We start from the raw sequence: 72,089 nt of genomic DNA, 5'->3' as shown, positions 1-72,089 counted from the left end.
AAGAGCTCAGATGCAAAAGCTGCAAAAAGCCACCTCGGTCAAAAATTAGATAACAACGAATGCTCTCGGCATGTATTATGCGTTTATCAAATACTTTCACTTCAAATCAGCTTAATCCCGTGATCAAGCCATTCAGAATTACTGCTTTGTTGGCACCATCTGTCACCATCTTTTTCAGCAAAATCCTCTAAGTGTTCATCGTATCACAAATTTCTGTTTACATGACAGTATCACGAAAAAGAATCAAAATAGGTACACAATGGGTACGTATATGTACGTCATTTTGTGAGACTGGGTAAATTTTTTTACAAGTGGATGTTTTTTCCCAAAAAGCTTGCATGCACGAGCTTAAATACCAATAAAGTGACTAAAGTGACATTTGTGAAAATAGGGCATTTCAATTACTCAACAATAACCTTTTCATTGCCATAAAGTGAAATAACTGAACCTAAACAATTACACCAAACGTGTTTTAAACCCTTGGAAATGCAAGGCACTGCCTTTAATTTGGGCACTTGTGTGCGGTGAGGCTTTTAATATTGCTAGGCAACGACCGACGAAGCTGTCCTGTCAATCAAATATTGGAGCGTGAAGGCTCTTTTGTCGTTACCTGTCATTTTAGCAGAAAGTCGCCATGAAAATAAGATTAAAAAAATAATTTGTTTTGTAATATTGTGTTTTTTTTTTTTTTTTTTACAAATTATTGATCTGTGAGCTTAATGTGCCCTCGTAATCTTAAATCAAAAACGCAAATCTCCTTCCCTCCTCAAAACGATCTCTGTTTACTTCTGGTCATATGGTATGGCAGGTGGGCAGGGTCTGGGAGAAGACCGCTGCGGTTAGCAGTTAGCAACCCAACTTCAAACTATCCAATCAGATCTCAATGGACAAATTAAAATCCAGCCCTGCCTTATTTCATTTCAGAAGCCTGTTTCACTCGGATACACGTCGCCACAGGGAAAATTAGGCAATTGATACTTCCGTGCTGTAAGGTACCACCCACAAGCCCAACGACAGATACAAGTGGAGTGGGTGAAGGGGTCTCGTGTTCGTTCCTTCCTCAGCGCTTCTAGAAGAATAATTCCATATCAGGATTAATTAAAATTCTTTTGACCTCTGTATTTAAATTATAATCTGACTCCAATTTAATATAGTAAGAATTTAGTGTATTATTCCAATTATCTGTTGATCAAAATTTATATATTTTATTATTTATAAATTCCCATAGTCTTAGTTATTCGTTCATTAGGGACCCGATATCGCACAGGATATACGCCGGCCGTTGCGTACATCTCACGGACACAAAATTGCCAGTCTGATCTTAGTCAGAGGTTGCCGGGTAAACTAATATTTTTACGTCTGGCCGCCCCATGCTTGCTCCGATCATAAAAATAGTTATTTTAGTCACGATCATGCAACTTGCTAAGTCAGGTGATAGACATAAATCTGAGAATCCTGGTGAATGTGCTACCTGCTCCATTCAACATCAAAAAACCAGTGTGATCATATCCTGACATACTTATTTTGCGGTAATACCAGACTCCTTCTAATCTACTGGAAATAATAATTTCTGAAAGAATTAAAATAAATCAATACAATGTCTGAAGAATTCAGATGAAACAAATGTAACAATTTATTATACCAGGCAGGTTCCAGCTTCAAACATAAATTACAGAATATCATACAGAATATGATTCAATTCCAATTCGTTAAAATTATCAACAGTTACAAAGTCATACCTGGCAATAGACACTCTGGCTACAGAGTACTTCCATCATGAATATAATATACCCAAAATGGTGTAGGAAGATTCTTGTTAAAGATTTCTCCCATAATGTTTGAATAAACACACACACAAAGTGTGGGGAAGATTCTTGCTAAAGAATACTTCCATAATGTCTGAATACACACACCCAAAGTGTGGGGAAGATTCTTGCTAAAGAATACTTCCCAGAGTCTCTTGCCAAGCCACCTTATATACACAGGATGAGACAAAGAATAATAAAATCTCAAATCAGTATTTGGTTGGTCGGTTCTCGTGACCTGAAGGAGCACCAAATGGGACTGTTAACCATCTGTAATCTAGATCTTCTCATGATGTGACACCCCTCGCAGGAGTACAGATTATGTCTTTAAGTTTTAAACTTTGATACACTTTCTCTTAGTATTATAGAAATTAGACCTTTTTAACCATTGCACCATCACCTTTAAATTGAAACCAAACATGAAGATGAAACCTTTGTAGCATCACTACATAGAATGAATATGACATTACATAGATTCAATAGACCAGGGGTGTCAAACATGCGGCCCGCGGGCCGGATGCGGCCCGCAAAGGTGTCCAATCCGGCCCGCATGAGGATTTTTACAGTTTTATTAAATATTAAATACATATTTTAAAAACCCTTTTAGGCGGGTGTCTAGTTCGTTTTTAATATGAGAGACTTGCGGAAAGCAGCAAAACGCGGAACATAGACTAAACACGGTGCCCAAAAATCTTGCCATTTTATTGTTACCGCTCCGCTAAAGATCCACTGATTCCGGTGATCCACTTCGTGTTTTCTCGCACGCTCCGCAGCATCTCTGTGTCCACTCTCTGCCTGGAGAGCGAAGACGACAGTTTCCAAAGTTCGTTGCATTAACAGGTAGATTCATTACATTAAATCAGTTGTTAAACTGCAGAATTAGTAATTTGTAAGTATGTTTATGTATTTCTTCCGGTAATGATTTGCTTTCAGTGTTCTAAAAGTGCTAACAACTTAGCAAGCAAACAACAAAATATCCACATTCTTATTAACGTTACAATGCTTGTCTAATCGATTTAATGTTCCCGATCAGATCTAAGTTAATATAAACACTAAACTTGCTGTTGTTGGCACACTTTGTAGACAAAAAATACAAAAAACACCAATGCCTTCACAAAATAACGACAGAGAACGGAAAGAGAGGCTTTTAGCAGCAGTTCAACATTGCAAACATGGATTTAAAGCTCCATCAAGCCAGCAGGTAAATCATATTGAATATTTTGCAGATTGTCACACTTTAATTTTTATTATATTTCCCATTATAATCACTTTTCTAAGTTGATGCTAGTAATATAACACATAATATTTATAATACTTTATTAAAACCATAATAATACCACCACCCATAGTGCCATTTTTGGTTTGGGCCACTGCCCCATCTAGCATTTTCTAAATGACTGTTCTCATCCCATTACAAATATATTCCAAAGAAAAGTGAATGGTTTATAAATAATTTTGGCATTAAGGCAAAAGAAGTTAAATTAAAGCTTTTCAACCTATAAGGCCAGTGGATTTTGTTCAGATGTAAATTTGTGTGTATAATATACAGTATGAGTGTGACCTTATGAAATGTAGTTTTCACAGAGCTGTGTGTTTCTCTGGTTTTCTTGCTAAACAAACTAATTAATTGGTTTGTAAAGTTAATTTTAACACAATTATCAGCACACTAAGGTTTAAAAAAATTATCCGGCCCGCACTTCATGGCGTTATTTACCATCCGGCCCTCAGCATAAAATGAGTTTGACACCCCTGCAATAGACCTTTAGTGAACTGGAATTTGGGAGAGGAAGTCCTGAGTCCTGGATATTAGCACCACCTGGGGATTTTATTGCTTTATGGGTATCTCCACAAGCAAACCCAATGCTGATCTCTTGAACAGCTACTACAGTTTCATGGCGATTTTAAAAAGTGGGAGCTTGATCTGACCTTGTTCGAGGGTGAGAGGTGCACAAACAAACACAAGAGAGTGAGTGACTGAAGTCCGGTTGTTCCAAGCAACTGTAAACTTTCATCACTACAACGGAAGGCCCGCTTCTCCCCTCATTCGATTGGACAATGGAAAAATGCATATGACATTGGGCCCTTTTCCGCACTCCTTCAAAACTGCATAATGCGGCAGGTGGCAAAAAAACGCAAGCCGTTTGGTGTGCATAAGTAGTGCGCATAAGGCTTACTGCCCATAGAAAATCAATTAAAAAAGGCAACTGCAACTACCATAAACATGTTTGGTGTGATTGGCCTCTTAAGAGGGTTTTGCATCTGAACTCTTCATTTATTTTTAAAGCTCCCATTCTTTCTGTGTTTTTGAAGCTTTGATTGTGTTTATAGTGGGCAATATAACATGTGTTCATGTTTCACGTGTAAAAAAAACGCTGTATTTTTCACACAATTTACATATCTGTATAGCGCTGTTTTCACTGTTCACAAAACGGTCTGATGTCATCCTTGTTTTATGAAGTCCCTCCTTCAGAAATATGTATCGAGTTCTGATTGTGTAGTTTGTTTGGTGTGTTGTGATTCGATAGCAGCTTAGCTTGCCATTACTGTAGCTTAGCTGGTGACTGATGTATTCCTGTGGGCGGAGTTTAGTCAACAAACTGTTCTAATGACGTCATTAAAGTAGGAAGTAGAGGGGTGTAGTCCAAACCGGCCGTTTGCTGTAGGCTTTTAAAGGCGAATTCTGTTAAAAAAAATCATCTGGCGGTGAACTTTGAGCTTTATCATTTTACAGGTATTATTTATGCTATTATAGCAACATTACAGACTAACTAGGGTTTTAAAAATGAGATCAGGAAGAATGTGACCCTTAATAGGAATTGCAAAAACAGGGTTCTAAATAAAACCAAACTAATGGCTTATCAAAACTATCCCAAAAGTCCAATGACCCTTGCCCGAACCCCAAAACTCAAAATATGCCACTTCCATGCCTAGAATACATATTTTACAGTCACACAATTTATTTTCTACAATTAATAAATGTTTATAAATAAAGTTCATAGCACGTGTAATGTGAATTACAGCACATGTTATATTAATTAAACGGTTAAGAAGATACCATGTTGGCATGTGTTTTTAATGTGGTTTATTTGACATCTGCAATAAAGTAACAAAATAAAATTAAGAAAAAAATGTGTATAATATTAACCCATTTATGAAGTAAAATTAACCCAATGTAAGTAAAAATGAAACCATCCTTTGGGTTAAAAAACAAACCATTTGCTGGGTTAAAATGAAAAATCCAACTTAATGGGTCAAGTAAGCCTATAGTGTGTGTTCTGTCCAATTTGGGTTGATTTTAACCCAATGTTTTTTTAGAGTCTAGTAATCATAAACACAGTCTGTTTGTACAACTAATGAACAAAATCCTTCCACCAACCTGCAGTTTAAAAGTGGTCCAATTGTGCTGGAAAACCATAGACTTGGCAACCTTGGGCAGAAACAAGTTTTGCAGCTAAAATGTGTCTTGGCTTCCTGTTTAACAAACCAGACAAAAATGTAAAAGATCAACAATCGCATTTACACAGTGTTTTCTGTGTTCTCAAATAGCAAACAGAATAAAATACAGCCTGTCTGGCCAAGAAAAGCAATAGACGTATGACTCAGAGATCTCAGAGTGCCTTTGTTGGTAGTTAATGGCCAGAATAAAAGCACAGAAGAAATATAGCCAAAAGCCATCTGACTATGTTTTTCTTCATAAACAAGTCCTTGACATTGGGGTCAAGTCCTTGCTCCACATATGAAGCAGGTAAGAAGCACGAACCATTTTTTTAATGATCTCTGTGAGCGATCCACTAATGAATTGTTGAGATGCTCTGGACTGTGATGACACACTGACTCATGGCCTTTCATCATCCTTTTATTTCCCATTGTAGTAGTTAAGGTGACATTCTCCACAGACAACAGGACCAGGGTCTGCTTCACTTAATTCTGTTAGAGAAACATTTCTTCCTGTTGTTATCTCAGAGGACGACGGCAAAACGATCGCACCACAAATGACACTCCAAGAGTAGTTGCTTTCATTAAATCGCCATTTTCTCTCGAATGTCTTGTGATGAGTCCCTGGGCAAAGGTTAGAAAAAGATTTATCAGAAAATTTCAGTTCTGAAAAAAAACTCAAGGTTTGAAGAGCTCAAAAGGCAAAACCTGACATGTTTTATTGTAAATTAAAACATTTTTATCAGACTCCTAATGGATTCTGCCTGTCCTGAGGCTGGGATTTAAAGCGAAAGTATTTATTGAACGTATAATACGTGCCGAGAGCATCTGGTTAATATTGTTGCTATAATCACATTTTTACAAGGAAAAGATTATGCTTGTGGATGAAAGTGAGGTTGCCAAATAGTACAGGTTATATGATGCTGTAACAAATATAGTTTAGTAGTTCTTATAGTAAATTAAATTGGTTTGCCACAGAAACGTTTATGCCTCATAATGTGTTTCTATGTTTACTGTCGTCTGCCTCCTTTGAGCTTACAAAAACTAGTAAACTTTCACAGAAATGCTGTCAGAACTGAGGTTAGATGGTCATGAGCTGACCCGTAAGACGGGTGGAGAACATTTCACATATATAAACAATCTTATTGCATGCATAAACCTCTCTAAACATTCGAGAACTGCTCAAGCATACGATTGCAAATACATTTCCTCTTACATATGTGTATTCCAAATATACTGTAGATTAATTTACGAGTCTGCTTAGAGATGCTTGTTACGTTTTCAATATCCTCGGGAAATTTGAACAAATGCTAAAAGAGATCGCAGACCTGCAGGACGGAGATAAGCGAAACGAGAAGCTTCTACATTATTAATGAGCAAACAATGTCATAAATGAATAATGAATAAGGGCATTTAAAGTTGCTTCGAAAGGGTTGGGTAACACACGCAAAGACAGAGCCACAGACAATGCGGTCCAGAGATGATGCAGAAGGTAGAAGTAACTCCGGATGAAAATGACCCATTCACCTGTGATAACGTCATATAGAGATGAAAAACATATGCAGTATGAGATATAAAGAAAAATAACACACATAGGAATTATTTCCTCCAATAGCAACAGCTAGATTCCTGTAGCTCAAATGATAACGCAATGCGGGTTCAATTCCCAAGGAACACACATACTGCTGAAAAAAGTCACTTTGGATTAAAGCATCTGCAGTGTCAGAAGAAATTGTCAAAATGGTTTCAAGCGGTCACTGGTACCCTTTAAACATGTCCTAATATGTACCATTTAGGTATAGACAGGGGTATCATACACAATTTTTTTAAGGGGGCACAGTGTGCACAGCTCACAGATATTTGTGCATATACATATTCACATTAAAATAAATATTTTAGAGCGTTCACAGTTTTTCCATGGCACTCCCACTTACATTTCTAACAATCTGAGCCCCTCTGCCTTCATATGAAAACCACCCAAATAAATGTGACGACTAATGCTGGGTTCACACCAAACGCGAGTAGAGCGTGTGGCGCAAATTATATAAAAGTTAAGTCAAATGTAAAGACAATGTTTACGCGTGTCTGGAAGTCTCACGGCGTGAAAGAAGGAATTTAGAGCGGCGCGGTAGCCGCAAAATCGCCTCAATTTGAGCTTTTGCGTCAATTTGCGCCACGTTAACAGATCAGGAGCCTGCTTGCTGCTGTGGCGGCAGGCCCACCCAGAGTCACTCATTCAGCATGGAGGAACGACTGATATTTTGTGTCAATTTCGCTTCAAACTATTGCTTTTTATGCGTGACTATTTCGCTCTAGATGCGCGAATGCATTCAAAATGACGCGCGTTTGCATTCGCAAACTAGACACGGTAGACACGAATTTGACGCTCTATTCACGTTTGGTGTGAACACAGCAAAACTTTTAGGTCTAATATTTATGTCAATTAATTCAATCAGAATAATGACATATTGCGATCATATTTACATCTAAAATGGCATTTTTCGTTTATTTACATTCTGTTTAATGACTTGTTAAATTGTGCCATTAATGCATTCGCACAACAACTGCGTTATGGTATAAAAAATTTAATCCGTAAAGTATATAAACAATGAAAAGTCACGTGATTGATTTTTAATGTTCAACGCTGCAAAGGCAAATAATGCTGTAATCTACACTTGCAAATATTAAAAACTTTAAATATGTTAATATAAAATTATACGAAGAATTAATTTTTGCACTAAATAAACTGAGCATGTGTTGTCACGCCCCCATAAGCTCTGACGTTCTACCAAGATGAATCTTGAAATCTACTAATATTACGTCGAGACTGTCACATTTTTAACCATACAATCTCTAAACAGCGGAGGTCTACTGCACATAACCGTACTGGGGGTTGGAAATGTTGTAAGCGGTTCTGATGACGTTTTAATTCTTCTGCGAGTCCGCAACCACACTCAGATACTGATGACGTCTGGGACTGCACTGTTGTGTCTGCAGCACTTGCCGCCTGAATAAAGTAACATGTAACATGATCAAAACCAGTTTTCGAATTGAGGGGGGACCCCCTATAAGCATTAAGGGAGCACTTACAAAGCATAAAAAATATAAATTAGGGGGGGTCCCCTGGTTTTTATTCAAATTAAAATACTACATGAATTTAAAATTATTGTGCTGTGCTGCCACAAAATGATACTGTCCAAGGGGACTTTTTTAAGATGTTAAATAAATCTTTGGTGCCCCCACAGTGCGTATGTGAAGTTCTAGCTCAAAATATCATATAGATAATTTATTGTAACATGTTAAAATTGCCACTTTGTAGGTGCAAGCAAAAATGTGTAGTTTTGGGTGTGTCCTTTAAAATGCAAATGAGCTGATCTCTGCACTAAATGGCAGTGTCGTGGTTGGATAGTGCAGATTAAGGGGCGGTATTATCCGATTCTGACATCACAAGGGGAGCCACATTTCAATGACCTATTTTTTTACATGCTTGCAGAGAATGGTTTACCAAAACTAAGTTACTGGGTTGCTGTTTTTTCACATTTTCTAGTTTGAAAGAAGCACTGGGGACCCAAATATAGCACTTAAACATGGAAAAAGTTTCATGATATGTCACCTTTAAACTATTATTTCACATTAATTTGAGGTGTAAAATGGTTAGGGTTGGAGTTAAATGTAATTTGGGGTTTGTTTGATTAAAACGTTGATACAGGACCAACAAAAAATGTTGATCCAGGATCACATCTAACTTTGTGAAATGACCGCGGCCCTACAGTTTAATGACAGGGGGCTTGGCTGGGGGGGCTTAGCTAGAGGACCCCCATTATCTTTGACATAATTCGAACATTGATCAAAACCCTATCAAAACAGCAAAAATCTCTGAAAATGTCAAGGACGCAGCACAGAACTGATAATATTGTCCATGTTAAACAGATAAAAAGACAAGTAACAGATGAATGGACGCTTCTTTGATTTGGAGGTTGCATGCAAAATCCATTTGTCAAAAAAAAAAAAAAATTATGGCCATGATGCCTTTGTTTACAGGTATTTATACATATGGTACCAATTTGTACATACATTATTATGTAGCAATATTAACTCTACTGTGCCAGTAGTGTTGTTTTTGGCAGCCTGTTTTCATTTTAGTTTTAGTCTAGTCTTTATGTCAAGCTGTCATTTTAGTTTTTATTAGTTTTAGTCACGTCATACTCTTTTTAGTCTAGTCAAGTTTTAGTCGACTAAAATTCTTGCCATTTTAGTCTTATTTTAGTCAGACTTATCCATTACTATTTTAGTCTAGTTTTAGTCGACGAAAACTGATGACATTTTAGTCTAGTTTTAGTCAGTGATATTGTATTTAGTCTCTTTTTAGTAATGCAATTCTATTTAACCCATATAGTATAATGACCTAATAGTATTATAGACAAAACAATATTTTCTTTTAGCCAAACCCATTTCAAACAAAAGTTATATTGTTACCTTATAAACCCAAGAATACATCCATTCCAGACATGGAAGATGCTCTGATTTGAATAGATATTTATTTTACTATCCTCTGAGTGAGTGACTTGACTGTTCGTAAGAGTCTACATAAAAGTCTACATAATCAAAACAAAAGTAGTCTAAGCAAACACACACACACACACAAGGTCAAATGGGTCACACACAACTATAGTATGTGTGAGAATAGAAATATGCTATTGTTAACATTTATAATTGTATTTTGACAGCAGCACAAACTACAATCATACATATGTAATTATATATTATTATAGTTTATATTTCTGCATCTGTACGTTACCACCAGTGTACCTAATGGACTTTGGCTTAATCTAATGTGACAAAGCTGATCTTAAATGTCAGTATAAATTCAAGCAATTTTGGAGAATTACTTAATGTTTTTCTTGTAAGTAAATTAAAAGTCAGCTTTAAGAAAACATCAGATGTCTATTAAGAAAAGCAAAGTTGGTATGTATGGTTATGTTCTCAACAGTACAGGTGTTTGATTGATTTAATACTCAAGTATTCAGCGAAGTATGTTTTGTTTATTTACATAATAAATAAGTGTAGTTATTAAGCATATACAAAACAACGAATGTTTTTAGCATAGATTTACAATGTTTCAAAACGCAACGCAGCACAATGTCATTTAAACAACTGTTACATGATATAAATTTGTACATTGTTATACTGGTGGTGTCAGCAATCAAAGCTATAGATTTTAACAGGCTTGTTGAACTGACCTGAAAGTGATGCACTGGATTTATTTTGGACTTTTCTTTTACATTTGGAGCCAGAATGCTGCATCTTCCGGGTCGGAATCGCCGCGCGGCTACAGCGTTTCTCATGTAGTGGAAGCGTTTTGTGCAGCATTTAGTGGAAATGTGTTTATCTTCAACAGCGACTGCCATGAAGAGTCGTGTCCGTAAAAAGGAGAGGATCTTAGGTGCACGAGCAAGGCTTGTGGACCAACTCCGCTTCACCTCTGTAACCGCCCCCGTTTCTCCGCTTTCCGCATGTCTCGCGGTTGCCGCGTACACTGTTTAAAATGCCCATTAACGTGCAAATGGAGGCGTATGATATCAAAGCATCGCGAGAGCAGACTGCCCCGCATGCTTTCTACTCACTCTCGCGGTACTTTCATGTTTTGATTGATCTACGCAGCGCCAGCAACAACACACGTGATCACCTGCAGTCAGGTGGTGGGGGCGCGGAGATGCTGAGATGGGCAAAAGACGAAATAACGTTATAACATTTCGTCTCGTCTCGTTTTGGTCAACGAAAATAAAGAGACATTTTAGCTTAGTTTTTATTTTGTAAACCACTTTTAGTCTCGTTTTTATTCGTCAACAATATTGCATTATACATTTTATTATAGTCATCGTCACATGACCAGCATTTTCGTTACGTCTCGTCTCGTTTTCGTCACGTGAAAAAGGTTCGTTGACGACTATATTTCGTCATACTTTTCGTTGACGAAAGCAACACTATGTGCCAGTGATTATTTTTTGGCCATTTTTTTCTTAAAAGTGTGTCATAAATGTCAATGTCAACTTATAAGCCATCTTCACTAATTGGAACAAGAAGTCTACATAAGGACAAACATGGTAGTGAATTTAAAAAAGGCTTCAACAGCAATCAAAAATGTGTGTAGACATATTTGTCTTATAGTCTAACAGTAACACGTGATAGTTTGCTTGATTGTAAAATTACAACCAGAATTTGAATCTTTTTCACAGAAATCATTGAACAGAAATGTGTGGACAGCAACAAATAGCAAAGCCACGAAAACAAAAAAAATTTGCATAACATTTTGACAACACATCAGAGTCTCTCCTCAGCAGCAGATAAAACATAATCACACATCGTGGCTCCTGTTTGTTTGTTCTCTGCAAGCATTTGTTTGGACACAGATTCTATTGCAAGCCAGTAAATAGGAACATTGCTCTATTTAGCTGTGATAAATTGCTTTATTCGACTCTACGATTTGTGCCGTCCCACAGAAATGCCAGTTATTCCACACCGAAGGACTTCGAGTACTGATGAACACGCTTCAGCTCGGTTACCTTGGAAACATCGCTCGAAGTGAAGAAGGCATCTGAAGGAGCAGACAGACACTGTCAGAGAAAGTTCCAGCTGGTATTGCTGTAAACATCTGAGCCATATGCTGTTAATATGACCAAATGAGTTTGGAGAGCAAGGCTGATCTTATCTGGTGAGACGGCAAACAGATTTCCCCCCCAAAAAGGGGGGTTTGTTCTTCACACATGTTGTTCGGTTATACCTTACTTATCATTGGGTTTACATTTAATATGGAATATTTAATTAAATCCAAAAATAAACAAGCAATTTTTACAATTTTTGTAAAGAGATAGTTAAAAAAAAAAAATCCTTTCATCATTTATTCACCCTGAACTGATGAAAGGATGTCCATGACATCCATCTGCGTACTCTCTTTTCAACTACAGCTATTAACAAGAATTTTGGTCTGTTTTCACTCAAAAATGTCTCATCTGTCATCAGTGTTGCATTATTGAGATCTGCAATAGTTTTGCCTTCTGCTGCCTCCAGTGGCAACTTTAGGTATTGCAGATCTATCTAGCAAATACTTTAATATGCACCATATTTTCTTTTTCCACAGTTTACTTCTAATCATTTCTGACAGCTGTGGTTGTGAGCAAAAGGGCAACCACACTGTAGGCTAACACTGGATCAGGCGAGGTTAAGTGTCTTGTTTAAAAGCATAGTACCAATGGTCACAGGAGGTGCCCAGAGACAGATCTAAACATGTGCCTTCAAATTCATGGTGACTGGATTTTTTGAGTGACCCTCCTCAAGATATCAGCATAATGAAGCTGTCAGTATAAATATCAACAATCTTGCTATTCTGATGACAGCTGGATGACTGAAAACTGAATACTCGGGAATGCTTGCCCTTAAGCGTCTTCTAAGAAAAAAAAACACATTCAAAAGACAAAATGTGCGTTGGGGTACATGCGGCCAGAGGTTGAGTTACGGGAAAAATATGCAATATTTTTGTGTCTGATGACATAGTGGAGAAAAAATGAAAACTGGGGGTCATATTTATTCTTTATGATCCCTAAAGGACATTTTCTCTGAAGTACATATGTAAATGTTTTTTGAGGGATTACTGCACCAAAACACAGTACTCATTTACACTACAAGGTGCCTGGTTTTTCAGAATCAGATTATTAAAATATTTTTATGTCACAAAAGAACAATCTGATACAAAAGCACAATGACACTGTAATTAGTTTGATGCCATCAACACATTTACAACAGAAAATGCAGTATTTATTCAATTATTTTTCTACAGAAATGTTCTGTAGCTCAACTGGTAGAGTATTGTGTAATGCAATGGTCATGGGTTCAAATCCCAGAAACACATAAAAAAAACATGAATGCACGACACTGTAAAAAGTAAAAGTTGTATCAACTTTATTTTAGGTGATACCAATTAAAGTAAATAAATTTTTCTATTTTTTTATAATTATTTTTTAGGATTTACCAACTGAAGTAAGTTTTTTAAGTCAACCAGCTTTCACTATTAACAGTGTTTGTCACTTTGGATAAAATTGTTTCCCAAGTGTGTTTATAGTACACTGTAAAAATAATATAATATCAACATATATTTTTATGTTACTTTAACTTAATGAATTAAGTTAAACAATTTTAACTTGTTTTTTTTTTAGTTATGTTAAAGAGACACTCCACCTTTTTGAAAATATTCTCATTTTTCAGCTCTCTAGAGTTAAACATTTGATTTCCGACGGAAAATTAAAAGTTGCAATTTGGCTAGGAACTATATTCTATATATCTCATTCCGGCGTAATAATCAAGGACTTTTGCTGCCATACCATGGCTGCAGCAGGCGCAATGATATTACGCAGCAGCCGAAAATAGTCCCCTGCTATTAAGGGACTATTCTAGGGCATTGCTTAATATCATTGCGCCTGTTGCAGAAAATTCCTTGATTATTACTCCGGAATGAGAGCAGTATAGTTCCTAGCCAATCGCACACTGTAAAAAAAAAATTTTTTTTCACAGAAATATACTGTATTATTTTACTGAAATTTTCTGTTTTTTTACATTACGTGTAAATGTCATTAAAATAAAGAAAAAAACTTTTATTAAAAACATTAACCATAAAATAAAATTAATAAACTGTAATTTCACTTAATGAGAAATCATAGTTTTTTTACAGGATTATTCTTATTTTTAATTGGCTTGAATGTTAAATTACATTGAATTCTATGTAAAAATACAAAAAAAATCACATATTTAAAATTAAGACAACTATATGTTTTTTTTAATAAGAAACCTTAACTTTAAGGTAAATACATGTAAAAAAACAATCGTAAAAAAACGGTAAAAAGTCTGGCAGCAAAGTTGCCAAACACTTACCTTCAAATTACAGTAAAAAACCTTAAGTTATTCTACGGAATAATTCTGTTTTTTAAAATACAGATATTTACCGTAAAATGTACTATATTTTTACAGTTCCACTGCTGAAGAATGAAAAGAAAATCCCATTAAAAAATGTCTGTAGAATGTAAAAGAAATGAATAAATCTGCATATAAACTGGATATTATTGCAGAAATACCTCAAAATGATAAAATTAAATGAAGTCTTCTTTTTTACACAGTATTCTTTGGTAAATTCATAACATTATCAATTACATCCACAAGAACTATCTGTCAAAGTACAGATTTTTAGATGTAAAACACAAAAAAAGTTACATAACATTACTTAAAATACCGTATTTTAACAGCTTTAGGCTTTTATTTTATGGGATTATCAAATCTATTAATATTAAATTCCTGTTAAATTTTGTTTTTGAACTGTAGAAATAATAAGATCACATTATAATAGCTTGCAAAGCCATATTTTTATGGTCATTACTTTATATAAACCATATTGCACAGTAATTACAAGCATTTATCCAATATATCTACATACCTTTCCCATTAATGTATAGGGTTTAATTTGAAAAAAACATACTTTTATAGTAATTAAAAGCAACTATCCAATATATCTACAGACTCTTCTCATTAATGAATGAAGTTAACTTTATAAATACATTACTTTATAGTAATTAAAAGGAACTATCAATTATATTTACAGACTTTACCTATTAATTTACAGGGTTTACTTTAAATTAACATACTTTTATAGTAATTACAAGGAATTATCAAATACACTTACGTACTTTTCCCATTAATCTATAGGTTTACGTTGAATAAATTTACTTTTATAGTCATTACACACAACTATCTAATATATCTATATACTTTTCCTATTAATTCATGAAGTTCAGTTTATATAAAATTTTTTATAGTAAATAAAAGCAACTATCCAATATATCTACATTACTTTATCATTACTGTATAGGGTTTACTTTATATAAACATTATTTTATAGTATTTAAGAGCAACTGTCCAATATATCTACATTCTTATCCCATTAATTTAAGGACCCACATAGCAATTTTGGCAAAAGTAAAAGAAGTTTTTCCTCGGCCCACATACAACAAATAATGACGGCCCTACAATGGCCCAGTTCTGGATTAGAGACAAGGGCCAGATAATATCCCATAACCGGCCCAGATCAGGTTAATTGGTACCAGTTCTCAGCCATAAGTCACCATATTAAAACCAGCATTTAACCAGAACTTCCAAAACTGAGCCATAACTCAGCCTGATCTTGCCCAAAATATATTAATAAATAACACAAAAAATTACTTTGAAATTATTTGCCATTTTTATTAATCAATAACACAAGTCAATAACACTACGACATCCACATTGTATGTGTTAAAACTATTCTAATATAAACTGCCAGCAATAAACAAAAATACTAGTTTGTTCAAATACATTATTGGCATGAATCTAACACCAACAACTTAAATTACAAAGCAATTTAATCCTTAGTAAACAAACAGAAGTTTAGAACAAACTAATAATAAAAAAAAAATAAAAAAACATTGTGACAGTTACACTGGTGTGTGAAACATAGTTTGCCCAAATGACCAGCTATACACAAATACAGAAGTTTTTCATTGAAATTAACATATTAGCATGAATTAAAATTTAAATGAATTACCATGGGTAAATACAAGTTTGAACCAAACTGAACTTAAAAGTTAGTTAAGTTAATTAGAAACACTACAACTTCATGTGTATGTGAAACCAACTCTACAGTCAGCTTTACGGAAAGATACAAGTTCCAGTTAAAGTATTAGCATGAATCTAACTGAGGTAATTTCAAATCGATCGAAAAATTAAAACAATACAATTAATAAAATTGAAACAAAAACAATCCAACACTAATAATAATAATAAATGTGTATGAGAAAGTGTTCAAGATTGTCCTCAACAAGAAGTACTGCTTCTCAGCTCCTCTTTCCATAGACGTAAACATTACAGCAGCCCACTGTTATATTAAAGAAAATAGATGCAAATGAATATTTGTTATTAAGCCAAAGCCATATAATACAGCAATTAAAAGCATAAAGATATACTTCAAAACAGACAGATAGACCATTAGAAGTTGCTTTGGACGAAAGTGTTAAATGTCTAAATAAAATGAAACATAGCTTAGACCTTAAAGACGTACTTTTCATTAAGGTACTCAAAAGCAAATGAGATCTGAGCATGTACTTAAAGGACAAGTTCGGTATTTTACACTTAAAGCCCTGTTTTCGGATTGTTTATGATGAAATAGAACGGTTTTGACTGAAATTTCGAGATATGTGGCTGCCCCGAGAATTTTCAGGTGTTTCTTGTATCACCTCCCACCTCTATAATGGGTCTAATAGGTGCACTGGAACAATCCTTTCTTAAATGCATTAAACTTTCGTTTACAAAGACGTGAAACTCACCGAGTGGTCAGGGGTGTTCATTGATATGCTCACACAAAAATCGCTGCAAAAGATGCTTTCTGACACAGTCAGCAGTATCATTCAACCAACCCGTGCAAGTTATTTGAACAAACCCTAATAAACATATTAAACTACTCCATATGTATTGAGTATTGTTTTTGTTTATGAAAATATTATAACATCGCTTCTTACGCAGGTGGAGACATGAGCTTATGAAAGTATTTGCTTTTTTATTTAAAACATAAAAAAAATAAGCTCAAACACATTAAGAACTATTATAAACATTAACTAAGCGGATTATGTCATGTATATAATGTACTGTAATCACATTTTTGTAATAATATATAGTAGCAGAATAAATAAATCAGCTAACGTTAAATCAGCATATTTTTTTATCAGCATTTTAAGTGTTTTTAAACAATTCTTGTATTTATTGTTTACTGGTAGTTTCTATGAAAGGTTTTACTGGATGGGGTTAAAACAAATGTTTTGTAGAGATTTACTGCATTTGTGTTAGCTATTATAGCAACCCCTGATTGCACAAAACGGCACACTTGTGTCCTTCGTAATAGGCTACCGTTAGCTATAGTGGCTCACCGGAAGTCATAAACCGGAAAGCTCAAAGATGGCGGCGCCCGCATTTACGTCAAGAAACGTCTCGGTTACGGATGTAACCCTCGTTCCCTGAAGGAGGGAACGGAGACGTCACGTCGTGACCGACGAATTGGGAACTCGCTTAGAGAGACCAATCTGCTTCGAATACTACTAAAACGCCAATGAACTTGGCATTGAGATATTTGCATAATGCTGGCGCCGCCCCGCCAGGTGCGTATATAAGCAGCAGGTGCAAATAAGGAAATCAGCTTCTTTTTCGCTGAGAAAGCCGGAAAGTGTGACCGGCCTTAACAGCAGGTGGCAGCACCTGTGGCGACGGGACGTGACGTCTCCGTTCCCTCCTTCAGGGAACGAGGGTTACATCCGTAACCGAGACGTTCCCTTTCAGTCGGTCACTACGACGTCACGTCGTGACCGACGAATTGGGAATCCCTATCAAAACGCCACTAGGGGCTGACCTCTTCCAGTGTCTGCGTAAAGCCCTCCGGTTCCACTTAAGGAGGAGGAGAATTAGGTTTTAAGGCAGAAGGCCGGGCACTAGATGTTCCTTTAACCCCACAGAAGTGCCAGCGACTGGGAAGCGCCCTACCTGAGCGGGATAGGAACGCTGCGGAAGCCACCACCCGTCTTAAGGGTTAATGGTGGGCGAAAGTCAACCGTAGTTGAGGTAAAAATGACAGCCGTGGCTGTGTAAGCAAAGCAGTGCTCTGCTAAGGGAAACGTGGGCTAGTAGGATTAACCCCACGGAAAAATACTCACAAAGGAACCCGGTGGGACACAATGTGGAGCCCGAGCCAACACGTAGGTTCGCGAGGATGCAGCTAGTGAAGGCTGACAGCCAATGCTCCGCAACAAAGGCTGCCAAGGCAGCGGAGGAAGAACAATTCAAACCATTACGCATTTTTGTTCTGAAGGCCTTCCATACTGACACAGTTATGAAGCATCAGATGGAGGCTGCAAGCCGACCTGTGAGACTGTTCTCCGTGCTCCCCCTGGTGAGGAAAGAACACGAGAGGATACAGGCTCAATACGAACACTGTAAAATCTAATGAACGTATTAGGTGTCGCCCAACCAGCAGCTCTACAGATGTCTGTTAGCGAGGAACCACGAGCTAGAGCCCAAGATGAGGCAACGCTCCGTGTGGAGTGCGCTCTCAAATTAAAGGGGCAAGGAATACCCTGAAGATTATAAGCCAGGGCGATAGTATCAACTATCCAATGAGACATCCTCTGCTTAGTGACAGCTTTCCCTTTCTGCTGGCCACCATAACAAACAAAGAGCTGGTCTGAGGTCCTGAGGCTTTGCGTGCGATCCACGTAGAGTCGCAGTGCGCGTACGGGGCACAACAAAGCCATGGTTGGGTCTGCGTCCTCCGGAGGCAGCGCTTGCAAGCTCACCACTTGATCTCTGAAAGGAGTAGTGGGAACTTTGGGCACGTAACCTGGTCTGGGCCTCAATGTTACGCTTGAGGCAGCAGGACCAAACTGAAGGCACGAGTCGTCAACAGAGAATGCATGTAAATCCCCTACTCTCTTCACTGAGGCCAATGCTAGCAGGGTCAGAGCTTTCATTGATAAAAGCTTCAGACTCACAGACTGCAAAGGCTCGAACGGGGGGGCCTGAAGGGCTTTCAGCACCATGGACAGGTCCCAGGGAGGAATAGAAGGAGGGCGCGAGGGGTTTAGCCTACGAGCGCCTCTTAGAAATCTAACAACCAAATCGTGCTGGCCAACTGTTCTGCCGTTAATAAGTGAGTGATGAGCAGAAATAGCAGCGATATCAACTTTAATGGTGGAGGGTGACAGCCTACCGTCTAACCTATGTTGAAGATATAAAAGCACGGTGTTAATAGGGCATTCTCTGGGGTCCTCGCGTTGCGAAGAGCACCAGGTGACGAAAAGGTTCCATTTAAACGCGTAAGCCCGTCTCGTAGACGGGGCTCGTGCCGCGTTGATTGTGTTAGATACCGCTTGCGGTAAATCACTTAAACCTTGCGCGCGCTCAACGACCACACATGGAGATCCCACAGGTCGGGGCGCGGGTGCCATAATGTGCCCCCTCCTTGAGAAAGAAGGTCCTTCCTCAGGGGAAACCACCAGGGAGGGGCTGTCGCGAGGAGCATTAACTCTGGAAACCAATTCTTGCTCGTCCAATATGGGGCGATCAGTAAAAGGTTCTCCTCGTCCTGCCTGACCTTGCACAGTGTCTGTGCGATTAAGCTCACTGGGGGGAATGCGTATTTGCGCATCCCCCGAGGCCAGCTGTGTGCCAATGCGTCCACGCCGAGGCTGCCCTCGGTTAGTGAATAAAATAGGCGACAGTGGGTATCGTCCGGCGACGCAAACAGATCTATCTGCGCACGACCGAACTTCTTCCAAATTAGCTGGACCGTCTGGGGGTGGAGTCGCCATTCGCCGGGGCGCGCAGCTCGAGAAAGCGCGTCCGCTGCTGTATTGAGCGAGCCCGGAATGTGAATGGCACGAAGGGACCTCAGATGCTTCTGACTCCAAAGGAGGAGATGACGAGCGAGATGCGACAGGTGACGGGAGCGCAAACCGCCTTGACGGTTGATATACGCAACGGTCGCAGTGTTGTCGGTGCGTACTAGTACATCCTTCCCTCGCAGCTCCGTAGCGAAGCGTACAAGTCCCAGATATACTGCCCACAACTCTCGGCAATTGATATGCCAGTGCAACTGGGGTGCTGTCCACACCCCTGAAGCCGTAAGCTTGTCGTACGTGGCACCCCAGCCCGTGTCGGACGCATCTGTGTGTACAACAGCATGCTGAGCGATCTGTCTCATGGACACACCGGACCTGAGAAACGCGGGGTCCGACCACGGGGGGAATGTTAGGCGACACGCAGGTGTAATGGTTACACGATGGATGCCGGCGCGCCACGCTCTCCTCGGGACTCGATCGTGAAGCCAACGCTGAAGCGGTCTCATATGGAGCAGCCCGAGCGGTGTCACGGCCGCTGCTGCAGCCATATGCCCCAGGAGCTTCTGAAATTGTTTCAGCGGGACCGCATTCTTCCCTCGGAATGAACCGAGGCAAGTCAGAATTGACTGGACGCGCTCTTCTGTCAAACGCGCCGATAAATCGATCGAGTCCAGTTCCATCCCGAGAAAAGAGATCCTCTGCGTGGGGCAGAGTTTGCTCTTCTCCCAGTTGACCCGAAGACCCAAACGGGCGAGATGCCGAAGCGTTAAATCTCTGTGCTCGCACAGCGTCCGTCGAGAATGCGCTATTATAAGCCAATCGTCGAGGTAAGCCAATATGCGAACGCCGCTCTCTCTGAGGGGTTTTAACGCCGCCTCCACTACTTTCGTGAACACACGGGGAGAGAGGGATAGCCCGAACGGTAAAACTTTGTACTGGTATGCCCGTCCCTCGAACGCAAACCGGAGAAACGGTCTGTGACGAGGGATTATGGACACATGAAAGTACGCGTCTTTCAGGTCTATTGCCGCAAACCAATCTTGGGGGCGAATTGAATTGAAAATTTGTTTCGGTGTTATCATCCTGAAGGACCTCTTCTGCAGAGAATTGTTCAGAACGCGCAAATCCAAGATCGGTCGCAACCCACCGCCTTTTTTGGGTACTATAAAATACGGGCTGTAGAAGCCCGATCTCATCTCGGTTGGAGGGACCGGCTCGATCGCGTCCTTCGCCAACAGGACTTCGACTTCTGCACGCAGTACGTGTGCATCGGACGCTTTCACCGTGGTGAAACGAATGCCCGAGAATTTGGGTGTGTGCCGGATGAATTGAATTTCGTAACCGAGGCGAACAGTGCGTAAAACCCAACGAGACGGGCTGGGAAGCTGAAGCCACGCCCCCAGGGACCGTACGAGGGGAATTAACGGCACTGTCGGGGTACCCGCGGTGGGGCGGCTGAGCGGGACAGGTGGTACTGCCGGTACGTCTGCTGAGACAGCATAAGTATCTACAGTATGTGTGTGTGTGACACTGACCTGAGCCCGCTGAGGGTGACGGTCGTCTGGTCTCCTCAGCGGAGAGCACAGACTCCGAGGAGGGTGCTGGTGGTCCCGTCTCCTCAGCGGAGAGCTGGAACTCCTCAGAACACCCGCTGGCGATAGAGGAGAGGGAGGAAGAGCATGTGAATGCCCGCTCACATCTCTCTCGATCCTCTGAAGACCTGGAGAAGGAATAGGAATGCACTCTTTTTGTGGTTTTGTGGGTGCCGGCTGAGAAGCCGGCGGAACAGAAACAAAAGGAAACCAAAGATTCTCCACCCGGCCCTCTACCGGTGGAGGGAGCGATGCCATCACCGTCTCCCGTAGAGTGATCCCATCCCAATCCAGGTCGCCCGTCTCAGGGCCGCTTCGTCTTCCGTTTACCACGGGAAGCGGGTGGGGCGGGCGGGGCGGGCTGTCGACGGCTGTTCCCCCTCCGTGGCCTGGAAGATGTTCTAGTGGGGGGGGCGGAGGCAGCCGCCGCAGGGCGCCCTCGGCGAGGAGCAGACGGGCCCGCCGGCGCTGGAGGGCGAGATGCAGGTCGCTTGCGCCGGGGCATGATCTGTGCGATCGCCTCTGTCTGCTTCTGGGCGGCGGAGAACTGCTGGGCAAAAGACTCCACCGACTCACCGAAGAGGCCAGCCTGTGACACTGGAGCGTCCAAGAACTTGTTCTTGTCCGCTTCCGACATGTCAGCCAGACATAGCCATAAGTGGCGTTCCTGGACCACCATCGTGGACATGGCACGACCAATCGCCTGCGCTGTCACCTTCGTAGCGCGAAGAGCCAGGTCAGTGGCAGCCCGGAGCTCCGAAAGGACAGGCGAGTCGTGTCCTCCCTCGTGCAGATCCCTCAAGGCTTTGGCTTGGTGAACCTGCAGCAACGCCATTGCGTGCAGGGCTGAGGCCGCCTCTCCACATGCCTGGTGGGCAGCGCCCGTTAAACCGGAGGACTGTCTGCAGGCACGAGAGGGGAGGGTTGGGCGGTCCTTCCAAGAGGGAGCGTGTGCCGGACACAGCTGCATCGCGACAGCACGCTCCACGGGAGGGATCCCCGTATAACCCTTAGCGGCTCCGCTGGTGAGGGAGGTGAGGGGGGAGGGCTGAAACGGCCGTAATCTCGTGGAAAACGGCGACTTCCAGGTTCTAGTCAGCTCCTCGTGCACCTCGGGGAAGAAAGGCACCGGTGGAGAGGGTTGTGAAACCCGGGCAGCTCCAAAGAACCAATCATCCAGGCGGGACGGTTCGGGCTGAGGGGGGGGAACCCACTCTAACCCTACGGTCTCCGCCGCTCGAGCGAGCACGGCCACCATCTCTGGATCGAACTCCGGCGTCCCAACCCGACCAGAGGGAGGAAGGGCGTCGGGGTCCACGTCAGGGGGAGGAGGCCCACCCTCGGATGCTGCGGCGTCGGTGGACCCGGAGGGCGGCACGATGGATTCTAGAGACATCGTAGAACACGACGCTGAAGTCTCCATCGGCACATCAACCGGCTGTGGATGAGGAGGCTGAGAGCCTGAGGACGAATCCCCCGCTCGGCTCAGCACAGTGATGCGCAGGTCGTCTTTTGAGAGCTTCACAGCCGCACCGTGGCGGCGTTCAGCACTCGCATGACGAGGGTTGCGTTTTTCCCGGAGGAAAGACAACCGTCTGCGCAAATCCACAAGGGACATGTTCTCGCAGTGAGAACACTTACCCCCAGCGAACGCTGCCTCTGCGTGCTCGATGCCCAAACACGAAAGACAACGCTCGTGACCGTCCTTCGGACCCATGTATTTGCCGCACCCAAGATCGCACGGACGAAAAGCCATCCTGAAAAGGACGCTGATGTCCGGATATACGAGAGAGTGGCTGCCTTTAACAAGGCACAAAGCTCTCTCGTATCACTCTTTTAGGGAAATTCACTCAGATGCTTAGTTGATGAGCGCACAGGAAGGCAACGCACACACTAAACTCAAAACAAAATAAAGATGTAGAGTCGTGGAATTAAGCGAAGCGTCCGCTGTGGTACTGCTAGTCCAACCAACTTCAGCAATCGAATCCCACCAGAGTAGAGTAGCTTCTCAGTAGCAGATACTGCCGGCTTTCGAAGCGATAAAAAGCTGATTTCCTTATTTGCACCTGCTGCTTATATACGCACCTGGCGGGGCGGCGCCAGCATTATGCAAATATCTCAATGCCAAGTTCATTGGCGTTTTAGTAGTATTCGAAGCAGATTGGTCTCTCTAAGCGAGTTCCCAATTCGTCGGTCACGACGTGACGTCGTAGTGACCGACTGAAAGGGAACAGGTGGATATAAACAAAAAGATGACAACATGAGCCTCAACATTTAATTTACCTTGATGTTTTACGTGTCTACTGGAATATACACCCCATCATCCTTTTTGTCCTACTCCATAGTCTTCCAAGTCTTGATGAACACAGACCTGACACACTTTCACCAAAAAAGAAAATTTAAACGTTACAGAAATACATTTTCAAATATTATTTTTTTAATAAATGTTCTAACAACGGGAAGACCAGATAACCAATTTAATTAACTTCATTAATAATATGATTACAGTAATTCTTATGCCTAACAACAGCTAATAATGGCCGTCAAACTGCAATAGCCTATAACACATACTACATGATCACGTAAACGTTTGCATCCCTTTATTCGTTTGTTAGACATTTAAACTAAAACATTTTATGATTGAAAAAGTTTAAATACTCAAGTTCAGGTACTTACTAGTAATCTTGTTCTTTCTTCTTCTTTAACTTTTATTGGCGGTTGGCAACTAGTATCTTTCACCCGCTTTGAAATCTGTGTCCGTTATGATGGCCGGCTGCAGGCAGCGTTGCTCCTGTAACGGTTACCCCGCCTATTGGTTTATTTGATTGGCCACCGCTCGGCTTGCGTCAACAGGAAAGCAGAGGAAAGCTCGTCATCTGTTATGTGATTGGCCAGTGGCACTCACCTTTTTTTGATTTGATTGGCCATCTCAATCATTTTTGATAAGGTGTTCTACATAATGCTGCGTTGCAAGAACGTACAAACGGATGACGTTAAAATAACGCGAGAGGGATTTGAGATCATAATCCTGCGCATGATTTTTCGAGTCGTTCTCGCAGTACTTTGATGTCATCCGCTTGTAGGTTCTTGATGCACTGCATAATAAACTACGCATCCAAATGTAACGCGATCGTTTTTAACACTTCGGCAGGCAAAAAGCACAGTGAAACATATTGAGAGTGAGGAGTTGTCGTCATGATACAGAGCTCCTCCCCCTTTCCGCCATGTTGGCAGGATTCCGGCGGCAGAACATGATTGTTTACGTGTGTTTTTAGCTCGGTAGTAGATGAGGTTTTTCGCAATTCTACACTGTTTTACCATGCCTGGCAGTAACTGCTGCGTGAAAAACTACTCCAGCACATCACACAATACATATGGAAAACATTGGAACAGTGGAATACAGTTTTTAGGTTACCGAAATGGAGACACCATTATGCATAACAAAGACATCTCAAACAATGGCATATTTGCTTTAAAAATGTCATAATTGAACGAATGACACTTAATAACAGTTGTCATAAACATGCATAAAACCTCCTTTGTATTCATCATGACATGTGTCATGTCATAAATAATTATGAAGGTTTTATGTCAGTCTTATCCCTTCAAGTAAAGTGTTGGAAACGTTTGTGTATATTGAACCGTTCAATTTGAACGTCTCGTTACAACCTAGTGTTTAGAAACCGTCGCAGTTAATTACTTTGTCATTTTGGGCAAAAAGGGTCTGCTAAATGCAATGTAACTTAATTACAATACACTAAACGCAAGTGAAGAAACGTAAGTTACCTTTGCCAGTACAATGCTGTTTGTGAGCTTGTTCCTGTAAGGTCTCTTTTCTTTCGCCTTGCTTTATTCATTTTCTTTATCGTATTTGTAGATCGTCTCCGAAATAATAAATTAAAAGAGGTCTGGAAGTCGTGTCTCTGTGAAGTTGCCCCTGGCAACTGATAGCGTCACCTACCATCATGGCCGACCGGCGCAGACCCCGCCCAAATCGGCACGTGACTCCTCACTCTCAATATCGTTTATTTATACAGTATCTAACTTTTTTATTAACAAAAGCACCAACATACAAAATTCTCGTTGGGGAACAAGATATACATGCGTAAATACAATATACAGTAGGCTATCTGACATTTGATCGTAAACAATGATAGCTTTACAGTCGTTGAAGTTAGAAATTTTGAGCAGGAATAAACCCCCTGCTACAATGAAAAGCGCGCAAAAGCAAATTTAAATAGAAACAATCCATGGTACAGCTCAAGAAACGTTATCAATACTTTAAAATTCAGAAAGAAAAACGTCTGGAAGTTCAGGATCACTTGAACAAAATTATCTTGACCATGATCTGAAACCATGTTTATGTAACTGAAATGTAAACAAACATAATTGTCCAAATACATTAGCTTCTTTTATTACAAAACTATTTAAAAAGGGTTAAATTACATTAAGATTTAGAAAGCCTAAAAATACTTAAATTCTTATAATTATTTATTGTAAATCACAGTTTTCAAATGTGGCTTACAATCACTAAACTGATCTGGGCCACATACTTCCCACCCACAATTGGCCCAAATGTTACCTGCCATCATGGATCTAGTGCCATCATTGCCCATACTTGGCTGACGTGTTGCATGCCATTGCCATTATACATTGCTGCTGAAATGGCGGGCGGTGGCTAGCTGTGGACACTTCCGTTTTCGACCACAGCAATAAAAAAAGTACAATGCAGCCAGTTCACATCATACATACGCCCACTCCCCTAACATATAGCCTAAATACAGAATGAAAATACCAGTACACAGAGGGTATTTAGAACAGAGACAGACAGAGCCAGACGACCTGAATGGAGTAAAACAAGCTTGTACTATCCTAACATGTTAGAAGTCTTTGACTTCACAGTCATTAATGGCCATCTTGTGATCTTCATCCCACTTTTACGGAGTCCATGGGCCCATGAGCCCCAAAGTCTATTACAGATGCTGGCCTGAGGCTCTTTTTCCAGTACATACTTTGCAGTACATACTTTGTGTCTGTATCTTATCAACTTTGGCTTCTGATGTCAGTTAGATGGCATGCAGACAGCTGGGAATTAAAATTAGCACCTCACACCTATCAAATACAGGGCAACTGCAAAACTTCCAAGTCCCCTGCAACCAATTCAGAAATATACAATTAAGAAATGTATTATATTTCAGAAGCAAAGATAAACTTTGCTGGCCACATCAGCTTAAGATTCAACAAGTGCAGAAATAAGAGTGATAGATAAAAAATATATGCATAAAATAAAAAAATAAAAAGCGCTATGTAGGCTACCTTTCATGCAGATATGTTGTAAATAAAAATTGAACATAATAATAACTGTGTGTTATACTACAGACACACATCTAAAAATATTGCCTCGAAAGATGAAATACTGCAGGAGGTATTGTTGCACAGCTAAATAGGCCTATACAGTTATTGTACAGGTAATAATTGCACAGCTTAAGTTTTATATAAAATTCTGAAATCAAGAATAGTCAGTGATTGTTTATGCATCATATTTCCCGTGTTTTACTGTCAGGCACTGACTTAGTGTTTACAATTCTGAAGTGTTCTGTAACAATTTCATAAGTGGCAGAGAAAAATTGAATGGCAACATTTTCAGACCCCACCCATGGACTGTATCAGCTGCTGCTGTCTGGCAAGTGGTGCTGCAGCCTCAAGTCTCTGAGCATCATGCTTTGGGACAGTTTTTCTGCAAGACAACCAGGCTTAAGAATGCTGGAAACTACTAACCTCCTAATGCCTGTCTGCTTGTTGATGTGAAAGGACTGAATCTTGTGTCCTGATATGTCCTCTTTTGGCTTGGATTTTAAGGGTGAAATTGTCCTTTTTGTCTGTTTGAAATGCTGCCCTGACAGTGGTTTTCTGTTATCGTATATATTGACCATAGACTATATTGGCACATGTCCACTTTAAAAACATTGAAGACACAAAGTCAATCTGTATATTCAACAAAATTCAAGGCCCTCACTGTGAAATCATTAGGCCACTACACAATTTTCTCGGTTGATGGGGAAAACAGCCACACTATGAATAAAGCTTTACAATGGGGTGCTATATTTTTTAATTTACAATAGGTGAACAATGTGTGAAAGACTAGGAATTTATTCTGGGGCTCAACAGTTCAACCAAGGCTCTTGCATAAACTTGAGCTTTGGTAAACTGGGGGTGAAGCAATTGAAGACATTAAAATGCTTGAAACATTAAACAACCGTGTAAGTGTAAACAATCATCGTAATTGTTTTTCTAGTCTCTCTCTCTGTGCTTTAGGTATCAAGAAAGTGCGCGCAGATTCAAATAATTGAATGTTGTACAATCATTGGACGAATCGTACGGCAGAGGCAATCTCGACCAATAACATCGCTTGACTTTGGGAGGGGGATATACGTCATAACGTAAGATCGCGCCATACTGGCAGTGGCCAGAGTAGAGAGCCTTGATAAAGTATGGAACGTTTTCAGGATATTCAGCTTTCACTAAAGGTAAATTAATATATTTACCCAGCCGGCACATGATCTACCTTTAACGTTGATATGATTAAAATAATGTCAGTTGTTGTTTAAACGTATATTGTGCGCGGGTCTGCGCCCCTATTTTAAGTTTGAAAATACGTCCGTTACTATCGGTCGGAGCAGCTGCTGCTTTGCGTTGATTTCTCTGTCAGACCTGGATTATTTTATATCTGCCTGTTAAATTCTTAAATTTTCAGCGAATTTTAGTTGATGTGTCAATGAAGAACAAAAGCTGGAATGTGAATAGAAGAAGGGGTCGTACGGGGTCTGTAAAAATACTCAAGTGGTGCTCGCTGCATATCAGGTAAGAGATCATTTTTCATTAACACTCTAACGTTTAGGGACACGGGTAGCATAACGTTACTGCAACCTCATAGGATAACTTAAATAGGTTATCGCTGTGTGTGTTTTTGTACTGCTTCGCTATTAGCGTAGCGATATTAGCACGTATTTCAATGTGTTCGTAGTACATTACCATCTGACATTGCTGTGTTTTATATGACGTTATATGATTAATGTTGTCAGCTAATGTTAGTTTAAAACTCAAACGCATGAGGGGTAAAAAAGCGTGGGAATGAGTAACTTAAAGTGATAAAACAGTCATTTATTCGTTAGAGTATATGTTTACATAACCTCTTTATAATGACATTGAAAAGATATTTGATTTGTTTAACTTACTTGTTTAGATCAAGCATTGGAATAAGATTTTTATCGGGGGAGAACAACCAACAGAAAGACCCATTCACCAACTACAGTAAGTCAATTTTACCCACGTACTATTCGAAAACCAAGGATAGTATTAAGTATGATTTTCATACTGTATTTCATAAAGTAACACAGGGTAGGCGTAATAATCCATGGCTTTAGCCTACACCTTTCCGGCTGCCCCCCTTGTTTGTAATGAAATTGCTGTAAATATATTTTGTCCTATGTTCAGTAACCAAATAAACTTTCTTACATTCATTCTACAAATCTGAGCAACTTTCTGTCCTTTTGTCTTTCTTCTCCTGAAGTGGCGCACTGAAAGGGGAGATTCATGTCACCTTCACCAGTCCTTTCTTTAATTGCTGGAAACTGTTAAGGGAAAGACCCTCAGACATAATAGGATAAATGTGGCTGCAGGTAAAATTATTTGATGGTGTTAAGGTTTATCATTATCTAACAAACCAAATGCTTTGTTCAATAACAAGAAATCACGTTAGGGCCATTTTCTGGAAGAGAAATCCACTTGGACAGGTAAGTTAACGTTATGTGTAGCATTTTAATGTTTGTACATTTGTCCATATGACGCTAAAGGGGTTTATCAAATCTTTCTCACCCATGTTATGGTTCATATTCTGTGTTCAGTTTGACAAGGATCAAGAGGCCAAGGACCAGGTGGTGAAGTCGGAACCAGACCAGACAGCTCTCGCACAGCCAGCCTCTGAACCTGCTCTACAGTTTGAATCGCCCGGGTGAAGTTAAACTCTACTTTGCTGGTGACCCAGATGGCTGAGAACATGATAGGCTGAAACCCTGGAAGCTAAGAGGGAAGCGGCAAAGGAGTTCGAAGAAGAGCTGAAAAGCACGTCTTAATGAACACAAGGTGAGGATTTGTATGGAAATCCAACTGGTTTATCCAGATTATTTACAAGTGGATTTAAGATTTTGTTGATCACATCTACAGAGCAGCTTGAACCCTTTTAAGACATTTTAACCCCTTAAAGGCGGAGTCCACGATGTTTGAAAAACGCTTTGGAAAAGGAGACGGGCTGACTACCAAAACACACTTATAGCCAATCAGCAGTAAGGAGCGTGTCTACTAACCGACATCCTTGCCGGGTTGCGTATGTGTGGGGCGGGTCTATCAACAGAAGGTCCAGAGTCTATTGGGGTAGGGGCATGTTTGTTTAGGTGATTTCAAATATCAACATTGGCTTTCAAACATCGTGGACTCTGCCTTTTAATGTTCCTGCATTAGAAGCATTAATAGAGGCAAAGTTTGTTCATGCTCAATTTTCATTCGAGCTCCAAACTGAAATTATTGTTGAGCGGCAACCTAATGGCTCTGCTCTGGCGATGCTGTGAGGGAGGCAAAGTTGCCATTGTGTGTAAATTGAAAACAATACAATGTGGCCACGGCTGATGTGTAGGAATTTTTGCAAGCATGATACATCTTTTTTATTTTTCAGGACAAGGCCTGGTGAAAGCCACTACAGAGGATCATAGCCATCGTTGGAGTTCTGAAAGGACGTGGGTGAATATCAATCTGCCAAATGAACTTTGTGCATGCTAAAAATTCACATCTTTATATTAATACTGATTATATATGAACTTGTTTGTTTGTTACTGGAAAGAACTTAGCTTCTATTGTGTTTGACAGAAGGAGTTTTAAGCCTATGTGCATTTTCTAGATGTTAAGCATGAACAGTACTTAAACAACCATTACCCGTACCAGCTCTGTCCGTGCTCCATTTTCCATTGCAGATCATACTCAGAGATAGTACCCCTTAAATGCAGCTGGTCGTCATAGCAAGGCCACACACAACTGCCGCGGCGTAATGTTCAATGCGAGACACACACCAGCGCCCAAATTTAATTTAAAACGTTTCAGCATTACTCGGATTGTACTTAATTTAACTAAAACAAATATCATAAACATGTCTAATTAATACTTTATCAACACGTCATACTCCTGGAAAAGACCCACATAAATCACATATTTTAAAGGAATAGTCTACTCATTTTCAATATTATTTCATATTTTCATATTTCAACATATATCAATAATATGTTATTACCTTAACTAAGAATTGTTGATACATCCCTTTATCATCTGTGTGCGTGCACGTAAGCGCTGGAGCGCGCTGCGACGCTTCGATAGCATTTAGCTTTGAGTTCACTCAAAAACTCAAAAGTCGATTTAAAATTGCAGTTTAAAAAAACTTGCATGCATTGAAGACCCGTCACCCCTAGGAACAACATGAAACGATTGAATATATCTTCATATGATATATCAGGACACTTCTTAATTTCATCCTCACACTGGCTCATACATGGCTGGTGTAGTAAATATTTACCATAACTGTTTTAATCATGTTTTATGCGTGCTCCCACCACACTGTTTTCTACTGGCTGGCCATTAAAACTGAGCTCCCGCACAAAGAAGGGAAATACGTCACATCTCTTACTCCCGCGTTTGAAAATAATGTGGATAACAACATTATTCTGTTTGAGGTGTAACAAGCTGTGTTCCCACATGTTTAAAGGCTCTCTAAGCGAATCTGCGAGACGTTAGTTATTGTTGACGTTTGAAACTGTTTTCAAACAGACGGAGCGTAGCTAACTCCTCCCCCTCCCTTCCGTGCTTTCATGAACGCGCCCAACCCCCACCCCCAAATCCTTTGTCGTTTATTGGCTGGAATACTTTGTTTTGTTTTGTGATGCTAGGTTTGGCCACTTGTTGATATTGCCGTTTGTGAAGTCTAGGCTGTCTACAGAGATCGCGTTTTTTTACAGTTTGATCAACGGACAGGCAGCAAGCAGATAGTGAGGAGATGTTTCCGGTATGTAACAAAAAATGTTTTATGGTCTAAAACGCTTCAATTCCCTTAGAGCGCCTTTGTTTTGCTGCTTATGACCGTAATCATCATGGAAAACGTTGGTTTACTGATACTACACGCCAGAAGTCGCACCCATAATTCACGCAAATCGTCATGGGGTGTAGGAATAGTGTGCATAGGGCCCAAAATTATTAACAATAGGGTAACATTCTTCATAGAGCCATAGCTTATTTATTTTGCTTTTAAAGTGCACCAAATGAATGCACTTAACATTAAAATGAACACTTTTCTTTTGAGTGGAAATGTACATCTCAAATGGGGATCTGCAGTGAATGGAAAGGACATTGCTGTAAAATATCAGAAATATGTATGTATGTATGTATGTATGTATGTATTTAGTGAAAAAGTTGTTGATGCAAATGCACTTAACATAGACCTTCTGTTTGTTTTTTGTACATTTAAAACACAATATACTAATACAGAATGTGTGGACATAAACTGGAATGTTGGTTGCAATTACTGTCAAATAATGTTTATATTAAGTAAATCCCATGTACTATTAAGAAAAGTCTGTAGATATATTGGAGTTGCTTGTTATTACTGTCAAATTATATTCATATAAGGTTAGTCCCATGCACTTATAAGAAAGGTCTGTATATATCGGAGTTGCTTATAACAGTGGTTCTCAAACTGGGGTCCGGGGCCCCCAGGGGGGCCGCGAGATGGTGCCAGGGGGGCCCCAGTTTTATGACATTTTATAAAATACATTAAATTCTAATGAATTCTGGGAAATTAAACCAAAAAAAGGTAGCACTACTTTGTATAATTTAATGTTTTGTTTAATTAAAATGTGAAGTTTTAGAACAGTTTTTTGTCATAAATTTTCTTTGGGGGGGGGCGCGAAGGAATGCACCGTACACAAAGGGGGGCCGCACGCTGAAAAAGTTTGAGAACCACTGGCTTATAAAGTAAACCCCATGATGTAATGGAAAAAGTATATGTGTGTGTGTGTATATATATATATATATATATATATATATATATATGTATGGCAGTTGCTTGTAATTGCTATCAAATATTGTTTACATAAAATAAACATGTGTATTTTTACATATATGGGAGAATTGCTTGTAATTACTGTCCATTTATGTTTATATAAAGTGAACCCATGCATTGAGTAAATGTCATGTTGATATAAAGCAATTAGGGCTGTGTTGAAAAAATCGATTCACCGATTCTGAATCGATTTTCATGTTAATCTCTAAAGATCGATCCGTAACTCAAAGAATCGATTTAATAATTAATAACTTAAACTTGCCGCGTCATTGAATTTACGCATGCGCGCGAGGTGGAAGGACATTAAAAAAACGAACATAGCCGTCAGGAACGTTAAGCAAGCGGTTGTTTTGAAAACTCTAGAAACGCTCAAAGCTGCGATCTACATGTAAAATAATCCACTCATAACAAATGAACGAGTTATTTGTGTAATTTTTATAATAAGCGCCATGCAGTGAATCCACCGCGGGTTTCCAGTGAAACTCTCTCTCTCTCCCTCCCTCCCTCTGTGCTCATGCAGCCGGTCTCTGACGGGCAGAGGTTTCTTGAGGCGCGCGCAACGGGTCGCCAAATAAAGAGTTCTTCTTACAGATAATAATGCTAATAGTTGTAAAGGTTTCTGAACTTTAAGCAAGCTAATTACAAAACTCGCGTTTATATCAGTGACACGTGCGCTGTAGTTTGACGCCTAATTTGCTTATAGTACAAACATCTTTGTTCAGAAAGACGAGAAAGAGACGAAAATGTTAAAGTGTAATAGAAAGTAAAGAGCGTCAAAACAGACTTCATCACATCATAGCAACCGTCATAATATCTATAAAGAGGTCCGTCTCTCATATACAGGTATTTATCCTGTCTGTAGGTTTGTGCATACATTTATACCTGTTCATTTTACATACTGCCTATTTTTAATGTAATGTATGCATAAATACAAAATACAATGCATACTATAGCTTCAATAGTCTATAAAATTAATAACTCAATTAAAAACAAGATTCTGTCTATCAAGACTTAATCTGTTGTTATCATCTGGGCATTTTCACTTTAACATTATTAACTTTAAATTGTCCATATTTTAAAACTGTGGTGAGCAGTTAAAAGCTATAGTGAGTGGCAAATAACTGCACATTTTTATAATCCAAAAAACTGAAAAACATGTATACCATGAAATGTACTGATAAAATGACTCATGGAATAGATTTTTGGTCATGCCATGCACCCCTATCTGGCACCATTTCGGGCTTTTTTCAAAAACACTTATCTAAATCTCGAAGATCGGATCAGATCGGATCGGATCGAATTGAATCGAATCGAACAATGATAATCGATCCAAGATCTTGAGAATCGGAATCGAATCGATTCTTGAAATTTGAATCGAAACCCAGCCCTAAAAGCAATGTTTATATAAAGTATACCTCATACATTGATGGTAAAAAAATGTAAATTTATTGGAGATGTTTTTGTAATTAATGTCAAGTATTGGTTATATAAGGTAAACCCCCATAAATTAATGGTAAACGTATGTAGATATATTGGGAAGTTGCTTATAATTACCATAATAAATTTTTTTTATAAGGTAAAGCCCCCATACATTAAAGGTAACAAATATGTAGAAATATTGGAGAGTTGCTTGTTATTACTGCCAAAAAATCTTTATATAAAGTAAACCCCCCAGTATTTAAATGGTACAAACATGTAGATATATTGAAGAGTTGCTTGTTATTACTGTCAAATAATGTTCATATAATGTAAACCTGCATACATTAATGGTAAAAGCTTGTAAATTTAGTTTAGATGTGTCTATAATTACTGTCAAATAATGTTTATATAATGTAAACCTGCATACATTAATGGTAAAAATTTTAAATTTAGTTTAGATGTGTCTATAATTACTGTCAAATAATGTTTTTATAAATAAATAACTATTAAAAATATGTTTATGAAACGTAATATCACAAGATCTTATTTTTTTGTACAGGATAAACCCAATATTTAACAGGAATTTACTGTAAATAGATTGAATAATGACATAAAATAAAAGTTTAAGTCGATCAATATACTGGTATTAGGCTTTAAATTAGCGTATCTGAAGGTAATTATACTAAATTTTTTGTGTGTTTTAAATGGAAAAGTCTTTACTTTGACAAGGAGTTCTCGTAGATAAATTGTATTACCTTAAATATATACTAAATAATACTGTATTAAAACAGAAATCTTTGTTTTAATTATGTAATTTTAAGGTATTTCTGCAATTTTTAAAAGTTTTTATACAGATTTATACTTTCGTTTAACATTCAATGGAGATTTATTTTATGAAATTTTTTATTCTTTCTACAGCAGGTTGACTGTAAAAATACAGAAAATGTTTACGGTAAATATCCGTTTTCAAAAAACAACATTTTCCCGTAAAATAATTTAAGGTTTTTCACTGTAATTTGAGGGTAAGTGTTTGGCAACTTTGCTGCCAGACTTTTTACCGTTTTTTTACGGGGTTTTTTTTTACAGTGCAACTTTTAATTTTCCGTCTGTCTTAGTACATGATGTAACTACAGAAGAGTCTGTTTTAAATAGGAAAAATATCAAATCTTTGGTTATTTTTTAACGCGATGTTAATGGTCCAATCAGATTCAATGGATAATGCTAAGCTATGCTAAAAGTGGTACCCCCATACCCTGAGATCAGCTAAATGGATTCCAAAACGGTAAAAATCAAATGTTTAACTCTAGGGGAATTGGAAAATTGGCATATATTTTTTTAAAAAGTAGAGTGTCGCTTTAACTTATTCCTTAGTGTAGAAAAATAAAAAGTTGGATCAAATTGACCTTGAATTGATAACATCTAAAAAAAATTAAACCAAATATTTCGCTTTAGTTTCACTTAAGGAAAAATGTTTTAAGTTGAAAAAAATACATTTTGTATGTTTTACCAATTGTTTAACCCTTGTGCCTTGTTCCAATTCACTACCCTTTCGTGTTGTTAGCGGCCAAAAAAGGCCACTAAATTAAACGGCTGTAAAAATGTATCAGATTAATATTTTTTTCAAATTTTTTTGCATAAATCTGTTAATCAACCTCAGAACTGATCAAAACTACCAAATGTTTCCAAAAATTTCATGATTTTAACTCTTTAATTGCCAAGCTCATAAGTGATGCCACTGATTTGAGAAAAAAAAAAACACAAAATCACTGATTTTCAATATAAAAAGTGATTGTGGACTGAATTTTTTTTCACCCTTTTCACAGTCTTGGGCATGCCAAAAATTGGTAAAAACATTGGCTTTGATGCATTTTTTGTTTTTGTGCAGCATCAGATTAATTTTTTTTCTCCCTCATTTATTATTTGTGGCCATTTTTTCCCCATTGACTTCCATTATAACAACATTTTTTGATTGCAGAGCCATGACACCTTATTACCATGCATTTTTGATTCTTTGTGGTTTTAGTTTTTGCAAAGAGGTAAAATTTGTCATTTTTACTGTTGATCACCATGTGGCACAGTTAACCCTTTAGTAGCCTGTGCAAAAAAAAGAGCTTGAATTCTGGATTGTACATTGAGTTATATGGACTATAACAGCATATTAGAGAGAGAGAGAGAGAGAGAGAGAGAGAGAGTGTGTGTGTGTGTGTGTGTGTGTGTGTGTGTGTGTGTGTGTGTGTGTGTGTGTGTGTGTGTGTGCGTGCGTGCGTGCGTGCGTGCGTGCGTGCGTGCGTGCGTGCGTGCGTGCGTGCGTGCGTGCGTGCGTGCGTGCGTGCGTGCGTGCGTGCGTGCGTGCGTGCGTGCGTGCGTGCGTGCTTGCATGTGTGTGCGTCTGTGTGGAAAAATCTGTAAAAAATCTTCTCTTCATCAGATTTATTAACAACATTTATTATGAACCAAAATGCAAAAACAACTTCAAATAAACTGAACAATGAAGCAAGAGTAGAGGATGGATGGAGAACTAAACAATCAAACTAATTTTTTGGTGTGTATATGTGTACGTGTGTGTGTTCAGTCTTTTTAGCAGGACTTGCAGCATATTACTTGGTGCTCTCTGCAAGTGTGTCTACCACAACGGATACAAATGCTGACTGTTCTTTTTTTGGTTCTGTACACCACTTGCATATTCCCCTCTTCACTCCTGAGCTGCTGGTGCCTGCTGGTGTCTGTGGATTTGTGTCTAGAGGGACAGCTACAGGAGACTAAATCCCTCTCACCAGTGCAGCACTAACTGGTGCGCGAGGGAGGTGCTCTCTCCTCAATACTAACACTAACCCTACACACACACACACACACACACACACACTCGTACACACACACACTCGTACACACACACTCGTACACACACAATGGTTTTATAGTCCATATAACTCAATGTACAGACCAGAATTTATGCTCTGTTTTTTTGCACAGGCTACTAAAGGGTTAATGGTGCCACATGGTGATCAACAGTAAAAATGACAAATTTTACCTCTTTGCAAAAGGAAAAGGCACAAAGAATCAAGAATGCATGGTAATAAGGTGTCATGGCTCAGCAATCAAAAAATGTTGTTATAATGGAAGTCAATGGGGAAAAAATGGCCACAAACAATAAATGAGGGAGAAAAAAATTTAATCTGATGCTGCACAAAAACTAAAAATGCATCAAAGCCAATGTTTTTACCAATCTTTGGCATGCCCAAGACTGTAAAAAAGGTAAAAGAAAATCCAGTCCACAGTCACGTTTTATATTGAAAATCTGTCATTTTGTGTGTTTTTTTCCCCCAAATCAGTGACACTACTTATAAACTTGGCAATGAAAGAGTTAAAATCATGGAATTTTTGCAAACATTTGGTAGTTTTGATCAGTACTGAGGTTGATTAACAGATTTATGCAAAAAAAATGTGAAAAAAATTTCATCCGATAAATTTTTACAGCAGTTTAATTTAGTGGCCTTTTTTGGCCGCTAACAACACGTAAGGGTAGTAAATTTGCCCACGGTATATTGTTAAGTTTTTGAAAAATTTCAAAACATTTTCTTAAAATATGTGTAAATATAAGATTTGTCACCAAAAATCATTCCATTTGCTGAAACACAGAGAAAGTTGTGGCCAAATTAAGACAAAAAAATTGCAAAAATGGCCAAAAATGGCCCCAACAACACATAAGGGTTAAGCAACTTTTAACTTTTTACAGTGCAGGTTAAAACTTTAAAAAGTACACTGAATTGACTTGGATAATTAAGTTGTTAAAATTTCAGTCCATTTTTGTACAGTGTGGTATTGTAAAATTTTGTCTAGTGAGCATTTTTAAGAAAAAAAATTTATCAGTGAATCTTTTTTGATCCAGTTAAACAGTCTAAATAAATTGATTAATTAAGCATTTCGATCTATAGTATTATACATTTGACTCGAAGACAAAGGAACTGTTGTTTCCTTATGATAACCACATTCACAGACGAAGCTCCTCTCAAGGCGCCCCGTATGTATTTTTGTCTAATTGCGTAGCTGAACAGCACCTGCGTTTAAAACGGTCAGAGCTCTGACAACGGCAGTAATTACACAGCAGATCTGATTATCCTGTGAGAGCCGTGTTTACCACTCACAATACTGCAGTGGCACAGCCTTCATCTGGACACCATTTAAGATGCTACTGCAATGGAAGGTACAGTGCCGTCTAATGACTGACTCCATATTACCTTGCTTTAATGTGATGTTTTACAGATAAGACTTCTTTTCAGAGGACACAAAGGCATTCGGTCCTGCTGAGCAATGGCAAAAATAAGCTTTCCTACTTGCTCTTTGAGGCTTGATATACAGAACTCTAAACTTACTCCCTTTAGACACATTTCTATCTATGTTTTATTCATTAATCCATTAAACAAGACTTCATGACAATAAAGAAGATTCAGGAGTAGTTTTAGGAGCTCTTTTTTGGTGTTTTGGTTCATTGATTTGTACATTGCTGTTTGTTTTCTTTTAAATCTGTGAAGGTTTGGGAAGGTCTGAATCACAGTTTGATCATTTGGACAGTTGAGAGAATACAATGTGCGGACCAAACCAAGGGTAAATTTACTGTCCAATCACGCTATGCATGCCAGGCCTGTTCCGCTGGAAAGTTTATAGTTGGAGTGAAATAGTGTCACAAACGCAACCTATTGTATGATGTTGTTTTGAGCAGTTCAGCCATCCCCTAAAGGAAAACACCACCATTTTTCAATATTTTACTATGTTCTTACCTCAATTTTATTGATACATCATCGTGAATGTGTTAGCATTTAGCCTAGCCCCATTCATTCCTTAGGATCCTAACAGGGATGAAGTCCTCTTCTGCAATATAGTTCTTATTTTATCTGCTTAAAACAATCACCACGTTTTATTTTGTGCCACCATACTTACTCATGTAAGATGAAACAGTCTTTAAATAGGGAAAACAAGTGTTTGGTGGCTTCTAAATTCATTATTGTTTGGATCATAAGGATTGAATGGTGCTAGGCTATACTCACACAATTACAACGCGCTTGTACAAAGGTTAAGTGCACGCATTACAAAAAGATAGGTATGTAGTCATGTATGTATTTGTAGGTATTTGTAGGTATGTATTTGTCTATGTTAAGGTTTTCCTTTAAATTTAATTTAGCATCAGAATTTTTAAAAAGCCCTTAAAGCCAATATTTTTGCACATATAAGATTAAGGTCTGAACTTACTATAACCATTATTTTTAGAGGATTTAAAAAATATTTCCTATAGAATTATTTACATTTTTTAGATTATCATTATCAGAAATGATTATTACATGAAATATATGCATTTACAAACTCATGTTTCGGTAATGAGAACTAAAAAGTTGTCTAGATACTATGACAAACAAAATTTCAACTTTTATCTGGAAAGAAAAAATAGCCATCTTCAGTGTCACAGTCAATTATTATTACACAGTCAAAAAAAATACTTTTTTAAATGTTAGTTCCTTGAGGGCTTAAACAATGATTAAAAACTGTTGCGGAGGATGAGAAAATTGGTCTTGGACAAATTTAAATTCCTTATTATTTTACATTTACCAGTGATCACGAAATATCACATGTTTCTTTACTGTAAATGTTTATATTAATCCAGTCATGGACACGTTGCGGTAAAAAACACATAACGTTTTTTCCCTTAAATGTGGAAAAACAACAAAATTGGTTTGTATGATGTCATATGAAATCATGTGCAAAATAGTACATGAAGAAATGTTTGTAACTGTATGCTTCTTTTTTTGATAGCATTTACTTTTTATCAAAATGTTTCATGACACCTCATAAGTCTAATTTTGCAAGAATCACCTATTTGTGTCAAATTTTGTTAAAACTTTGACTACATAGATTATTAAGTTTAAAAGTATTCCGATATTGTGAACTATTGTAATAATTATATTGCGGTATGCACATCTGGGTTATTTTTTTCTGCTGTTTAAATACATTGAGCCGTGCCAACACACAATCATCATATACCTATTAGATAAGTATGCCTATGGTTCAATGTTGGCGTTTTACAGACCACAACTTTAGATATTGACGTAAATGATAAGTAAGTGAGCAAAGATTCTGCAATAAAAAAAAAAAGAAATCCAAATTAATTATGAAATCTTTAACTCGCTTTACAGCAAAGCAGATGAACTTTAGATGACCTTTTGAAAGCCACTCCAAGAAAACACCTAATGGGTAATTCTAACCAATTCACTGGTTCATAAGCACTTTGGGGGTTCAAAGATGTTACTTTATCCTACAAATTCACATGCCTTTACACCAATGCCAAAACACAGATAGATCTTTTATAATATCGGAGTTCTCCAATCACTCTCATCGGTAGTTACGGGTCCCAAGTGAAAAATAAATGGAAATCCATTTCCCTAGTGTCTATAAACAGTCACCGAAGTCACTGTGCTTTCATCGCAAAAGCATTATGGGTAATACGGAGTGCTTTTCATCCCAACATTGCTTTTCATTGCCACACACAGCAGGCTCCTCCTCTGCATTTTCGTTATGACCTTGGGCGAGCTCTTAAATCAAATGCAAACACAAGGGTCAGATAAACACCCACACTGCTTTGCTTTCACCGCAAAGGTGTGGGGCTACGGCGGATCGAGGTGTGGAATACAGATTACGCAATTATCAGATGACATGATGGAGTGACTGGGGTCTTCCTCGGGTGCACGGCTGAGAGCGATTGCTGCCGTGCTAATTAGCCATTCTGCTGAGGTAATTACTTCACTTTTCTCGGCTTTGGACTTCTCCGGGTCCGTCGTAAATCAGCTCGGCTGCGTGGGTCTTGACAAATGTTTGTCTCGTTCAAGGTTTAATGCTTGGCTCGTGTATAAACACCTTGTGATGCAAAACAAGAAACTGCGCAGTTATGCAAGCGGCCATTTGTACGAATATCCTCGAGACATCTGTAACCACGAGAAACGCGAACAATAGCTGATTGGTGATTTATATGGCCGTTAAAAAGTACCAAGTCTTCAATGGCTATGTTTGCCAGGTGCTAAAGAAGAGATTTGTGTAGATTTCATCACACATTTGCATTCACAGATTAATTGCTCAGTAAATAAAGTCCAAAATGTGTCCCAAATGCTTTGCCGTGAAGAAAGAGAACAGCATGTGTGGATGAGGGAAAAGTGTCTGGCTGAAACTGATAGGCGAGCTCTCTAACCTTCTGCTATGGCAAACTTTCTGAGTGACAGCAGAGCAAGAGGGCCTTGCTATTTATGTCAGAAAGTATATGAAAATATACTGCAAATGTCATAGGTGGATGCGTATTTATTCATGCAGAATGTGTCACCTTTAGCCAAAGCACATTCGTTCAACGTCGTCTTCTGAAAGGGTATGAATATATCATCCGCAGTTTAAGTCACAATGAAGGAAAGAAATGAAAATCTGCTTTGATTCATCTATGAAACAAGGCTGGCAATCAAAACCTGTGATAAAATATAAACAATATCAGAGACAAAAGAAAAGGCACAATTTAAGCAGGTGTTAAGTCGCATGTATAAATATGCCATTTTTGTTCAGAATTCTTAAAAAAAAAAAAAAATTTTCATAAAATATCAAACCTGATGGTGCCTTGCACAATACTTGCAGTATTGTATGCAGTAGCGGCTCCTGGTAGAGTCCTGCACTGGTCCATTTTTGGAGACCCGCTCACGCCCGTACCCGCAAAGTTCAGCATCAGATCCAACCCGTCACCCGTGATAATATCAAAATTAAATCCGCAACCGCCCAGACCCATTAATATTTGGCCCGTTACCCGACCCGTACCCGCAGTCGCATAAATCACACACTTAAATCATTCCAATTAAAGTGCTTTATTTTTTATCTCGTACATCTCTCAACATCACAACAGCGTTATGAATGGGCTAATGAAACAGGCTAACGTGCGCTTTGTTTTGCGCCATTCAAGTAGCCTACCATTGGCACCTAAACAGGCTATGGAACCTGATAACTATACACAAATAGACCTATTAATGAAAAAAGAAAAAAAAATACAACCCCTGCTGTGCTCCTCCAAGTCTCGTCCCGAAATGTTTTCTAAGAGAAGACGTTCCCAGCTTCTGGCTACCAACGGCAAAACTGTATTTAACTCCTCCAACGCTCGACTCCAACTAGGCTACGAGAAGCATTAACAAAGGTCGGACTGTCACAGTGGTGGTGACGTGATGGGTCAAATGTCATATGGTGCGTGTGTATTGGTAGATTAGACATTCAAATTTTGTGCACATTTTATTCGCGCTACTACCCGCCAGCACAAAGTTAATTATCCGCCCGCATCCCTGCCCGTGAATTTTAGGAATGTCACAATCCACATTACATTATTACAATTGGGCTGATTTCTACCACCCGGTGCCCACAACCAGAAGAATCAGCAGTACTAATAGTGGGTTCACACCAGACGCAGAAAAGGCGGCAAGCGCGAGTGAGTCAATGCAAAGATGCGAAACGGCATCATGCGGCACGGTAAGCATGAATGGATGGCGCATTCCGCGCGAATTGAGCGTTGCCGCGTGAACGCACGAGTTGAAATATCAGAACTTTTGTGGATTTTTGCACCATCACCACACAAAACATCTTCAGATTTTTACAGGAATTAAAAGGATCTTGTTTTGCGCGAATTGAGCGTTGCCGCGTGAATGCGCGAGTTGAAATATCAGAACTTTTGTGGTTTTTCGCACCATATTAACCAATCAGGAGCTTGCTCTATCAGTGACGTGATTACAGAAAGCGAGTGGAGGCAGAAAGACAAAACAACAATGCAGGACAATCATCATCGCGACACAAAACATTTTCGTATTTTTACAGGATCTTGCTTGAAAGAAAGTGAGTGAGGAGGTCGAACAATCTGGTAAGTTTCCTCAATTTTAGCAATATTAGCCCCTCCCATGACGCAAATTCACGCATGAATGTCTCGAATGATTAGAATTTCATGCGCGAATCACACGAGTAAACTCAAAATGATCAAGCGTTTAACTACGCGCAAATGGCACGTTTTTGATGCCTCTTCTGCGTCTGGTGTGAACGCACAGTAACGCTGTCACGCAGACTGATGTGCACTTTGTTTACGCGGAATGATATAGCATTGTCCAGAACTACATTCACGTAATGTAAAAGCTAGAGGGGCAGATTCAAATCTGCCCCACATGGCTCTCTATTAGGGCTCGCTGCATATCCATTTATCACCACAAATTTATATGGGAAAAATGTGGGGCATTGTGGAGCTTGGGAGCCTCTGCCCCTCTCAGCTCTATCATAACATTCAGTAGCCAACCGAGCCGTGTGCTCAATTTTAAACATACTTATCTCATTTTACGACTTAAAATAGTCTAGAAACTCTTAAAATATTTGTTGAAAAATATTAGACACATTTATGAGTTAACAATTTAGATTCAAGTTTATATAGAGTTCTATGTTTTCAAGTGGATTAATATTTTGGTGGGGTCCAAACATATTGCTTTTATGTTTACAGAGTGGAAATGAAATTCCAGACCTTCCAGTCTAGCTTTAGAGGGATTTTTCCTGGTTTCATATTCCTCATAACCTGACCTTTTTATTGGGGGATTTCAACTGATATAGTCAGGAGAGCCTGCGAGTTTGCATTTGATGATGGTACCACAATTCACCCTCTCCGGGGAGTTGAGCACAGATCTGTGATACAGGCCGTGTTTGCACTGTTTAGTCTTCAGTGAGGTGAACCGCAGTGCTGAGTGAGTCACAAGAACTACTGTAGCTGTATGGGAAGCTTTCCTCTGTGTTTAAAAAATAAACTCATTCATATAATAAACAGTTCTGCTTTATATTGTGCCGTATGTACACTACTTTAAAAACCAGTCTACCGAAAGAAAATCCAAGAAAATCCAGAATAGCCTGTTGTATTTTACCAAAGTGAAACGCTTGACTGGACTGTATTTCTATAAAAGGACCTTGGCTCTGAGCATACATGCTTGTTGAATATGGCCAACAATTACACAAAGAATGAGGTTGAGAGTTCAGACTAGACCTCTCTGAGGTATACTGGGCATGAGTCCACCAATTTATTGACTTTCCAGAGGGAGACTTTTGTGTCAAGTGTCGTGACTCTGTCCTGCTAACACCACAGTGTTTAACAGATGCCACCCATAATTCTTAAATAATGCAAAACAGTCTATAACACAAACACCAGAGGCATTATTATTTTGGATTAAACTGTTTAGAATATTCACAGATATTCACCTTGAGTGCAAACACTTGCTTCTGTTTTCAAAAAAAAAAAAAAAGTGTTTTGCTTAGCACTCAATGTCACACCGTCTGGTACAATAAAGTGTCAAATATTTACTGTGAATATTAACAAATTTAACATTCACTTCAATAAACAAAAGCATTTAATAAAATCACGTCGTTACAGCCTACAGTGTTTACAATAAAATCATGTTTTACATTTCAGAAAAACATACTCTCATACTCAACTCTAATAAAATTTTTGTTTTCCTATTTAACACATTATGTGTCACTTTCAGTTGATTTTGTGTTAAAATAAAAAGATAAATAATAAAGTTGCGACACAGGTACAATGTGTATTCTGGTACAATGCATTTTGTGTGCTGTCACTAAACTAACACTGATTGTGTTGTTTTAACCACATCCGTTCTAAGAGTGTATTTTGTTGTACTCTCAAGTGTCTATGCCAGGGGTTCTCAAAGTTTACATTCAAAGGTCCAAATCTGAATTCCCATAATTTTCATAGGTCCGGAAAAACTTTATGTAAATCATTTGTTTATATAACAAATCAACACAAATAGTCTGGGAAAAACATAAGTGTATTTTGCATTTAAAGTAAAAAAAAAATAAACACAAGAAATATGCCAAAAGTAATCAGGTGCAAAATACAGAGCAACCTGATTAGAGAAATGGCACAGTATGTTCTCCATCATATGCATAAACCATGGCAAAACAAGTGTGGTTGGTAGGCAGACACTGACCAAAATTAGGGGTGCACCTATAAATTGGCTGATGATGCTTGCTGTGCTTCTCAATGAATTACAGTGAAATGCCGCTACATCCAAAAGCCAGGGGGCGCTCTCGGGCAGAAACTTAATATGCGCTGCAGAAGAAAGAACCAGACACACGGAGCTCCAGGAAATGGCTTAAGGATATATTTATATTACTGTTCTTCAAACCTTTTCAGGTATTTTCATGATAATAAAGAATATGTTTAAGATTATGTTTGACGAGTGTTGCTTTTTTAAATGCATGTTTTAAACGACTCAAACCAACAGTGATTGGTAAGGACTGATCAAAAGCCGTAGTACATGAAGTAGCTGTGCATAATATCTGGGTGTGATGGCTACAGCGTCACACAGGACATTTTTAAATAACTTGTTTTATTTTATGACCAGGAATACTCTTAAATCTAAAAAGAAAACAACTAAACGAATGGTTTACAAGTTTAATATGCATTTGTAAAATAGCAAATGCACACATTTAATCAATCACATAGAAATTAATGCACTTGTAATATGAAGTGGACGCGGGTCCGGATCAAGTTGCCGTCGGTTCCGGATCTGGACCAGAGTCTGGACTTTGAGAACCCCTGGTCTATGCTGACCTTGGAGCTGCAGGGAAAATATGAAAAGAGGAGTCTCAGGTTGAAAGCTGTCTTAAAAACTGCCTAAATGAATAATACAAAAAAATAGAGACACAGCAATGAAACATCATAATAGCTGTTTAATTGTAAGACACATTTTTAAAGTTTGCTTTTAGTTTTAATTTATATTTTCATTCATACATGACAAGTTTAATGCAACATAAGATTGAAAAAAATAGTAAAAACCATTTTACCTATTTTTTTCTTAGAACCACTAACAGCTTCACACTGTAAAAAGAAAAAGTTGGATCAACTTAAAAAGATACTTTTCACAATTGCTACCAGCTAAAAATGTGAAGGTTTTCCAACTTTTTTTTTTTTACTTTAAGCGACAAATATAAGTTGAAAATGTTTAAGTAATTTGTAACACATAAAATATTTAAATGTATTAAATTATTTAAATAATTATAAGTTTTTGCAACTTAAATGATTAACTTAAAGTGAGAAAGTTTATATAACTTATTTTTTTAGGTGTTTACCAGACTCGAAAAATTGCTGGGTTATTTTTGACCCATAATGAGTAAATATTGGACAGAACACATGTTGGGTTTAAAAATGACCCAATGTTGGGTTGTTGTTATACAACCACGGGATATAATATCCCAGCAACTGGGTTAAAACAACCCAGTATTGGGTCAATATTAAAGGGACATTCCACTTTTTTTGAAAATATGCTCATTTTCGAACTCCCCTAGAGTTAAACATTTTTATTCTTACCGTTTTGGAATCCATTCAGCTGATCTCCGGGTCTGGCACTAGCACTTTTAGCATAGCTTAGCACAATCTATTGAATCTAATTAGACCATTAGCATCACGCTAAAAAATAACCAAAGACTTTCGATATTTTTGCTATTTAAAATTTGACTCTTCTGTAGTTACATCGTTTACGAAGACCGACGAAAAAATTAAAAGCTGCGATTTTCTATGCAGATATGGCTAGGAACTATACTCTCATTCTGGCGTAATAATAAGTGACTTTGCTGATGTTAGTCCCCTTGATCCTAAACGATGTAACTACAGAAGAGTCAAGTTTTAAATAGAAAAAAATCAACACTGTTTGGTTATTTTTTAGCGCAATGCTAATGGTCTAATCAGATTCAATGGATTATGCTAAGCTATGCTAAAAGTGCTAGCACCAGACCCAGGGATCAGGTGAATGGAATCCAAAACAGTAAGAATCAAATGTTTTACTCTAGGAGAGCTGGAAAATGAGCATATTTTTAAAGAAAAGTGGAATGTCCCTTTAACCCAGGGGTGTGTTCGGTCCAATATTTACCCATTATGTGTCAAAAATAACCCAGACACTTTCAGAGCGCAATTAAAGGCAGAGTACTGTATCTGATTTGATCCAGAAACATTTTAGTTATGCTGGTTGAAAGTCTCCTCACATCCTGATAGCAATCGCTATGTTAAAGTGTTTAAATTTATTTTTATAAATATGTGTCATCTAGCGTATAGGTCCAAAAAATGTTTAGCAAATCACAACCAATCAGAGAAAAGGGGAAAAGAATATTATATAATCAATATGGCCTATTTTTGGGTGAACTATCCATTTAGTTTCCCATGAGATTAAAGGTAAGATCCTTATAAAAAAAAGTACCCGAGGTAATGATAGTCTACGATGTTGTTTACTCTATAAAGCAGGTCGGACTGTGCAGGATGATGAAACCGTGGTATTTACGAAGACAAACTTTCTGAAAGGAAACATTAGTGAAGACAGCATCAGGATGGCTTGAGCCTTGTATTACATAAATTCAACGCTTAATCTGATTCATTTCCACTGTTAGTCCCTTGATATGGCTGTCCCTGCTCTTCATTAATATGCTAAATGACGACTTCACTAAAAAGAACAAGTTTATATAATTATACTGTGTATTACACAGCGCCTCCGTTTTGCTTGGCAAGACTTTAAAGTGACTCGATTCAGCTTGCCAATTCAAGCATACTGTACTGTAACAAAAAGTGTTGCAGGCACTGAATTTGCAAGGTCGCCGTGACTTCCCTGATGAACTTCATTTTTACTGTATCAATGCAAAGTGAGAGAACATAATTTATTATGCTTCATTCGGCTGAACTCTGTATAAAAGTCGAAATTGATGAACTATAGCTGTCAACATCACGAAATGATGATAAGAAAAAGGTTATGAATAAATATTTAGGACCAACATTTTAAGCATTCGACTGAATCTCATTTATTGTTGATTGCTGAACCAATATGTGATGCCTCAGTACAACTAGTGAGAACATTTCTGCAGTCACAACATTTCTGAAAAAATCAAATACAAACATTTAAACACTGCCTTTCATGAAATTTGATGGATTTCTACCAGTGGCAGCTTGTGATTTCTCTTCCGAGGGGCACAAATTCAAAATATGTGTTCGTCATTTGTGCTGCTCATGTGTTTGTTGCATCATGTGAACCATGTGCATCACGTGTTTTGTCAAAATAAGTGCCTGCTGCACACGTGTCAAAACCATTTATGATAAAAGAGACGTTCACAAAATACACGCAAGACACTCCCTTAACAGTAAACTGTGATTACGCATGAGATTATGCGAGTATCTGGCAAACCAGAGCGTCTCTTTTATCATAAACCCTTCCGATTGTGACCTTCTTCTTGAGACAGTCTTGGACTCTTTCGCTAAATGCCGGGCACATACAGTAGAGTCAAGGCTAATGGTCTGTGGCACAGCTCCAGGACTGCATGTAAAACACAGCATCCACAGCTGCCGCATGCTTGTGTCCCACAGACGAAGCGCTTTCTGACAGCAGAGATACCGCAGCAACATGTCATTATCTAATTAAATCTCATATTGTCCCTCCTCGCTATTTTTCGCCATCTCTCCATCTTTCTTTCTCCCGAGCAGATGCCGAGTTGATTTTTGCTCTCTTGCCGGTGCTGACTAGTGGAATATTGATGGACAGGAGTGCAATCCTTACAGAGCGGCCCTCATATCACGCCTGATTGAGATGCAAATGAATTCAGAAGTCAGGGACGCTCTGCATTGGCTTCATCTGGAATCATTGCACTACATTCACTCGTTTAAAGTCGAAGGTGCTTTTAGTGGCACCATAAGACAAACTGGGAAATATTTTGGGTATGTTTAACGCATTATAAAAGGGTATTCTCAATGCATGTATGTGCCGCAATGTCTCTTTTTCTTTAAATATTGTATATTATTTATTTTTATTTCTAATTCTCTATAATTTTTCTGTAATGTTGTTGTTGTTGTTGTACACTGTGGGGTTGAGGAAGCGATATTTCGATACTCTGTATGTCTTGTACATTCAGCAGAATTGATTATAAAGTTGACTTTGATGTATTATGTGGTTGACTGGAATACTTGATTCTGATTGGTCAGTTGTATTTTTGTATACCATTTATGCATTTGGAAGATGCCTTTATTTAAAGTAACTTACAGGTATACATTTGGATATAAGATGTGTCCCTGGAGTTTTCAAACGTTTTTTTAACCCTAATTTAAAAAAATACAAACAACTAAACATTTCCGCGCTCACTATCGACAAACCAATCAAATACATTTAAAATATATATATATATATATATATATATTTTTAATCAGATCAAATACATTTTTATTTTTATTTAGGAGTTTTTATTTCCCATTGCATCATTTAAAAAAATGGCTGTGACCCCACGCGCAATTTTCATACAGTAAGCTGCGCACGCACATGGGTCATGTGACACAGAGGTGGAGTATTTTTTATTTTGTGTATTTAAAAGATATTTTTTACTGTGCTTTTATTCAAGTGTATTGTAATTATTATAGTTTTATAATAAAATTGAATAAATTATTTTAGTAACATTTTTTTGAAATCTTTCTGGCGACCCAGTTTTTAATTTCCGCGACAACCACTGCCCTGGAGGGCGAATCGTAGATGGCAGAAAGTGATAAGTGAAAGAGAGAAAGACAGAGAGATGTAGGATACTCTGTAAAATTCATTAACCTATCAACATCAGCAGTACCAAAGCTCAGCTGTGCGCACCAACACAAATGATTTTCTTTGTGTAAGCACACATGATTGATGTCTTCGACAAAGCGTGAGGCTATGCTGAAACCAAATGCCAACAAATTATTTGTTACAAGTCACCTGATTTTGAAGAAAACATCGCAGTCTTTACAATAAAAGCTATAAAAACCAACCTAATGGATGATGGATAAAGCGCCAATGCATTTTTAACTATGCAAAGTGACTACCATCAACTAGTGATGTATTGGAGTTCAAGAATGTCAGATGATAAACACACACTTGATTACACCTGAAGAAAGTACTTCATCAAAGACAGGAAAAGACGCTCTGATAATGGCAATGCTAACAGCGCATTGCCTTCAGCTTGCCAAGAAATATTTCATGATTAACCAAATGTGATTGTCAACTTGTAAATAAGAGAAACGACAGATGTTCAAACAGATGAAACTGCAAGAAAAAACACTTACATGCATAATTTAATAAAAAACCGTAATGCTGCGTACACACCGCTAGCGACGTTGCATTGTGTGTAGCCTGTCCCTTTCAATGAGGTCGCTAGCAGACATTCCTAATTTTGGTTGTTCTAGTAACAATTATATAGACTGACGTTGTCATACTCAATTCTAGTCAGAATTTGGGTCTGATACCGCTCCATTGAGCTATGATTATGAGGCGTGTCTCAACCGAAAAATGCCTCTGCACTCAATTGGATAGACCTATGACCTATCAGAGCAACGGAGTGTGTGACGTATGTTGAAATGACGTCTTTTGCAGTCTGACCGAACTGCTAGTTATTTTGCTACAATGACACTAACATTGTGATTATACTAGCGAACGTACATCAACACCTACTATGTTTACAACATTTCATTTATATCACAACATTAAATATTTACTAAGTCATACAGTAAGACTATCTTTTACCATTTGTACGTTAGGTGAACTTCATCCACGACGATACCCATTACGTTGGCTTGAAAAATATCGGAGCCTAGCATGTCCCTCCACTTATTCAGCAGCCACGATTCCGGGGTTCCGGAACGAAGCTAGCAACGACTGCTAATTATATCCATCTCGTTGTTCACGCCGAGTTGCATCGCCATGATACCCATTTCAGTTGCTTCTTTAACTTTGCCCTCCATAAGTGCGACCAACTTTTGCCGAATCCTGTAGGAAGGATGGCAAAAACATCTTTCCGATCAACAAATGCCTTGATCGCGTTTCTCTGTTCCTCTTTTAAAATCAATGCTCTGTCGACATCTTTTAGAACAGACTCAATGTCAGAATTCACACATCTGAATTCTACAGCGGCAGCCATTTCGTTGTAAACAGATTCAACACACGCGCTCTTTGGTGACGTGGTTGATTACATTACTGTTGATCATCTGTCCATCATCGTATAAAGCCCGCCCATACAATTTGATTGGTCGACCAGCTTGGGACTAGAAGCTCCTCAACGGAGAACCCCCAGACCGATCTTCCCGTCCTCAAAATGTTGTGGGCGGGGCTAAGATCGGCAGGCACCCAGGCTAACAATTATAAACAAATGAATAACCGTCCTCTCAGTAAATGTCAAAAAGAAATGAATGACGTGAACCACCACCACTCACTCTCATTGGTAGTCGCTCCCAAAAATTTGTTGTCATTTGCAACTGTTCTCAACTTTTTAGCGTAGCTGTACACGCTCACGTCTTGTCACCAACAGTCACTCTCGTTCGTGTTGTCAGAAGTCACCAAGCTTACATAGAAATGAATGAGATCGCATTGCCCCGCATTGCTAGTCACTGGTGGTGTGCACGCAGCATTAGGAGTAACTGTGGGTTCACACCAGCCGCGTTTTAAGTCGTCAAATTCACGTCTACCGCATCTAGTTTGCCGCTTGAACATTTTGAGTTTACTAGAAATTCTAGTTATCGACACATTCATGCAGAAATTCGTGTCATGGGAGGGGCTTCTGCGACTCCACTCGCTTTTTGTAATCACGTCACTACTAGAGAAAGCTCCTGATTGGTTAACGCGGCGCGTTTTTCCACCAAAGTTTAAATTTTTTAACTTGCGCATTTCCCTCGGCAATGCTCAATTCGACAGAACTAGAGGCGTGAATGAGGCGGAATTGCATCTATCGCACGGCACTAAATGCCTCATTCGCGCTGCGAGACCTCCAGACGTGCGTCAAAGCGTCTTTACGTTGACTTAACATTGAAATCACTCGCGCATCACACCTCTATCGCGGCTCGTCTGAACGCAGCATTACAGTGGTTTGATTCAGCACCATGGACAGCGCACAGGCAAATTTGTGGCACTACAAGGACAATAGACAAAATTTTATTAAAGTGACATGCTTGTCAAGTATGCAATGCATACTCGAAATGCGACTTTTGCATTTTACCCATCCCAGTGAGTAGTGAACGCACACACTGTATACACACACTCGAAGCAGTGGGCAGCTATCCCAGTGCCCGGGGAGCAATTAGGGTAAGGCGCCTTGCCCACGGGCACCACAGTCTCAACCTGCCAAGGACTTAAACGGACAACTCTCGGATTATAAGCCCGACTCTCTAACCACTAGGCTACAACCGCCCCATGTATGTTTGGAAAACCTAATTGACAAAAATGATTACTTATTTTAGTGCTAACGGCACAGACATTACATTTATGTCTTTATAACTTTATTAATTCATATATTATTGCGTATATACTATATTCCTGGAAGTTTTGTCTCTCCAGTTTGCACTTCTACAATGTTAATTATTATTATATGAGGCAATAACTATCTGAAAAGACAACTTTAAATCAATTTTGCTGAATAAATCTCAGTAATTCATTTCGACCAGATGAGTCATTATTAAATCTTAACCTTCATAAGAACTAATATTTGTAAAGCTGAAAATAAAGAATAGGGCAACCTGAGACATCAACGCCCACGTCGAGCCACATTTAATACGAATTTTTATTCATGTAGACCACTGTGAATGTGTTTGTGTGGGCCTTTGGATTTTACAGGCTTACGGGAGGAAAGAAGCTGATATTTACATATACTGAATTTATGAATGGCAAATCTTTACTGACTAAGAAAATAAATAAAAATTGAAACAAAATGACACAGGATAAAATGGAAATGATACACCCATTTTCTTTCTCTAGCAGATCTAAAGGAACTGCAAAGCAAGGAATCTGAACAAATGTGCAAGGGAAAAATTAACAATACAATAATGGCTGTGTGGTGTGCCTGTACAAATGCTGCAGAGCCAGTGGTCATGGCTGAATAGGTAGCCACTGTTTCACAGTCAAAATAACAAACTCTATTAAATGTGACATGCACAATATATGGCCTTTAATTTGTTTCCTGCAGGAGAATTCTGATAGTTTTATCTTAAATGTCATTATCCATGCATTCTCTTTCTAATTTGTTTTTCTCGTTCTCAATATCTACAAAACCAACATCATTTAAGAATGATGTTTAATGCTAAAACATTAAACTTGAGTCAAAATGTATCTAGCTCGTAAACACCATTAAACATAAATGAATCAAATGCACTCATTTAAACATTTGTATACTGATTTTAAAGAAAAATATATTAAATAAAAAATGTAGAAAGGTTTTTATATGTAGATACACTCAACTAAGGATTATTAGGAACACCTGTTCAATTTCTCATTAATGCACATATGTAATTAACCAATCACATTGCAGTTGCTTCAATGCATTTAGGGGTGTGGTCCTGGTCAAGACAATCTCCTGAACTCCAAACTGAATGTCAGAATGGGAAAGAAAGGTGATTTAAGCAGTTTTGAGCGTGGCATGGTTGTCGGTGCCAGACGGCCGGTCTGAGTATTTCACAATCTGCTCAGTTACTGGGATTGGGACGCACAATCATTTCAAGGGTTTACAAAGAATGGTGTGAAAAGGGAAAAACATCCAGTATGCAGCAGTCTTGTGGGCGAATTGCCTTGTTGATGCTAGAGGTCAGAAGAGAATGGGCTGACAGATTCAAGCTGATAGAAGATCAACTTTGACTGAAATAACCACTCGTTACAACCGAGGTATGCAGCAAAGCATTTGTGAAGCCACAACACGCACAACCTTGAGGCGGATGGGCTACAACAGCAGAAGACCCCACCGGGTACCACTCATCTCCACTAAAAAAAGAAAAAAGAGGCTACAATTAGCAAGAGCTTACAAAAATTGGACAGTTGAAGACTGGAATATTGTTGCCTGGTCTGATGAGTCTGAATTTCTGTTGAGACATTTAGATGGTAGAGTCAGAATTTGGCGAAAAACAGAATGAGAACATGGATCCATCATGCCTTGATACCACTGTGCAGGCTGGTGGTGGTGGTGTAATGGTGTGGGGGATGTTTTCTTGGCACACTTTCGGCCCCTTAGCGCCAATTGGGCATCGTTTAAATGCCACGGCCTACCTGAGCATTGTTTCTGACCATGTCCATCCCTTTATGACCACCATGTACCCATCCTCTGATGGCTACTTCCAGCAGGATAATGCACCATGTAACAAAGCTCGAATCATTTCAAATTGGTTTCTTGAACATGACAATGAGTTCACTGTACTAAAATGGCCCCCACATTCACCAGATCTCAACTCAATAGGGCATCTTGGGATGTGGTGGAACGGGAGCTTCGTGCCCTGAATGTGCATCCCACAAATCTCCATCAACTGCAAGATGCTATCCTATTAATATGGACAAAACATTTCTAAAGAATGCTTTCAGCACCTTGTTGAATCAAAGCCACGTAGAATTAAGGCAGTTCTGAAGGGAAAGGGGGTCCAACACAGTATTAGTATGGTGTTCCTAATAATCCTTTAGGTGAGTTTATGTACATACTGTACATACACACACACACACACACACACACAGGCCCATTTGTGAAAAGCACCTGCGTTTGTTTTCCTTATGTATGTGTCTACAGACTACAGCCCCTTGATCTTATTCATTTTGCTTATCATGTAATCACACATCATTCAGTCTGTCAAAAGATGTTAAGCAATAACAAATCAACAAAACATCTTAATTTGCAAATTAAGTTGTCTTACATGACATGAACGCAATCAAAATAAGTTATTAAAGGACAATTTTGCCAGACAAAAATTACATAAACAAAACATAAAAGCCACTGATTTTGCATTTAAAGCATCACGTCTTTTTATTTGAAGTACTTGTAACGGTTTATTTATCTTCATACATAAAATCAGCACAAGATTTGCAACCATGTTATCTGTCTTGTCTTGCACCTCTCAGGGCTGTGATCAAATCAAATCAAAAACTATGCATGTCCACATAAAGCTTTCATGAATCTGAGTATTACCATAATAAATCCTTCTGAGATGCAACTATATGAAGTCATATTATATAAGAGCCTTCCTGCAGGCTTTGGTTCTTCATAATTCCAATAATTGTACTTATTTTGAATTATGTGTTATTTCACCAGAGTTAAGCAGCTTGTGAGCCTTACAGTTAATTAGGGCTTAAGTGGTTTGAAAATATTGCTTTCGGGATATTGAAGAATTATTTTGTTTCTTTAGATCCTAGTTTAAACTTGACCAGTAAAAGAAATGTCACCTGTTCTTCATAAAAAATTAGTGCATGAAAATAAAACACTTGAAGTACATTATGAAAGTGTACTTCCTTTTCGCCTGGGATGAAATGGAAGTTTATTTAAAATATATCAAAATAATTTATGATGTATCATGTTAAAATCATTGTCATTGGTCATTAATTGAAAGTTTTTTGAGTAATTCACCACAACATCAAAGCGACTTTGAGTAACCCACCTTATCCCACTGTGTGACCCACAAGTGGATCCCAACCCACAGTTTGAGAGCCTCAATGACCTGCATAATCCGATCAATGCAGTAGTAGTTTGAATAGGATAGGTGCTTGGCTCAATCGGGTGCATTGGCTATTATATACAACATAAAACACTTATACAAAAGGAATTTTAAAAACCTTTTTTACATTCACTTGCAATCCTGACCTTGAGCAGAGGATATCTGAGTTATTTAAACATCGCTGATTGTAAGACAAATCTATATTGACTAGTATCTTTGAAATATGTATGAATGATTGGATTTTTGTACTGCGTATTATACCTTTAACCTGGAAATCTTTCTCAGTATCTTCATAAATGCCTGTTCAAAAACCAGCAAACTCAACCTTCAGTTTGATTCAAGCTTAAAGGGATAGTTTACGCAAAAATGAGTATTCTGTCATCTCTCATGTTGTTACAAACCTGTATTAGGAATGTGCACTTATGTCATTTTTCATTTAAATTAATCCATAGGTCTGAAAAATGAGTACTCGATTAACTGGGGGCGGGGCAATCAAAGGGGCGGGGCGTACATCATGATGAAAATGAAAATATTTGTATTAAAAACACTCTAACTTTGAAGAAACTGACAGAAAAATCAACACATACTAGATTATTTATTAATTAAATATTTTTAACAGAAACCTCTAACAGGTAAAGCTGTGTGATGAAGTGAAACTAAAGAGTTAATAAACACAAACGCGTCCTATCTGGCTCCTGAACAGTTTTTTTAAGTGAATTTTGCTGGAGGCTACTTGTGGAGTGTAAAGAGTGACTTGTATTGCGTAACACTGTGGCGCCGTTGTAGCATCATGGACCTACCACACGAGCGAGCCCTGTTCGATTCCCCTTTAAGGCAATTTTTTTATATAAACTTTAACCAAGCGACCACCTTTACAACTGGCTTGAAAACGTGAGCTGCACGATCTTTTGGCGTTTGAAATAAAATAAAGCCCATGAAATTATATTCATATGACATGCTGGAAGGCACACTTTGTGACCTAAAGAGTTGTCTTCTTTTCCTTTGTGACAGTGCTGTGGTGCTTGTGGCCTCTAGGGAAGCTAGACGTGAAAAATACATGTCTAGCACCCCCTAGTGGTCAATAAGTCCCGCAGTGTGCCTTTAACATGTTTCATCAAAAAAGAAAAATTGTATAAGCATGCAGTGTCATAGGTACATCTTTGACGTTTATAACAAACCAAACCGTTTGAAAATCGGTAGAAAATTAAGCAAGTTATGGTCATTTAAAAGTACATGCACCATTAAAACTCAATGCCATGAGTAAACGAGCGCCCTGTGGTAAGATGGCCGCCAAATGCGGACGTTCCACTCAATTGGCCACCAGCACGGGCGAGAAATCTAGCCTTTATTATACATATCTATGGTCTTTACAACCACAGGCAGTTGTAATGCTAACCAGACATCCAAATGCTGCCATAACCACAAAAAATAAATAAATAAACCCACATGATAATAGTTTTTGTGATCGATCATCGATATCAAGTTCGAGTACCTAACCTGTATAAATGTTTTTGTTCTGATGAACATGAAGGCAGATATTTTAAGGAATGTTTGTAACCAATCCGATCATAGGCTCCATTTACTTCCATAGAAGGATAAAAGAATACTATGGAAGTCAATGGGGCCTCTGATCGGTTAAAAAGTAGAAAAAGTAGAAAAAAAATTCATAAGTGTTTCATATGTCAACTAATTTATCGACCTAAATGACTTTTTAGTCAGTAATTCAACCAATTTCGGGTAACAGAGAACAAAAATCACTGAATCTTTGAGAAGTTGTGCCTCTTAATTCATTACCTGTCAAGCACCATTAAAACTAAATGTGAGAGGAAAAGTCTACCTGAGTAAAAAAAAACTACTGATTCATTCCTTGGATATAGAGTCACAGTTGACGGCAGGTGTTCGAGAGAAAGGCAGAAATCACATTCTTTGAAAAGACAAAGCAAGAGGAGAGAGAGAGAGAGAGAGAGAGAGAGAGATCAATTTGGTGGCAGCAATTCACAAGCTAACAAAGGGAGAGCTGCGTGGTTTCCCAGCCTAACCCACAGGGGTACAAGCATTTGCTTGAGCATTATCAGAGCGATAAATTACACACAAGGCTCGCAAACAGTCCCGCTCCATCACACTTACACAAACTGTTCCCATCTGCAGCGTCCAGCCCTCTGTGTCCACACCACAGTTTTTCTCTTAATTGCTCCAGCACATTTTATCCAGCTAATTTTCTCTTAACCTGTACGTCTGCGCCTCAGTCTCTCTCTCGGCCTCTCACTTTAGTTTTTCTCCTCTCGGGTGCGCTCAGGGGATAATGCATTCTGCCGCTTTGCTCTGACTCAAAGAAAACACTCATCTGTTTGGATTGAGCTCTGACACTACACTCTCAATCCATATTAACACCTGCCCCTCTCCCAGCAGAGCCATGGGTACACACGGCTACAGCAAAACAACGTCTCCATCCACGGCCTATTGCTGCTGCCCAACGGCAGGCCGAACTTAATACAGCAAGAACCGGCGCTTACATTAACACCTCGAGCCGCTCAAACAGCCAAGCTTGTAATCGCCTCGCCTCTGTTATCTAATGTGGGTCATTAACTTCCTGCTGTCAGAAGAAACAAGGGATTTGGCTCTGCAATTCACTTCCCGTCGCATTCCGAGTCGATCTGTCCTGCAGAGAGACGTACATAAGAGGGAAGAATGAATCAACGCAGATTGGATGAACAAACAAACAAAACTAATGAAAAGAGAGAAACAAACAAATTAACAAATGAAAAATAAAGAAACACAGATGAGAGACTGAACAAATAAACAAAGAAAAATAAAGAAATTAAACTTTGAAATATGATATGATTTAAAGTGATGCATTTACAGTGCATTCAAAATGGGATGGGGGTAATGCTATTTCATGCAGTCTGATTAAGAGTTGAAATCCTTGTATGCAAAGTCTCAAAAAAGCAGTTGAGCGTGTGAGTATTTTTTTAGGCCAAACTCACACCTCCTCTTTCCTACAAGTTTCGGAAAGTTTATTTTGAACATGGGTACCCGTTACCATATACCTTTTTATGGGCACTTCCCCTGGAAAAGCACGCCCACACGTCAATCAAAGTGAGAACGAAGATATTGATTAGCATTGTTTCTTCAATTAGAAGTCACAGGCACAACAATGGGACAAAAGAAGTGTGTTTTTGGATGTAAGAAGAAGAAAGCCTTGTTCAGCTTTCCAAGTAAGCCAACCTTGTGGAAACAATGGATATAGTTTGTTTTTCTGGGGTAGCAGCGGAGTTTTGCATGCATGTTTGCCTAACGCTGGATTTCGTTGAAATGGGGCGGTCCTAAACGTGTCATAAGTCGCAGTCGGTAAGTAAAACTGCTTCATGTAAAATGTCTGTGTTTCACTGGCAATCGGCGCGTAACTGCATATGAAGAGTTTGGTTCCAAAACACAATAAATACATTTTGACTAATTTCGGTAAAAACTTGTTTTCTATAACAAAAATATACACAATTTTCTGTTACACTTCCACATAGCATCTTTAGGTTATAATAACATTAAAAATTCAAATCCACAATTTGATTTTCAAAGATTTATTATAAAAACGTATTATTTCTTCCACAAAATGCAATAAATCCATGACAAGTTTTTTTTTTCAAAATGCTATAAATCTATTGAATCAATATATGAATGTGCATTCATCTTTGCCATGTTATATTCATTTAATTGACTAGTGGTATACACTGATTAAAAAAATAAACATTAATGTTACTTTGTCATATTAAGAACACTGTCAATACAGTTGTCATCCTTGAGATGTCATTGCTAAACTTTTTTGACAGCACCACCATTATTGTTTACAATGCGTGGAATGGTGCGCTGTAATTGTTGAGCGGATTTATTGCATTCTGCTGAGAAGAAGGACTGGCGTTTATTGCATTTCGGGAATAAAGGGAGAAAATATGACAGAATAACACGGCGGATATTGGATTTTGCGTAAAATTAAGATTATAAAACGGCAGTTCTGGTTCTTCATTCTGATTGGTTGAAACACGTTCTAAGCCGTGATAAAATACACCGGTAACCTCACGGTTCAGACCACATTACATAAGTATCACTGCGCCACTGTTACTGCGTATTGATTTATGAAAATAAACACCACAGTCTTAAATCATATTTTTAATTTGTCTACAATTGCACAATTAATGGCGATATCCAGATGAATGTCAATAAATATTGTTGAGTCATCTCGTCGATAAAGAGAAAACGTTGTCTAAGGATTTTATAACTCAAGTTCATACGTCCGCTATTATCCACTGGGTGGCGATCTTACCCAACTTAAACACTGACGCATTCACTGAAAACACCGTGTAGTACTGTTCATGGCTCCGTCTGAATCTGATCTCTTACTAAAGTTCTTCACAAAAATGGAATTATCTCCGCTTTTAATAAAAAAATTTGAAAGGTGATAAGAGATCAAATGAAGGTAGGATGAAATGTTTTTTTGTTTGTTTTTGTTTCAAAGCGGATGGTCTGTTCTTTCATTTGATATTTTATGTTTATATAAAGAAGATAAGTTTCTGGAAGGCATTAAACTAAAACTGGGTGGCAACTTAAAAAAAAAAAAACGCTGACGGGGAAAGAGTTCAGCATGCTTCCAAGCATATTTGATCATCACTTCAACAGTTGCACGATATAAATGTTAATGTATAAATTAGATGAATGGTGATTTATAAAATAAACACCACAGTCTTAAATCATATTTTCATTGTGTCTTTGCTGCATCTCTGTTGGTTGGGAACTGCGCTCTGTTTCAGTCACACTTGATTCTGAGGAACTACTTTGTTTGGCAGAAGAGTAATATTTGTACTAATATAATTACAACTTTTTTGGGTTTTATTTTGTAAAATCCCGCTAACGTTATGCATATGAAGTAACCGTTTTATAAACGCAATAAACCCCTCGAAGCGTTGGGTTACCAGTGCATTTTATAACAGCTAAGGGGGTTTAGGCACTCCGCTTCGCGTCGTGCCTAACAACGCCCCTTAGCTGTTATAAAATGCACTGGTAACCCACTGCTTCTAGGGGTTTATTGCTTTAATCTACTCTTTAATACTGAGCTGTTCAATACTGATTCTGGCGGTAACTATTTTTAACCAAAAATTGCGTTTATCGCGTTTTGGAACCAAAACTCTTCATATAATGTAAATGACACGAACATGTAGTGAATCCTAAGTTATAGATGGTGAGATAATGTTTTGAGTGTGTTGCTTGCTCAAGACTCGCTCCTCCCACTGGACACCTCTGGGATTTTTTGGAGATATGAAGGATGTAATACTACTCTATAGTAGCGATGTTACCAATGAATCAATCTTTGTTAATTTAAACGATCATCGAATATGGAGAATTGGGTAACACTTTATTTCGATAGTCCACTTTAGACATTTTACTAATTATAAGTAACTTTCCAACTACTTATCAACTACCAAACTTTAGAGAATTAGTAAACTGTCTGCTTAATATCTACTAACACTTTATTCCGATGATATCTCAACAGACATTCAACTGACTATAAGTATCTTTGCAGGTGCATGTCAACTTATTCCACTAACCCAAAACTCTTTCCTAACCCTAACCCTTACAGTCTACTCTAATGACAGTTAGTTGACGTATAGTTGCAAATTATTGGAAGTTAGTTGACATGTAGTTGCAAAGTTATTTATAGTCAGTAGAATGTCTAAAGTGGACTATCAAAATAAAGTGTAACCGAGAATTGCATAAATTGACATCTCTACTCTATAGGTCCTCGAAATAAACATGACATGAGCAGAAAAAGCATGTGTTATGTGAGCTTTAAGCAATATATTTGATCAATACATGCATTCCCTCGTAATCGAATCCATTACTTTGGCATTGCCAGCAAAACAACAATGTGTTTCTGGTTGACATGCTAATTAAACAGCTTGGTGGGTACAATAATAATAGTTAATGTAATAGCATCTGCTCAACGTCTGCTTTAATGAAAGCTTTTCTTAAGCACAAGGTTTAATCTCAGCAGCTGTTGCTTTCTCTGTTATTCATTTCATCCGTGATATAACCTGGACAGTTTTTAACAACAATTCACAGCACGCCGGTGATCTAACCAGCTACATTGTTAGCGAATGTTAGCGAATGTATCAGATCATAGCTCTTCCATTTGAAAAGCCACACGGTAGCGACCATTATATTCCTATTATCAGGCAAATCCATTACGGCAGCAACTAAATCAACTATTTTCCCATCGCATCTAAAACAATTCACAGGATACATTTATAGCCCGACACACAAATTGCTCAATACGGCAACTAACAAGGCGCCCAAGAAGCGTTGAGCTCCTGGGGTGCAAAGCCATCACTAACTGAGAGTATTAAAAATAGCTCTTTTGCAATATTGGCCTATTCCTCGGGCTCTCTATGTGCCTGGTTAGGCAAAAGCAGAGTAAATGAACATATTTGTCAATGAATAATTGATGACGTATCTCCCGCTGCAGTGATCTAATATATAACATTGCTGTAATGTAGACTGGGGAAAAGAAACTGTTACTAGCTATGTGATGCCAGATTTAAGTGTCTAACAAGACTTTGAGACATGCAAAGATGATATAAAAATTTATTTAGAGGTCGATTGTTAAGAGTGACAACTTTTAATATCAAATATGTTTTAGTTAATGCTAATAATTCATGTTATTCAGTATTGTGTCACTTATAGAAGTATCTTTTGACAGAAAAGCAATATAATATACATAATTACACTGCAAAAAAAAAAGAAGATTTCCAAGGAAAAAAATCAAAGGGCCCTATTTTAACGATCTAAGCGCATTGTCTAAAGCGCACAGCGCAACGTCTAAATGGGCGTGTCTGAATCCACCTTTGCTTATTTAACGATGGGAAAAAATGGTTTGTGATGGTCGAAAAGGGTTGGTACTTTTTTTAATGAGTAATGGGAGTATTTTGGGCATAACATGCAATAAACCAATGAGAGTCTCCGCTCTGCCGCTATGTCTAATACCTATTTATATGACGGACTTTGTAAACTGAAAAACTAAGCAGAGGAAGAAGATCCCCAGTTTAAGATTAACGTTAAATAATTCTGTTGTTTTTCACTTGTATTGAAATTGTTATTTTTTTATTAAAACCTTAAAAAACCATTTTCTTTTAGTCATGGAAGTAAAAAAGCAGGCTTTTAATTGTTTTAAAGGTATGGCTATCCAATATCATCAAAAAATAAACATAATTTACAAGTATGTAAGAAAAGGTTGTGCTCTAAAAATACTTTTTGTAACAAACAGGAGATAAAGAATTTACAAACGGCTCTCTGCACATTTCAGCACTTGGACAGCGTCAGTTTTTTTAAGCATTACTTAAAAATGTTTCTCATCTCACCATATCCAAAGGTACAGAGTCATCATATACAATAAATCTGTGAGGTACCATTTAAAAAAAAAAAAAACATTTTAATTAGGGATGCACCGAATCCAGGATTCGGATTCGGCCGAATACTGGGCTTTTTGACGGGGTTCGGATTCGGCCGAATCCTAGATTTTTTTTCCACCGAACCGAACCCTAGGCTTGCGCTACGCAGGTCGACGTCACGCGGCCGTAGATTACACACATCGGGTGCTGACGTGGAGATGAGCTTTTTCTTTCGGTGAGCCTAGGGGCTGGACACACCAAAACTTTTAAACACGGCTGAAAACGCCTTGAGGACGCCAAATTCCAGCTGTTTTTCAGCCGAGCGCTTGGTAGCTGTGATGCTTCAGCTGTGAGCCGGTTGGTTGCTGTGGTAATGTCCCGCCCCTCCTCCACTGTAATTGGACGGCCGTGTGAAACCTGACATTGACGAGCGGAGCTTCTCACTCAAAGTTAAATATAGTTTTCAGCGCGGAGCTGCTTGCTTATTGTAAAAACGAGCGTGTCGCAACGCATCGCTTTCATTATGCATAAGCTTATAGTATTTGTCAAAATAGTTTTTCCAACTTGTCATCCTGGCATAATGTACAGTTAAAATTAAATAAAATGAAAAATACACTATTGTGGACGTTGTTTAATTCATTAATGTGTTTTACTGTGTTAATGGAATAAGGATGCAAGTAGGATTCGGTATTCGGTTTCGGCCGAACCTAAAAAATCTGGATTCGGTGCATCCCTAATTTTAAAACAGATGCATTTGTTTAAAGCAAAGCATTTATTTACTTACCAGGCTACAGGTGAAGCAGCTCTTTACGCCTTGTAACGTCTCATAGTTAGTCCTCATTTATGTCCAAGAGACTCAATAAAAATCTTTTACAGTTGAATGCTTTAATTTGTAATATTTAAAAGCATTTTTGTGCTGCTGCGCATTCATGTATGTGATAAGCAAACCTGTGTTGTCGTCCCGTTTATAGGCCCATATTAGTAATGCGCTCTTTAAATAACAAAAAACATATTGCGCCATTGACTTTAGACTTTAGAGCAGGTTTTTGTTGGTCAATGGCGTAGTCTATTTTAGTTGCCTCAAAATAGCAACGCGCCAACAATGCGCCTGAACACCCCTCGTTTTTAGATCAGAACGTCCATTTTTGGGCGCAAATGCATTTGCTTTTTAAACAATGTGGCGCTAAACGTGGAAATGATCATTGCGTAGGGTGGAAACTAGCAAAAGACACTTGCGTCGTGCATTGCGCTGCATTGCGCCGGGTGTAAGATAGAGCCCTTAGTATTTTTGTCTTGTTTTCAGTAAAAAAATATCTAGAAATTCTTCAATAAAGATGCTTTTTCTTGATGAGCAAAAGGACCCAAGAAAATAAGTCTAGTTATTAGACCAAAAATATAAAATTTAAGTGATTTTGTGCATTAAACAAGCAAAAAAATCAGCCAATGGGGTAAGCAAAAAAATCTTGAAAATTTTTCTTAAACACTAAATTCAAGAATAATTAAAGAAAAATTTGCTTACCCCATTGGCAGATTTGCTTGCTTGTTTTATGCCCAAAATCACTTACATTTAATATTTTTGGTCTAATAACTTGACTTATTTTCTTGAGAATTTTGTGATATTTTAACTGAAAACAAGACAAAAATACTAAGAATTTTTTTTCTTGAAAATAATTTTTTTGCAGTAAATATTAGTGGTGTTTAAAGATCTTACAAAATGAACTGTATTGTTTTTAATACCTTAGAGTGAGCTGTTTTCATCTACATGCAACGGGGGGCATGGTGAGCGTTGCATTGTCCTCAATTGTAGTGCTTAATCTTGTCATATCCAATATAAGATATTATTATAAAACTTACAGCAGTTCTTTGCTTATTTAATCTATACTGATTTGCATAAGATCTCCCAACAGAATCTTGGACACAATCTTGGTTCTAGATGCACCATGGTTCTAAAACGGCACAGGACCGTATAGATGAATGATGGGTGAAGACAGGCAGACAGTTCTCCTCCCATGAGCCCTCTGGGCCATACAACTCAGAATCTCATTGGCCGACACCGAGCGGCACCATTTGAAAAAGAAACATGAAAGAGTGCAAAGAAACGCTGTGATTAAAACCGAAGCCACTTCTCGCTGAGGAATAAAGAAGAGAAACAAAAGTGAGAAAGAAGGGGGGGACTTTGATCTTGCAAGTCAGTTTCATTGAAATTCTCCTCTCCTATCCAGCCCTGGTTCTCCTTCGTAGGTTCCTTCCTTTGCTTTTAAGGGATAACAAGCTTGCACTGCTTGAAGTACCATGCCTGACAGACTGCGGCGCCAAGGCTTGGGTTTTGGTCAGAGGGTTGAGAGAGAGCAGGAAGTGAACATGAAATGATAATGAGCATTCTGTTAATACTTCGGGGACGAAGAGTCACCCATCGCTCGACCACTCGTGTGTAGCCCTCCTGTACTCTGATTACGCTTGAGAAAAACTACAAAGAGATCCAGCCAGGATGAGGGTCTCTTTCTGCAATTATCTCTCTCCTTTTCCCTCCCTCCCTCTACAGATGGTGCAACCAGCATGGCTCTGCTTCCAAAGGAGCAGGCAGCACTAATGAGAAGTCTGTCCCTTAACAGGCCATGCTATAGAGCCTCAGCAGTCTCACACCACATGCATCTGACTGAGTGAACCTGGGCCATCGGTTGAAAAAGATGTTACCTAACATTCACATATTCAAGCTCAACTGTACGAGACTTGACCGAACCGCCCCCAACCGCAAATCTATTGGGGATCGCCACGGTTTCATTACCCATAATGCATCTCCGAACTAAACGTGATCTAAGTGAGCTGAACCTGCGACTTCACGCATCATTACCGCAGGTACTTGTGAGGCAGCGTCTCCAAAGAGCCTGACACCGTGATGTTTTCCCTCATGAGAGCAAAGCGTACACAGCGGTTATCAGAGAAACCAGAGAGATTGAGAAACAGAGAATGACTAGAACGCTTGGGAAAGGACGAGTGTAGCAGCTGTTTGTTCATGAAAAATGTAGCAGGCACAGATGGTTCATAATCGCAGTATTAAAAGGCACTGTAAAGAATTGATGTTAATTATTTTGCACTTCTCACATACTAAGGATATCTGGCACATGGAAATGCATGTGCTTCCAAGGACAGCATGCGACCGTGTCGAACCATCAGTTATATTCAGTCTGGTTCGAGACTGCACGGGCATGTGGGATTTTGCATGACAACACGATGCAATCATTGTAAACGGCATTTACTGTATGACAAAAATCACATTTACATTTTTTTTATATAGTACCAGTACAGTACCAGTTTGGGCTATTCATTACTATGACTCATTTCATTACTAGGTTACTATAAAATAGTAACCAAAGGCTATTAAAACTCACATGCCATAAATTGTAAAATGGGAATTATGTAATGACCATATAAAAGTTAAACAAATTTAATGTCAAAATCAAATGTCATATTTTTATTCTTCCAAAATAAAAACACTTTACATATATAACAGCTCTAGGCAGCTTTGGACACTTTGGGCATTTACACTGCCTGTTTGAAGTGACTCAAACTGATCGGATATGACCCACGGGCATGTTAGCAGAAAAAGAGTGCATAGATTACAGCATTCTCCCATCTGTTTCAGGCCTCATTCAGATGTGGAAATAAATCTGATATGAATCAGATACATGCAAACGGATACATACATTCGCATCCCCAGACCGATTGAATATTCCATGTCAAGACATGTTTTGCGTTATTGAAAAAGTAACACAGTCTCACCCCATTTCGTCAATATTTGACGACACTTGACCATTCATCATATGTTGACGTGAAGGGTATACCTTTCGCGTCATTTTTTGACGAACTGGGGACTTCAATACTATTACGTCCGTTGCATTCTCTTTCCTATTTTATTACCATTTGCGCGTCGGTTTAGGGTTAGATTACGCAAAATTAAACAGTGTACGCGAAATTAAACAGTGTACGCGAAATTAAACAGTTGTCACCTGGCGTTGGGGTTAGAAACAGTTGTCACCTGGCGTTGGGGTTAGAGTTAGGTTTGGGTAGGGATGTCATTATGTAAATCTAACCCTAAACCGACGCGCAAATGTAATAAAATAGGAAAGAGAATGCAACGGACGTAATAGTATTGAAGTCCCCAGTTCGTCAAAAAATGACGCGAAAGGTATACCCTTCACGTCAACATATGACGAATGGTCAAGTGTCGTCAAATATTGACGAAATGGGGTGAGACTGGGTTGGAAAAAGCGATGCTGGCAAATTACGTCAATTCAGGTGGACACCACCCGCGATCATGTGAACTTTGGCGCGACGGCTGCACTTAGTGGAGAAATTTTAAAGTTTTGTGTCTTGTTACAGAAGTAAAGCTTTATAATCTTGTATTATCGTTTTTCTGTGTCCATTGCATATTGGGACGTTTTACTTCCTCTGTGGTTTAAGCTGTTCAAGGTCAGTATGCCAACCTTGAACTGTTTCGCCAAGTGTTTAGTGTAAAGGCTAATATCGGATACGAGTCACTTTTAAAATATAATGTAAACAGGTCGTCAAAAAATCGGATAGTCAACTAATCAAAATTGGGCATCAAAATCTGCAATGTGAATCCAGCCTTAGTCAACAAACTTAATGAATTGCATCCTGGGATGTTTTTTTAAACTAGCCTGATCTCACAAATATCTCTGGAATAGTCACAGAATATTTTGCTTATTAATCCATGTCATTGATCTCTGCATTTTTCTGTGTCCATACTACGGACTTTCTTTTCCGTGTCAGTTTCACGTATTGGTTACCCGATGTTTTTTTCTATTTTTTACAATTGTGCTTGGGTTTGGGGTTAGAACGACTTTCTGTTAGATAAAACGACATCCTAACCCAAACCCAACTCTAACCCTAACGGCAGGTGGCAATGGTTTAAAAATTAGAAAAAAAATAGTATAAACCAATAGTTAAAGTGACATCCTAACCCAAACTCCAAATATGACCCCAAACCCAAGCTACTATTGGTTTAAAAATAGGAAAAACAATCGAGTAACCAATATGTGAAACTGACATGGAAAAGAAAGTCTGTGGTACGTACACGGAAAAATGCAGAGATCCATGACAATGACACAGATAAATGAGCTAAATATTCTGTGACTATACTACGGAAATTTGTGAGATTAGGTTGGTTTAAACAGTATTGAAAGTTTTCTGTGTCCATTCAGAACATAGTAAAATATTGAAAAACTGTAGTGTTTCCTTTAACTGTGTAAATACGTCAGAATGCATTAAATAGCATTACCCCCCCCACCCCCTTAATAAATGCTATAAAAAAATCATTTTTGTTCATGATATCTAATGCATTCATTAATTTGAACAAATACAGCCTTATTGTAAGGTGTGACAGAATAAAAAAATAAAATCTAAAGCAATTGGTTAAGGCAATGTTGAGCCATCTTGGATTACCGTTCAAATGTGACCCTGCCTTGAAATCCAGGTTAAAGTCTCATAACCTAATTATGAGATTTGTAGCGTCAAAGTTTGATTACAAATTTTTGTCATGACCTTATTCAGTCAAGATTACAGCTATCAAGGTTATTTTTCACTAAATGCTGTTTATATTACGTAAGATTGTTTGAAAAAACAAAATCACAAATAATGCCTTTAGCTGGGTTTCACAGACTGGGTCACAATAGTGATTTATGTCTTCTCCTTTGTCTCCATGGGAAAAATGTGTTTCAGTGTCTCTATGTTTCTATGGTATGTCATGTCTCTCTCTCTTTTTCTCTCGCTCTCTCTGTCTGGGTACATGACCCAGCAGACTGCAGAGAGCTGATATGCGCTGCTTTACCTTAGGGAAAGAGAGGGAGGACCCTGGGGGTTAACAACTCGACCTGGAGACTCTCACTACTGATTTAACAGACCACAAAGACGTAGAAAAAAAGGAAAAGTGAGAGACAGAGAGTGTCGTGAAAAGGCAGATGTGGCTGGAGAGAGAGACAGAAAAGCGCTGAGTTTGTTACAGCCGTACAGTGGCGTGTTGAAAACAACGTAAGCAGGAAAGCACAGCAGGCCCTGCAATGCAGTTCTTTAATAACAGCTGGGCTTTGGTACTCAGCCGATGGGCTGCTAATGCCTTTCTACTGTTCTGCTGAAGATGTAGAGCTCAGCATCCTCTCTCAGAAAAAAACGTATGACACACAAACGCACAAATGTAAACTGACCACGCTGCATTTGCTTTAGCATTTTCTTACTCGCAAACTCACTAGGCCACCGTCTGCTACTTTGTTGAAATAATCAAAAATGATTTGAACCCTTGAGAACTATGGGTAATGAATTTTGAAGCTATTACCCTTTACCATATCTCAAAGGCATCATAAAGGATCATTTTCAATATTAAAATATGTTATTACCTTAAAGGACAAGTTCGGTATTTTACACTTAAAGCCCTGTTTTCAGATTGTTTATGGTGAAATAGAACGGTTTTGACTGAAATTTCGACATATGCGGCTGCCCTGAGAATTTTGGGGGGTTTGTGTTTCACCTCCCACCTTTACAATGGGTTTAATGGTGCACTGGAACAATCCTTTCTAAAATTCATTAAACTTTCGTTTACAAAGACATGAAACTCACCGAGTGGTCAGGGGGGTTCACTGATATGCTCACACAAAAATCGCCGCAAAAGATGCTTTCCAACAGCTGTTTTAGCATTCGTTGTTAACTTGTGGACCTATTTTTCCAAACGCCTCACACCCATACATTCTTCCGCTTAGAGCTTGAATATTAGACACTCCAGCCCAGGTGGTGGCGCTAATCCGCCATTGCCAATTGCAAGAATAGAAACAAAGTTCCCGGCGCGGAGTAATACCGTACCTCACAGGACGTCTAATACAAGTCAATGGAGTTAGCAAAAACTACGATAAAACCTGTTGGAATGCGTATTTTGCAGCGATTTTTGTGTGAGCATACCAGTGAACACCCCTGACCACTCGGTGAGTTTCACGTCTTTGTAAACGAAAGTTTAATGCATTTTAGGAAGGATTGTTCCAGTGCACCATTAAACCCATTGTAAAGGTGGGAGGTGAAACACAAACCCCCCAAAATTCTCAGGGCAGCCGCATATGTCGAAATTTCAGTCAAAACTGTTCTATTTCATCATAAACAATCTGAAAACAGGGCTTTAAGTGTAAAATACCGAACTTGTCCTTTAACTAAGAAGAGTTGATACATCCCTCTATCATCTTAGTGCGTGCACGTAGGCGTTGGAGCGCGCTGCGACACTTCGATAGCATTTAGCTTAGCCCCATTCATTCAATGGTACCACTCAGAGATAAAGTTAGAAGTGACCAAACACATCAACGTTTTTCCTATTTAAGATGAGTAGTTATACGAGCAAGTTTGGTGGTACAAAATAAAACGTAGCGCTTTTCTAAGAGGATTTAAAAGAGGAATTATATTGTATGGCGGAACAGCACTTTTGGGAGTACTTCGACTCGGCGCAGTAACACCCTCCCTCTCCCATTATGAGAGGTAGAAGGGGAGCGGATTTTGGCAGTCCTGTGGGCGAAAATGCTTTGTTGATGCTAGAGGTCAGAGGAGAATGGGCCGACTGATTCAAGCTGATAGAAGAGCAACTTTGACTGAAATAACCACTCGTTACAACCGAGGTATGCAGCAAAGCATTTGTGAAGCCACAACACGCACAACTTGAGGCGGATGGGCTACAACAGCAGAAGACCCCACCGGGTACCACTCATCTCCACTACAAATAGGAAAGAGAGACTACAATTTGAATTTGAAAAAATGTTGCCTGGTCTGATGAGTCTCGATTTCTGTTGAGACATCCAGATGGTAGAGTCAGAATTTGGCAAAAACAGAATGAGAACATGGATCTATCATGCCTTGTTACCACTGTGAAGGCTGGTGGTGGTGGTGTAATGGTGTGGGGGATGTTTTCTTGGAACACTTTAGGCCCCTTAGCGCCAACTGGGCATTGTTTAAATGCCACGGCCTACCTGAGCATTGTTTCTGACCATGTCCATCCCTTTATGACCACCATGTACCCATCCTCTGATGGCTACTTCCAGCAGGATAATGCACGATGTCACAAAGCTCGAATCATTTCAAATTCACTGTACTAAAATGGCCTCCACAGTCACCAGATCTAAACCCAATAGAGCATCTTTGGGATGCGGTGGAACGGGAGCTTCGTGCCTTGGCTGTTCAGAGATGTTCAAAGTTCACATATGTACTCTGGGGACACCAAAGTTTTATTTGACATATTAAAAATGTCCTCTTTAAACACATCAAATTAACTTTGCTTTTGTTCATGTGAAATTACTTCAAACACCTTTGACTCACTATGGTTTATTTCCACTGCAGGGGAAAGACCTCCTTAGCTTGAACTAGATCTGGTTAGATCACCTCTTTAAAAGCGCACATGCTCATTCAGCCTTACTGTCTCAGTGATGTAAGACCTAGGAGCTTTAGAGCAGAACTATAAGAGTTCAACGAAGTGTCTGCAATGGAAGGTCAGAGGCCTCTACACAGCACAACCTATTTAGCTTGCTGCTAATGAGGATAGCTGAAATAAAATGAATAATTCCAGGTGGTACAATAGGCCTCTTAGCAATATCCTTCCCACTGTACTTCACCTATGAAAGCAGAACATGGTAAAATTTACCCCTGTTCCCTTGGAATTTCATTAAGAGTCTGGTTTTGCCATACCGCTCTCTTCTTTTATCAACCCCTTAAAGCTCTCCAAGGCTCCATATAGCCCTAAAAATCCAGTTTAGCCCAGTGATGTTTCTTTTATGCGTTACCAAGGAACCATTTATTTAGTAGGAAATCAATGAAGGAGTATATTCATTAGGATTACTTGTAATATTCTAGGGAGCGTTTTAAGAAATGTCAAAATAAAGTGTGTCATTCTGTACTGTATTAATTTCATCAATGTGTTAAATTTTCTTAAGTAAATAAATATTTATTTTAATTGTCCTGCTGACAAGCGCGGGTGCGTACAGCAGGTAACGCAAATTATGGGTCCTCCGAAGTTTACACCGTCTCATCTCAGTTCTCTTCATGGACTTCGGAAGCTGCCACCTTCAAAGACCAAGTGCTTTCCTTTTGAGGTTGCGTCCTTAGAAGGTGCAGCCCTTGAATTGGGACACAGCTATACAGTATATTTAACCACCAGATTCATAAGGATTTTTTTTATCTGATGATGGATGGGCCTTAAAAAAATTGCACTATTCAATGCCATTAC

At 38.7% G+C, this 72,089-nt stretch overlaps 2 long non-coding RNA genes across 3 annotated transcripts; one reads left to right on the top strand and one right to left on the bottom strand.

Moving 5' to 3' along the window:
* Nucleotides 1-15,519: 15,519 nt before the first annotated feature.
* Nucleotides 15,520-24,347, bottom strand: LOC135734376 (uncharacterized). Its single transcript, XR_010527308.2, has 3 exons — nt 23,965-24,347; nt 23,572-23,667; nt 15,520-16,191 (listed from the first exon to the last, which is right to left on the bottom strand). It is a non-coding gene; the product is annotated as an uncharacterized lncRNA (long non-coding RNA).
* Nucleotides 24,348-27,704: 3,357 nt separating this feature from the next.
* LOC135734364 (uncharacterized) lies at nt 27,705-32,389 on the top strand. 2 transcript variants are annotated; one of them, XR_010527306.2, is made up of 6 exons: nt 27,705-27,815; nt 28,043-28,149; nt 28,532-28,599; nt 28,859-29,081; nt 29,193-29,430; nt 30,017-32,389. It is a non-coding gene; the product is annotated as an uncharacterized lncRNA (long non-coding RNA). The 2 variants fall into 2 exon arrangements; XR_012335316.1 differs by lacking the exon at nt 30,017-32,389 and adding an exon at nt 29,552-29,958.
* Nucleotides 32,390-72,089: the final 39,700 nt, after the last annotated feature.

This window comes from Paramisgurnus dabryanus, chromosome 17 (assembly GCF_030506205.2).
Source record: "Paramisgurnus dabryanus chromosome 17, PD_genome_1.1, whole genome shotgun sequence".
Classification (NCBI taxonomy): domain Eukaryota; kingdom Metazoa; phylum Chordata; class Actinopteri; order Cypriniformes; family Cobitidae; genus Paramisgurnus; species Paramisgurnus dabryanus.
The sequence above is the reverse complement of the archived record's forward strand: the minus strand, read 5'-3'. Positions and strand labels throughout refer to the sequence as shown.